Source organism: Oryctolagus cuniculus, chromosome 18 (genome assembly GCF_964237555.1).
Source record: "Oryctolagus cuniculus chromosome 18, mOryCun1.1, whole genome shotgun sequence".
Classification (NCBI taxonomy): Eukaryota; Metazoa; Chordata; class Mammalia; order Lagomorpha; family Leporidae; genus Oryctolagus; species Oryctolagus cuniculus.
Window position 1 is genome coordinate 67,366,101 of NC_091449.1, and position 67,421 is coordinate 67,433,521.

Genomic DNA, 67,421 nt, shown 5'->3' on the forward strand with positions numbered 1-67,421 from the left:
GGGAGGAGGAGGGGGAGAGCTGAGCAAGCTGTGATGCAGCCCCACCGGGCGGCGGCAGCGCACTGGGACCCACGCGTGGCCGGTCGCTGGGAACGGAGCTGGGAAGTGGCCCCGGGCGGGATGGGGAGCCTGGCCCAGCTCTCAGGGCCACCGACACCCATTCCCCGGGTTTCCACGGCGGACCCCGAGATGCTTCTGGGGCTGCACAGAAAAAGCTTAAACCAAATCAGAGAGCTGGGCTGGGCAGTGCCCTATCCCCAGCGTGTGGAGGAGGGAGCCCCCTGGTGTCTCCCACAGGGACTGCACCTCCATGTGCGAGCAGGTGACCGGCCAGACCGGGCTGCCGGAGAAACGGCTCCTTGTAGGGCAGAGACGGATCCGGGCCTTGCACACTGTGTTTCTCTGTGTGCTTCGGGGATGGGTGGAAGAAGAGAGATGGCTGACGTTTGCAGGTGTAAAATAATTGTTTTCCTGGACCACAAGACCAGAGATAGAGCTGTTATGGACTCCCACACTTGATGGACACCGGGAACCTGCTGCCATCTCCCTCCAGGCCACACTGGAACAGGCGAGCAGGTGACACCCACGGCAGCCAGATGGGGGAGGGGCACGGGGGAGGGGGGCTCTGCTTGCAAAGCGCGGCGGGGGGGGGCGCTTCCAGGCCTCTTTCAGAGCGGGCGCTGGGTCCCCCGCGGCCAGCACCTGGGTGCACCAGGACCTCAGCGGACCCGGGAAAGGAGCGGGCAGGTGTGCCTGGGGGCGCAGCCCCAGAGCGAGTGACAGACGAGGCCCGGTGCTCTCGGTCTCTGGGAGGCTGCCATCCTGGGCGTGGTCACCAGCTCCCAGGAGCAGGGAGGGCCGGGGGGCAAGACGGTGGGGGAGGCGGGGCAGCTGAGGCTCGGGGGCAGCGGGTCCCTGTCCGGTTCTGGGACCTTTTACTGTGATGCCTGCTCCTGGGCGGAGCTCAAGGTCAGGAGACCCCCTCCCCAGGGAGGAGCAGCCCAGGGCTCTGGGGTCTGGCAGGGAAGCGTCACTGCCCAGGGAGTGGGCCCTGGCTGTTCCTCCGCGGGGAGGCAGCGCCACCTGCTGTCGGCGCCGCGCGGTGCGCGCTGGGGCCGAGCGTGCAGCCGGCGAGGGCGCTGGGTCCCCCGGGGCTGGGCAGAGGCGCGCACCCCACGCTGGGGTCTGGGGCCTGTGACCTCGGCTGAGGAGCAGCCGGCGATTCCTAGAAAGGGGCACGACGAATTCCGTCTTTGCCTAATTGCACAAATGATGGGGCGTATTTAAAATAAACTCCAGAAAAATGAGAAGAAAGTAAACATTGCTTCCACAGTTGCGCTGGCCCCAGGAGCAGCAGATAATGCAGGGGCGGGGGGAGGGGTGGCCGAGGCGAGCGCCCTGGCGGCGGCCACTGGGTCCTGACCTCGTGGGCGGGGCCGGAGCTGCTCCTCTGCCCCCCCCCCCCCGCCCCCCGCCCCGGCTGTCCAGCGCGGTCGCAGGGTGGAGGGAAACCTTCTCACGGGAGAGGACGCGCTCCCTGGGGGCCACACTGCAGCCAGCCGCCGTGCCGGGCTTGTGTCCATGGTTCCCTGCGAGACCTCGGGGAGCTGCAAAACCCCTCCCAGCCACACCTTTCCCATCCGGACAACGGGGAGGTGCCGGTGCCCGCCGCGCGGGGCTTCTCTGGGCGTCCACTGAGCCGGGTCGCCCTCCAAGGAGAGAGAGAGACTTCATTTGCTCACAACTCAGCACCTCGGGGACTGAGCTGCTGGCTTCCGAACCATCCAAAGTGCAAAATATCCACATTACACGGCCCGGTGTCAGCTCCCATTTCGCCCCTATGATTTATGGCCGGCGGCAATAAAGGGCTCCATTGACGGGAGACGCCCCGCCCCGTGGGAGGGGCTGCTTGGTGGGAAGGTGGCCCGGGCGGTTCCTGGGAAAGCCCAGGACGGAGCTGAGCCCCGCACAGCGGCTGGGGCTCCGCGGGGGCGGGGCTGCGGACCGTGTGGGCCTAGGACGCCCCTGCAGCGGGGGACAAGCGTGCCCGGCGCCCTGGTCGGCAGAGGCAGGCAGACATGGAGCCGTCCCGAGCAGCAGGGCCAGGTGAGCCGGGGCGAGGGGGGCGGGCTGGCACCAGGTGTAGCTGCTTGGTGGCGTGGCCACGAGACCCCTGCAGGCGCGGGCCGTGAGTCCACCTGTGCCCTGCGTGCCCTGAGCCCTGGTGGGAGTCAGCAGCCCCTCCGCCCCCTCCCCGGGTGCTTCCTGCTCCTGCCAACACCACCGGCATTGCCTCTCTCTCTCCGGTTTGTGTGGCACGCGGGGCCGGCGTGGCGCGGTCTGTGATCGGCTCGGTCTCGGCTTTGCTCCCTGCTCGAGGGGGACGGCGGGCATTCGGGGTGGGGGGTTCGGCGCGCGTGGGGTATGGATCGTGGCGTCCGTGCTGACACGCGGAGGTTTATAGGCACACCTGGATGCTGTAGTGTGTGTGACTGTCAGCCCAGAATCACACAGCTGCTTGAGGACAAACCACTCCCCCGGACTCTGGGCTCCCTTCCTTCCTTCCTCCTCCCACTCCACAGCCCGGGCAGGTCTCGGAGAAGAGCTCGCTTCTCCGCAGCCGGCATCAGCCGGGCAGCTCGGCTGGGGGACCCGGGCTTGGGTGCCCTGTGCGGGGTGCTGGCTGGCGCCTCCTGCGCGGACCCCTCCCCGGGGCAGCCAGGGCCCCCTCACAGCCAGCACCTGGCACACCACGTGGAGCCCGCAGTCTCAGGGGCTGCCCGCGTGGTGGTCTCTGTGGCCCGAGGCCCGGCTGTCATGCGGGGCGCTCTGGAGTTTCACAGCGCCCACAGCATTGCCACAGCTCAGGCAGTCCACGGTACCCGCCCCATCCCTCAGCTGCTGGGGGAGTGGGGCAGCGCACCTGCACCCCGGCCGTCTCCTCCTGCTGGGAGACGCACTGTGAAGGCTTCTGCGAAGCCCCGAGACGAGACGTGTGGAAGGATGTGGGGAGCAGGGTCCGGCCCAGCAGGGAGGACACCAGCTGAGGCACCTGTGTCCCCCGCACGGGGCCTGGGTTCGAGTTCAGGCCTTGGCTCCCGACCCCAGCTTCCTGCTTGTGCAGCCCCGGGAGACAGCAGCGAGGGCTTGGTGACTGCGTCCCTGCCACTCACAGGGAGACGGCGCTGAGTTCTCTCCCCTCTTGTAGACTTCATTTGAGAGGCAGAGCTAGAGAAAGGGAGAGACAGAGAGGTCGTCCCTCTGCTGGGTCACTCCCCAAAGGGCTGCAATGGCCAGAACTGAGCTGATCTGAAGCCAGAAGCTTCTCCTGGGTCTCCCATGCAGGGGCCCAAAGACCTGGGCCGTCTTCCACTGCTTTCCCAGGCCACAGCAGAGCGGGATCGGAAGAGGAGCAGCTGGGACTTGAACTGGTGTCCATCTAGGCCGCTGGTGCTCCGGGCGGTGGCTTTACCTGCTGCACTTCAGTGCCGGCCCCTGGACCGCGTTCTGACTCCAGCCCAGCACTGGGCACTGCGGGCATTTGGGGAGTGACCCGCAGACAGATGCTCCGTCTCCCTTCCTCTGTCTCTCAAATACTTTTTAAAAAGAACAGGCTGGAGTCCACAGTCCGCACGTTTGAGGGTCTTGTGCCATTCGGAACTCTGGTTAGACTGAACCCAAATACAGGAGACCAGGAAGAGGGAGTGAGATTCCTGCCGTGGGCGGGGATAACGGAGCAGCTGCAAGCCAGGCAGCTCCCAGGCCCGTGCGGGGCTGGGCAGACAGGGAAGGGGCGAAATCCTCGCCTCTGCCCGTGGATGAGGGCGGGAAGCAGCTCCTCTGTGCCAGCAGGACCGCAGGACCACAGGCCTGGCCGGGCAGCGAGTGCTGGGATCGACTGCTGATGTCTGCACACGGGTGCAGCGACCCTGGAGTGACCACGCCGGGACCAGGGCTGAAGCCTGGCTGCCGTTTCTGCTTTTGTAAACATGCATTTTCCATTTTATTTGAAAGGTAGGTGGGAGGAGAGAGATCATCCACTGGTTCGCGCCCCAAATGCCTACAACAGCCGGGACTGGGCCAGACTAGAGCTGGAAGCCTGGGACTTGAACCCAGGTCTCCACGTGGGTGGCAGGGGCCCAAGGACTCGGGCCGCACCCGCATCTCCAGGGTGCCCCCGGCTGTGCTTTGGCCGCTGTGTGTTTATCTCCCCCAGTACCTGCTACGAGGTGCCTCTCCCGCGGTTTGTGGGGCTGTGCTCTCCCTTCGCTTCCTGTCGCAGTTCTCAGCCCTGGTGCAGGCTCTGGGTCTTTCCCCTTAGGGGGTGTCCTGGGCGCTGGTTCCAGGCTGCTCCCAGTCTGAGCACAGCGAGATCTATCAGCCGAGGGAAGGGCCACACTCGGGCGCAGCCTGGGGTCCCGGCGCTGGGAGAGCTGCAGCCCACCTGCGTGGATCTGGGGCTGGGGGGGGGGGGGCTGGGCGGAGGCTCCCAGGGATTTGGAGACTGCCCGACGGGAGTGGGGCGTCAGCCCTGGTAACTCCTGATGGCCGTGGGCGCAGGCCACGGCGGGGTGCATCGCAGCCTTGGTGGACGTTTTGCGTTGGCGCCGGCTCAGGGCGGTGGATCTGCTACAAGTTTCACTGCAAACCCACGAGAGCGAGCGAGCAAAAGCTGCGTGGGGGTCTGCCAGCCGCAGGACGGGCACTGTGGCGAGGAGGGGGAGGACGGACCGGCCACTGGCCCGGAACCACGGCGGATGTGCGGGCCGAGGAGCAGCGCCAGCGTGGAGCCCGGGGGCAGGTGTGGCAGCACGCGCCTCCCTCTGCTGAGGCCCGGGACGCTGCAGACGCACGCTGCTGAAACCCCCGAGCGTGCGACACACGCGCGTCTGCCTGCGACCACTGTAAGCGCGCGTCTGCCGAGAGGGCAGTACAGCCGGAAGCACCTGGGGGACCCAGGGACCCGGAGGCTCTGGGCCAAGCCGAGCATGTGGGCACCCGTGTGCCGGGGGCCTGCGGTTGCCATGAGTCCAGGCCGCCTGCCCGGGCCAGGCAAGGCTGGCTGGTGGAGCGGGAGGCGGCCCCCAGTGCAGTTCTGGGCGTGGGCTCCCCTGCGTCCAACCAGGGTGAGCCCAGGAGCGGTTTTCGCTGAGGCACTGCACTGCCGCGCCGTTGTCATCTGCCTGCGGCTCCCCTAGCCCAGCCCGGCCAGGAGCAGGGGCACAGGGCGCCCCCTCCGAGACTCAGGCCAGCAGCAGGCCGTCACGCTCGCCTCTGCCGCCGTGGCCGCCCGTGGGTCATCTGTCCCTCTGCTGTTCGGCCAGTGCCACCCTCACGGTGCTGGCGCCGAGGCTCAGGCCCTGCAAGCAGGAGACCGCCTGCTGGGCCGAGGCTGGGTCTTGGTAGTGGAGCAGGGCGGGGCGCCGTGGCCCCTGCCAGGTGAGCCGCGGGGGCATCAGCCCGAGCTCCCGGAGGGCTCTCTTGAGATCGCTCACGCGGGCATCGTGGGGGAGGTTCCCCACGGAAACGGTGGCAGCCAGCAGCGGGGAACCGCGGGCCACTCCCTGAGGGTCCTGGGGCCTCCTGACGCTCCCTGGGGGAGCTGCCCGCTGGCTGTCCGCCACGTCCCGGAGGGCGACGTCTTTCCCAGCTTGCTCCTCCCGGCGCCGGAGGCTCCGCAGTATGGGGATTTTCTCCATCATCTCAGGGCTGATCTGAAAAAGCCAAGCGGTTCCGCTGCTCTGAGGGTGCACAGAAGGGACTGGGTCACCGGGGGCCTCCCAGCACGGACGTGTCTGGCTGTCTCTGGCTGTCGGTGAGCCGGCACCTCCAGACACCGCAGGCGAGACCCAGGGGGCGGCAGCGCCCCCAAGAACCTGCTGACCTCACGGGGAGGCCCAGAGCCGGGAGGACAGAGCAGCCCCCGGGGCCGGGCGGGGAGGGGAGAGGAGAAGACCCCCACCCCGTCTCTGGTGCGCTGCCTTTCAGATAAACGGGGAAAAAGTAAAAATTAAAGTGACTACAATCAGATAATCTCGCTCTGTATTGGGCTGGTCTGTAGCTCGGGAGGGAATCACTTTTTTTCTTTTTGAAAAAAAAAAAAAAAAATTCTTAGTTTATTTTTTTGTAAGGCAGAATGACGAGAGGGAAAGACCCAGAAGAGAGGGCGTCCACCTGCTGGCTGACTCCCCAGCCGGCACAGCAGCTAGTGCAGGGCCCGGCGGCAGCGCGTCCCCCAGGCAGTCACAGGAAACGGAAGCGGAGCAGCAGGGACCTGAGCCGGCACCGGGATGGGCGGGAGTGTTCCCGGCATTCCCAGTGTTCCCAGCATGGAGCCCGGACCCAGCGAGGGCGCGGACAGAGGGGCAGGAGGCCGGCGGTGGAAGCGGCTCAGCGCGCCTTCTGTGCCCGCCCCCAGCCGGCCTGCGGCACAGACGGGAGACACTCAGGAAGAGGGGCATCTCGGGCCCCACTTCCACAGGTCGTCCGGGAAGGGGCTCAGGCATTGGCCACAGTGTCCGTGCCCCTCCTCCACCCCAGTCCCTGCGGCAGCGTGGGGTCCCACCCCCGCCCCAACAAATGTCCACGAGAGCTCGCCCTGCTGCAGGAGAGCGGGGCAGGAGGGGCAGCCGCTGCGTCCTTCAGAGCCCCACGCGGGGGCGACCTCAGGGCCACAGAGGAGGAACGGCCTGGCCAGCGGCCGAGGTCGCGGCTTACGGCCAGCAGAGCGCGGGTCAGGAGGCTCCGGCACAGCCAGGCCGCATCTGCTGCACCCGGACGGTCCCTCATCTGCCCGTTTTCATCCCCCTATGATTTCTCCCTCATTCCGGTCTCTGCCGGCATGACCACCACCTGAATCCCAGGTGACAGCTAAGATCCGCAGGTTAGGGTCACAAAGTGGCACCCTCCAAAGGGCCCGGCCTGGCCTCCAAGCCTCTCCCATTCTGCTTGGAGGTCCACACCTGCAGTGGACAAATCTGGATTCACAGGGCCAGCGCTGTGGCGTAGCGGGTAAAGCCACCACCTGCAGTGCCGGCATCCCATATGGGTGCCAGTTCCAGTCCCGGCTGCTCCACTTCTGATCCAGCTCCCTGCTATGGCCTGGGAAAGCAGTGGAGGATGGCCCAAGTCCTTGGGCCCCTGCACCCGTGTGGGAGACCTGGAAGAAGCTCCTGGCTTCGGATCAGCCCAGCTCCGGCCCTTGTGGCCATCTGGGGGGTGAACCAGAGGACAGGAGACCAATCTCTTTCTCTCTCTGCCTCTGCCTCTCAGATAAACAAATCTTAGCACTTAGAGAGGGAACGAACGCACAGGGCTGCAAACCGCTGCCTCCTAGGAGTGGACTGGCAGAACTCGGCCCCAGCCGCACATCAGGGCCCAGAGGTTTGTAAGCAGCCCTGGAGCCTGGAAACGCGACCCAAGAGACCCCACGGCGACCCTCAAGCACCAGGCCAGCGCCGCAGACAGCTGCACGCCAGGCGACGCCTGGCCCGGCCACCACCCACCTTGGACCACGCGATGCCGGCTGGCTGCGGGCGCTCCCGGCCGGTGGCGATGAGCCGGGTGGGAGTGAGGATGTAGTCGACCATGATGTCGTGGTCCTCCAGGAGGGCTTCCGGGATGTCCACGACCTGGTCAGGCAGAGGCAGGTAAAGGGCCGCCGGGGAGACGCCCAGCGGACGTGAGTCACACAGCACCTGAGTCCTCCGTAGGGGAGGCGGCTGCGCCCGGCAGTCCACCCCGGCTCCGGTGCCAGGCCAGAGCAGCCCCTCCCCCAGCGGGCGCCGTCGCAGGAAGCACCTGGCAGTCGTGGACGATGGTGACCACCGGCGTCCCCTCGTGCACGGCGCCCATCGACACCATCATGGCGTACTCCAGGTCTGCGTAACCTTCTCCCTTCCCGATCCTCCAGCCTGCGGGCAGAGGGAACAGCACCTCCCTGGGTCCAGGGTGCCGCCGGGGGGTGCACCTCCCCCAGGTCACCCGGAGGCAACCGCATGGAGCCCACCAAAAATGGACGCCCAGCGCCACCGGAAATGGACGGCGGCTGGGACACCAGGCAGGGACCAGGTCCCCGTCACCAAGGGAGACAGAGCCCGCGCCTTCCAAGTCATAAAGGAGTTCCCACCAAGAGCAGGGACAGATTCCTCCTGCCGGGCCCTGCCCCCCTCACCTGGCCCCCAGGGGCCCGCGCTGATGCTGTGCCCCCCCCGTCTCCGCAGGACCCCAGCCCAGGGGGCCAGACTCGTTGCCAGCACCCAGCACACCGTTCCTGCCTCGCCCACGGGGGCGGGAGGGGCCATGCTTCCCAAGCACAGAACAGCCACGACCGAGCTGGGACGAGGGCCACTGCCGGCCAGGGCTCGGGAGGGCGGACGCGCGCTGCGGGCGCCGCCAGAGGCCTGGGGACAGGCCGGAGTCCCGGCGAGCACGCGCTGCTCCGGGCGCTCGGCCTCGGGGCAGAAAGCAGTGAGCGCCCTACAGGTGTGGGGTGGGGGGGCAGCCAATCCTGCGGCGCCAGTCACGGCGGGAAGCGGCAGCGCTGAGCGGCTCCTAACGGCCGGAGGGAACTTGCACAGCGGCCACCCAGGAACCTGTCACCCCGAGACGTCCTGTGGGCAAACCTCACCTTTCTCAGAAACAGCGACGGATCCCACCACAACCAAATCCACGAGGACCTTGGAGTCCAGGCCCACGGGCACGCTGTGGCTCCTGACGCCCTGCAGGTGGAGATGTGCGCCAGGCAGCCCGGCCTCAGGCCCGTGGTCGGAGAGCAGCGGATTCCAGCCAGCCCCCGGGACCAGCCAGCGCAGGCTCTGCCCAAGCGCACGCCGGCATCCGGCTGTGGAGAGTCAGCACCCAGCAAAGGTGCACCCCCACATCCCTCCCAGGAAGGAGGCAGAAAGAGCTGCTGGCGCCAGGTCATTTCTTAAAGTCTAGCGCGTGTTCTCCCATGAGGCACAGAGCCCAGTGGTTAGCACTCCGGCTGGGTGGGGAGTCCCCAGGACCGAGCACAGAGGCACCGCGGCTGGGCCCCACACTGAGCGCCCGAGGCACGGCCGGCACGCACAAGCCTTGCACGAGCACTCTCCTAAAACTCTCGCAGGGGCCGGCGCTGTGGTGCAGCGGGTAGAAGTCCTGGCCTGCAGTGCCGGCATCCCATATGGGCGCTGGTTCGAGTCCCGGCTGCTCCACTTCTGATCCAGCTCTCTGCTGTGGCCTGGGAAAGCAGTGGAAGATGGCCCAAGTCCTTGGGCCCCTGCACCCACGTGGGAGACCTGGAGGAAGCTCCTGGCTTTGGGTTGGCGCAGCTCCGGCTGTTGCCGCGTTTAGGAAGTGAACCATCGGAAGGAAGACCTGTCTCTCTGTCTCTCCTTCTCACTGTAACTCTACCTCTCAAATAAATAAATACAATCTTTGAAACAAAACAAAACAACACTGCTACCCAGCCAGAGTGCCTGCGCCTGCACGGAGCCGCCGCAGGTGAGGGACAAGCGGCTGCCGGTCTGCCTGGCCCTCAGCGAAGCCTGGGGGCCGCCCAGCACAGCCCCTGCCCTGCGCCGCCCCCCCGCCAGCTGGGAGAGGAGTCCCGCCGCGGGAGCGTGTGCGTGCGCTCCCCAGCGGCCGCGGAGGCGACTGCAGCGGCTGGGCGCGCTCGCGGGGTGGCTTCCCTACGTCATACATAGTTTTGTGGGGCCCTAACAGACTCCATTTTGGGAATAAGATGGGCTATCAATAAACAGAGCAAAGCACTCAATTTTCACAGCGGACTTACATGGCAGGCCCTTAGCGGGGATATGTCGGATTCACTATTTCTTGTTCTCCTGGGTTAGGAAGCCAACAACACAGGGTTTGCGTTAGGACTGTTTGAAAGGCCACCGGGAGCTGTTTCCTAACCGTGACTCGCAAGACGAGCTCCGCTCCAGACACCGGGGGTGACCCTGAACGCGGCTTCCGCCAGGCGGCACGCAGCCCACAGAATCCTGCTCTAGGCAGTTCAGCAAGTCTGCAGGAGCCTGGGATCAAAAGTAAGCTCCCCGCTGTAGCCATTTTCTTTAAAGACTTATCTACTTATCTGAAAGGCAGAGCAACACACAGAGAGGGCAGAGAAACAGAGCTTCCACCACCGGGCCACTCCCCACATGCCTGCCGCAGCCAGGCTGGGCTAAGGGACAGGCGGGAGCGGGGGCGGGAGCTGCATCCTGGCCTCCGTGCAGGTGGCGGGCGCTCGGGTACTGGGCGCGGCCGTCCCCTGCTGCCTCACAGCTTGTCAGCAGCCGCATCAGGAGCCTGGAGTACCGGGACTGGAACCAGCTCTGACACGGCGTGCGGGCGCCCCACGCGTGGCTGAGCCCACTGCACCACGAAGCCCGCCACAGTGCTAACCCTTCTGAGGCCACGCCTCGCTGATCAGTAACACAGTTCCCACGAACGCTCTGGAGACCTCTAGCACCCAACTGTCCTGCCACAGCCTCCAGTTAGGCCCGTTTTGGAAATCCCACCCCAACGCCCGCGGCTCTGTGCAGCCATGCCAACACTAGAGGGCGCCAGCGCCCCCGGACCTGCGGCGCCTTGGCTTTCCACCAGGAACCGGTAACTTGCCAGCCTGGTGCAAAACGGGAGCTCGGCACGGAAGCCCAGCGGCCCCGGAGTCCTCGCACGCGGCTCCTCCATGGGAGACAGTGCCGCACACTAACGTCTCGGCGCGTTCGGCTCTGCTATGGCACCGTCTGCCTCATGGCGCTGCTTTGGGCGGAAGGCTGGCAGGGCGCAGGTGTCTCCCTGGCGGGTGGCACCGCTCCCGGCGCTTACCTGGGAGGTGGCGCACCGCCTGAGGTCGGCCTTCGAGGCTCCGGGGGGAGGCGTGATCTTGTTGAACAGGCCCGTCCTCAGCCGCGGCGTCGGGACCAGCAGCGTTTTCTTGCTCTGTAGGGCAGACAGTCAGTGTGGGTTCTGTTGCACAAAGGGCATTCTCGCTTCAGGAGGGAGGGCAAACCGCCAGTCGGCATCGGCTGGTGTCCGCCAAGGAGGTTACTCCTTGGCAGACTCCGCGTGTGGGGCGCAGCCGGACTCTGTTCCCAGTGTGGCCTTCCCGCGACGAGGCGCGGCGGTCACCAACCTCCCTCTCCGGTGCCGGGGCAAGACAGCACAGAAATCCCGCCCGAGGGCGGCTCCCGTGAAACCCCATCAGGCCCTCAGTGCGCTGCGCCTCCGCCTCTCGGAACTCAGCGCTCCACCGCCAGAACAGGTGGAGACAGGACAGCGTAGCGACACTGAAAACACCACTTCACCCAAGCTTCGCATGGAGTCTGCTGTCCCCTGAGCCACGGTCCGAGAGCTGGCACCCTGCTCGGTACCTCACCGCCGATGTCACAGGCTCTGTTCGGCTGTCAGGTGCCCCGGGCCAGTCCCAGGGCCTGTCATGAGCCAGTCACTCGTCTGAGGGCGGGGCAGCTCAGGGAGGCTCTGTATGCAGGGACCCAGCGCAACCTCTCTCTTATGCAGGGACCCAGGACAGACACCTCTCTCTTGTGCAGGGACCCAGGGCAGGGCCACCTCTCTCTGTATGCAGGGGCCCAGGGCAGGGCCACCTCTCTCTCTTGTGCAGGGACCCAGGACACAGACACCTCTCTCTTATGCAGGGGCCCAGGGAAGGGCCACCTCTCTCTCTTGTGCAGGGACCCAGGACACAGACACCTCTCTCTGTATGCAAGGGCCCAGGGCAGGGCCACCTCTCTGTATGCAGGGACCCAGGACACAGACACCTCTCTCTCTTATGCAGGGACCCAGGGCAGGGCCACCTCTCTCTGTATGCAGGGGCCCAGGGCACGGACACCTCTCTCTTGTGCAGGGGCCCAGGGCAGGGCCACCTCTCTCTGTATGCAGGGGCCCAGGACACAGACACCTCTCTCTGTATGCAAGGGCCCAGGGCAGGGCCACCTCTCTGTATGCAGGGACCCAGGACACAGACACCTCTCTCTGTATGCAGGGGCCCAGGGCACGGACACCTCTCTCTGTATGCAGGGGCCCAGGGCACAGACACCTCTCTCTGTATGCAGGGGCCCAGGGCAGGGCCACCTCTCTCTGTATGCAGGGGCCCAGGACACAGACACCTCTCTCTGTATGCAAGGGCCCAGGGCAGGGCCACCTCTCTGTATGCAGGGACCCAGGACACAGACACCTCTCTCTGTATGCAGGGGCCCAGGGCACGGACACCTCTCTCTGTATGCAGGGGCCCAGGGCACAGACACCTCTCTCTGTATGCAGGGACCCAGGGCAGGGCCACCTCTCTCTGTATGCAGGGGCCCAGGGCAGGGCCACCTCTCTCTTATGCAGGGACCCAGGGCAGGGACACCTCTCTGTTATGCAGGGACCCAGGGCAGGGATACCTCTCTCTTATGCAGGGACCCAGGGCAGGGACACCTCTCTCTTATGCAGGGGCCCAGGGCAGGGACACCTCTCTCTTATGCAGGGACCCAGGGCAGGGACACCTCTCTCTGTATGCAGGGCAGCCACGCAGCATGTTTAGAAAATCTTGCAGCTAAGGATGGAGCGGCTGCCCTCATGTCGGGGCAGAAGGCAACCCCGGGCCAAAGGCAGCCCCACTGAGCCACAGTTGGCCGGCTTGAGCCATGGTTTGACCGTGAGGAAGGGGTGCTTCCATGGGAGAGGTGGGATGAGCAGAGGCTGGGGTTCAGCGCGCCCTCTTCTGCAAGCCCCACCTCCCCAGGTCAGCCGTCTCAGCCCCGGCCACACCAGCCTGGCGCGGCGCTCACTGCAGGGCCGGCCCGGAAGCTGGTGGGCAGCATGCAGCGCCGTGTGCAGCCAGGGTCCTGCCTGCCCCGCGCCTCCCTCCCCCGAGTGGTGTGTGGCTTGCCACTCAGCCCACGTCCGGTCTCTTCAGGTGGCACAGGGGAGCAGCCAGCTGCGGGGGAATGCGCTCAGACCCCGCGTGCCGCCGCTTTCTTCCTGTGCTCCCCGGTATCCCCCTCCCCGCAGTGTGACGGCAGCTGTGGGGGCACCGGGTCCCCACTGGAGAGCTCCCAGGGCCTCGTGCTGTGGCCCTGGCGCCCCTTTCCGGTCAGCGGCCACTGCATCCGCGCCGGCAGCGTCTGGGCCTCTACGTCTTTGCCTGTATTTGATTTAGGAGCTTATTTTGATTTAAAAAATTTTTTTACCCTATTCCTGCTTGTTTGTATCAAAACTCATGGTGGTCGATGCGTTCTGGGTTGCAGAAGAGGGTTTACCCGTTGCACCTGTGTCAGTCTGTGCAGGTTAAACAAGAACCGATACAAGTGCAGTTTATTTTGTTTTCAAACGGGTGCCTAACAGATATGAGCATTAAAACTGACACCGGGTTTTATGTCCATGCACGTTACATTACGCTCAATCAGCTTAACCTGACCTGGGCCCTTCCCCGAGAAGGAGCCGCCCTGCAGGCCTCCGGGGACGCAGCCGGGCGTCCTGTCGGTCCTGCCTCGGCTCTCGCCAGGATCAGTCAGCTGCAGCAGCAGGAAACGAACACCCGAGGAAGCGCACGGGGCCCGAAAGCCTCGGGGCCGCTGCCAGCCGACAGCGCGCAGGGCACCCTGCTGCCGGGAGGGGCGCCATCTCTCTGGGCAGGCCCGTCGCGGGGTGGGGTTACCTGCAGTGCCAGCAGCCGGGCACCTTCCAGCGGTTTATCGGGGTCCACTTTCACTTCCTGCGCTCTGGCGAAAACGTCCATGTCTTGCAGGTTTTGGCAAGCCACGTAAGACCCCTAGTTGGGCAACCAGACAGAGCGCACTTACGTCGAGGACCAGGAAGCGGGCACTTCGCTGGGGTGCATCGGGGTTGACTTTGACGGTCCTGGCCGTCCGGAACGCCTGCAGGCGTGGGAGGAGCTCAGCCGCGTGGGGCGCGCCCTGTAGTGAAGGTCACTGGCTGTCAGTGAGCGCCGGAGGCTCCGCGGCCCGCCGGGGGCCCTGGCTCGTGTCAGACGAGGCAGGCAGAGTACCAGGCCCGAGCGCCCGTTAGCTTCCACAGAATGGCCACAGCCGTGCACCCCACCAGAGCGGAGGGCTCCCACCCCCGCCAGGGGTCTGCCTCCGTCGGCTCCCCTGTACCCCTCCTGCTTCTCTCCCTGGAGAGACAAGCATGGGACAGGGCGTTCTGGGAGCGGCTCAGCTGGCCTGGGTGCTGGGGGACAGACGGTCCCATGGGGGGGTCTCGTCCGGCCCTCAGGCCTGCCTGGCCGGGATCCACCCGCTGCTGTCACGTGGGCTCTCCTGGGACCTGCACCTGCAGGCCACCTCTCTCCACCACCCGGACACCCTGGACACTGCGGCCCCGTGTCGCAGGGACGGGCCAGGCGCTCATTCCCGCACAGGGGTGCCGGAGGCTGGGCCTCTCACCGCACCGTCACTGCTTAGGCCCTCAGGGAGGCAAACTTGGTGACAGGCGTCCTCTAGCCAGGATAAACACGCGCTTGGTGGCCCCCAGGGGCGGCAGCTGAGGGCCGTGCCTCACGGCACAGCGCCCGCCAAGCGGCTCCCGTTTCACACGGCTCCTTGGCCAGCAAAGCCTGGGCCACCTTGGGGCAGCGTGGGTAGGCGGGGACCCTGTGACGCACCTGGCCCTGGAACGCCCCCCGCGGCTTCTGTACCTTGAAGTTGGGGATCCTGTGGTGCACAGGCCGCGGGAAGTCAGCCAGGTTTTGTGACTCCATGTGGTCCCAGATGCGCTCACGGATGTCCTGCTTGGAGACCCCTACGGCGACAACGGGCGCGATTCACTAGCACACCCCCCCGTGCACTCGGCGCCACGCTGTGCCCGCTGAGCTCCGCCCTGAGAAACCAGGCCCAGGAGACCTCTCCCCTTCAGGCCCAAGTGGCTAAGGGCCCAGCGCAGTGTACGAAACGCACGCCAGGACCCCCTCGCCGAGCCCGGGCTCCCCTGGGCCACTGCGGGGATGGACTGCGCGGTCATCCCCACACGGGGACGGCTGTGTGTCAGCCGTGGCTCTGGGTCCCCCGCTGCCCGGCCCAGGTCGCTGTGGGAGGCCCGGGAATCCCGCCCGCGGGCCACGGTGTGCCTCAGACACGACCGGGCAGGGCTGATAAAGTCCGCACTGCCCGGGGGTTCCTCTTGCGGAAACGTAAAAGTCACTTTCCAGTGAAGTCAAGCCAAAGCCAGCGTTCGGACGAGCCCGTTTTAAAGTACTTGCTGGATCTGTTTCTCTCGGCCAGGGGCGCGCCAGTGACCTGTCACCCGGCCAGCGGCTCCCGGCACCCATCTCAAGGCAGACTTCATGCCCAAAGGCAACGCTGGCCGGGCGGGGCTCGGCTTCGCCAGGGCCATCGCGGGGTCTCCACGGGGACACACGGCCCGCAGGGGACGTGGGAGGCTTTGCAGCTGGGGCCGAGTCGACCTCCGGTATGGGAGATCGGGGCCAGGACTACAGAACTGCCCGGCACGCGGCTGCGCGCCCACCCTCAGCCCATGGCGGGAGGGAGTGGCCCAGAGCCCGGCGGAGCCCGAGCCAGCGGCCTCCGAGGACTAAGTCAGCACCTGCAGCCTGGCGAAGTCTGTAACGGCTTCCCGCCCAGGCCTGCCAGGTGCCCGGTCTCCTCCCCGCATCTCGGGCTGCACACAGACCTTCCCTTCCCCTGAGCGGTGCCGTCTGTAACCGAAGGCAAAGTCTCGCCGCTCACCGGCGCACGGCCAGGTCAGCGTCCGCTGCAGGCACAGCGCGGCTGCGGGCCCGGCCGGGCGTCGGAACGCGGCTCCCGCTGTGTGCCTGGCGCAGTCTCCTACCCGGGCCTGGGCTCAGCAGGGGTCAGGCTCCCCCTGGCCGGGGACCGCGCCCCCGCTGCGCTTGGCAGCGCCCTCAGGTCCAGTGCCGGCGCGCCTGCGCCCCCTCTCCACCGGGGCCGTGGCATCTCCCCCGGGCGCACTCCCTGAGCGCTCGGCTGCTGGGCAGACCTGGGGGCCCTCCCTGGTCCGTGCGTCGCCTTCACCAGCAACCGCGACGGCCCTGCGGCACGGCCGACTCCGCGCGAGCAGGCGGGCGACCCCCGCTCCCGGGGCGCGGGGCGCGGGGCCGAGGGCCAAGGGCGGGTCGCTGCCCCGGGAAAGTCACGAGAGCCCGGGGCGCGACCAGGCGACGCCTGGGCCCTGTTCCGAGGCAGCTGTCGACCCCCGGCCGGGCCGTGGACGCCGCTCCTCCCCGCCGCGCTCCCGCGTGGCATGGGCGCGCCACGGGAGCGGCGTGGGGCAGGGTCTCCGCCGACCCCGCCCGCGTCACCGCCGCGCGCCTCGGCGTCCCCCGACCACGCGGGGTGGTCGCAACGGCCGGCACACACCCCGCGCCGTCCCCAGCCTCCCGCGCGTCCGGGGCCGCCGCGGACCCAGCCCGATCGCGGCGCAGACCCCGCCGCAGGCCGGCCCGCCGCGCCCCTCACCCGCCCTCGGCTCCATTGCTACGCGATCTCTGCGCGACGTCGCCCGGTCGTCATCGGCACGCGACGTCGTCTCGCGTCATCGGCACGCGCTGTTCCCGCGCCTGCGCGGTGGCCGGATTCGGGGGGGGGCGGGAAAGCAGCGGCGTCGCCGTGGAGACTTCCGGGAGAGGCCCGCGCGCGCATGCGCTGACGCTGGGCCGCGGCGCGCCGCTCGCCTGCCCTTGTGCGCCGAGCGCGCCCCGGGCTTCACCCCGCCGAGCGGCGTCTTGGCGTCTCGGGGCTCCTGCCGGTGCAGACGCGCCCGTCCCCCTCCCAGGCCTTGGAGGCCGCCCCTCCGGGACCAGAGCCTGCGGGTGCCCGGGAGGCGGCGGACCCGGCGGAGGGGGCGCCCGGGAGCCCGCGCCCCGCGCCCGTCGCTCTCCCTTGGCGCTGCCTTGCGGGTCCCCCCGCACCGACCGCTGCCGCCGGGCTGCGGGGAGGACGCAGCCGCGCCCCGGCGGGCACGGCGCTGGGTTATCCCCCGGGGCCCCGCACGAGCCGCCAGCTCCGGGGGGAGATGGAGTCGCAGCCCGCTGGTGCCGACCGGCCCTGGTGACGCGTCAGTCGGGGCGCAGTCGCAAGTCTGGGGGCGCACGTTCGGCGCCGCTCGGGATGCCCGGCTCCGCGGGAGTGCGTGGGTCCAGCCCCGGCTGCGCGCTTCCATCCAGTTCCGTGCTAATGCGCGCTCGGGGCGGGGGTCTCTGCGCCCCACGCGGAGACGCACGGTCAGCTCCGGGCTCCTGGCCCGCGCTGGGGCGGTGGACCACCTGGTGGGAGGTCCCCACTGCTCCCTCCCTCCCTCCCTCTCTGATAAATCAGAATATTCCAGCTGTGTTCTCGACTTCAGGGGCCCCCACCCTTCCTCTCGGGCAGCACACGTGGGCTAGGAGCGAGTTCATCTCTAGCTGTCAGCGGCCCCCACCCGGGAGCGGGTTACACCTGTCGGGAGCCGCGGGCCGCGCCGTCAGAGGCCCCCGCCTGCCCCTCCGCCTGGGCCCGGCGGAGACCGAGTCTCCCGGGAGTGCTGGGGACGGGGGACCAGCGCAGGCCGCTGTTGCCGCAGCAGGCCTCAGCCTAAAGCCAGGACGCGCGCGAGCCAGCCACGCAGCGTGGAGTCGCTGCGGAGCAAAGCAGCGGCGGAGAGGCGGTGGCCAGCTGAAACCGCGGTATAGACGGGTGCACTCCCCAAGTGTCCCACGTGGGCGGCCGGCCAGCCACCTGCTGCCTCCCAGGTGCGGGCTGGCAGCGGAGGTGGGACCCTCCCGGGGCTCGGACACTTCCCGGGGCTGGTGTGTCCCCGGCCCGTTTTCGATGTTCAGAGTGATGGAGATGGCTTTTTTCTTCCCGCCCTGGACCCTGGGCTGCGCCCCGCCCCTGTGCTAGAACGCTTTGGACAGAGTGGAGCGGCTGACCGCGTGGCCCGGCGTCTCCACCGTGACCTGCAGTGTTCGCGGCTTCCCTGGCCCAGCGCTCGGCGCTCAGCCGGCTGTGAGCGTCTCCAGGCTGAGGACCCCTCCGCCCAGCGTGGGGGCGGCGGCCAGGCCGGTGCTCGGACCGCGCGCGCAGGGGCTCCCCGACCCCGAGGGGCAGCCGCGAGTCCTGCAGGGGGACGCGGGGGGCGAGGGAGCTCGGACAGCGAGAGCAGAGGCGAGTGCAAGTCTCTGTCTCGTTCCAGCCGCCCCGCAGGCACAGGTGCTGCCCAGCCGCTCTCTGGACAGGTCCTGGACCCCTGCCCCCCACGCCCGCGGAAAGGCAGGTGCAGCGGGCGCACCTGAGCGGCTGACGGCCGGGGCGAGTTTCCCGGGGTGGGCGGCACTTGTCCCCCCCGCAGCTTCGAAGACCTTTCTGCGCCCCCGAGGTCACCGCAGAGCTCTGGAGAGCGCCGTGTTTCCGGAGGCGACCCGGGGCACCCGGGTTGCTGTCTCACACCTGGGGTTTGGAGGCGGAGTCCCTGCGGTGCGATGCCGAGGCGCGGCCGCGAGATGGCAGCACCTCCCCGGCTACCGGGCGCGCTCCGGCCGGCCAGCGGTTCCCGCACCGACCTGCAGGTGGCGCGCCGCCTCCAGGTGTGACTGCCCGCGGAGCGAGCGCGCGGGGAGCACCTGGGCTGGCTCGCTGGTGGTACCGGGGACCCCCGGGGCTCCCGACGACAAGGGCTGGGGAGTGGGGGCCGAGGAGGGGCAGTCAGGCGGGAACGAGCAACCCCCGGCCCAAAGCATCCTAGCAGGTGAGAGCGAGGGTGGGAAACGCGGTTCCCGCCCGCCCCGGGGGAGTGCACGGCGCTGCTCCAAACCTGCGCAAGAACCCCCACCCCCGGGCCCAGCAGAAACCCAGCTCTGGTCCGCGGCTCCAGGGCTGGGATGTCCTCCCACGCCGCTGGCGGGGGTGGGGACAGGGCCGCCCACGGGCGCTCTCTGCACACGCAGGAAGGAACTGCTCACTTGGTCTTAATTCCTCGTGTCCTTAGCTTGTCTTTCCCCCAAGCTGTTATAAAGGCATTTAACACATACGTGCACACATGCGTCAGTGAACAGGCACACACATGTATGCACACACGCACATACATGCATGAACAGAGTAACATATTCCTCTGGGAAGCCTGCAGCCTGGCCGTGTTTCTGCATTTCCAGAAAATCCTGGGTCGCCCTCACACACTGCAGGGGAGGCACCTCGGTCAGGAGCTCTGTTTTTCTGAGGATGAATGAGAAAATACAGGCGGTATTAAAGACAATACAGGTGCGGTGGGCGAGAAGGCTGAAGACTGGGCGGCTGTATTGTGCTTTGTTGCAGAGAGGAGAGAGAGAGAGAGAGAGAGAGAGAGAGAGAGAGAGAGAGAGAGAGGAGAGAGAGACGGGTAGAGAGGGAGAGAGAGATGAGGGAGGAGAGAGACAGGGAGAGAGAGGAGAGAGGGGGAGAGATGGGGGAGAGACACACAGAGAGGAGAGACAGAGAGGAGAGAGATGGGGGGAGAGAGAGAGGAGGGAGAGAGGAGAGAGGGAGAGAGAGAGAGATGGGGAGTGAGAGACAGAGAGAGAGAGGAGAGAGAGAGACGGGTAGAGAGGGAGAGAGAGAGATGAGGGAGGAGAGAGAGAGAGAGGAGAGAGGGGGGAGAGACACAGAGAGGAGAGACAGAGAGGAGAGAGATGGGGAGAGAGACGGAGAGAGGAGAGAGGGAGAGACAGAGGAGAGAGATGGGGAGAGAGGAGAGATGGGGGAGAGAGAGACACACAGGAGAGACAGAGAGAGGAGAGAGGGGGGAGAGAGAGAGATGGGGAGAGAGAGAGGGAGAGAGAGAGGAGAGAGATGGGGAGACAGAGGAGGGAGAGAGACAGAGGAGAGAGGGAGAGAGAGGAGAGATGGGGGAGAGAGAGAGGGAGAGAGATGGGGAGAGACAGAGGAGAGAGAAGGAGAGAGATGGGGAGAGATAGAGAGGAGGGAGAGACAGAAACAGAAACGGGGGGGGGGGAGCGAGTTGGAGAATGGGCGCAGAATCCCTGTGGAAACGCAGGTTGACTGGATATTCAGAGCCGCTGGAGCCCGTCTGTAGTTTGCTTGTGATTTTGCATTTCCCAGGAGACCAGGAAAGCGCGCGTGAATTTTCTGTTCTCTTTCCGGTAGTGAACGCGACGCCCCTGGCGCCTTCCCTCCATCCCCCACCCCACGGCTAAGCGTGCGCGGTGCGTTTCCCCGCGCGGTTCGATGCGGCGGCGGCAGACCCGGGAAGCCGAGCTGAACTCCCGCACCGGCCGGGCCCGCTGAGCCCTTCCAGGGGCGGGGACTGCGCTCGTGGGAACAGGCTGAGGGCGGTCGGAACGCCCGAGGTGCTGGAGGAATAAGGAGTCCGCGTCTACACGGAGTCCGCGGGTTCAGGGAGGCAGCGGGAGCGCTGCGGCGGGCGGGGAGCGCCGACCGCTCCTGGTCAGGGCCAGGGCGCAACTCGCGGTTCCTGGCACCGCCGAATCGGAGCCCGGCGAATCAAGAGTTAAATCGCCAAAGTCCCCTGGGGGTCCCCGGGGTCCGCGCCAGGCTCAGTGGGCAGGGTCTGCCCGCGGGGTGGACGTGAGCGGCCGGCGAGTCCCGGGGCGAAGTCCCCGCGGAGAACCGCTCGGGTTCTGCTCCAGGGCGGGAGCGCCCGAGCTCTGCTGGGGCCCGGGGAGTCGCCGTCCCGCTCGGGTGTCCTGGGGGCACAAGGGCTTTGCACCTGGGAAGCGCGGGGAGACGCGGCCGGGCTGGAGGGGAGAGGGCAAGGCGGCGCTAGGCCCTTGCCCGCAGCCACGGAGTCGCGCCCCGCGGCACGGACGCTCTGTGCGGCTCAGGACGCGCGGGGTGGGGGGATCGAGGCCGCGGGCTCGCTCGGCTGCCCTCGCCGCCCTGACGGATTCGCCTTCCACAATTTACCTCTGAGTACCTGAGTTCCTGCTGCGGGTCCCGCGCCCGGGGCGCCCCGTGGATTGCGCACGGCTCGGTTAAGTAGGGAGCGCACCCAGGGGGCCTCTCCTTGCGCGCTCGCCGTGGTCCACTACACCTGGGCCCCCATGACCAGGCGGCCTGGTGATGGTCACTCATCAATAAGGAATCCTGGCTCCTTTCAAGGTCTTGGGGGAGACCTGTGACCGCATCCGTCAATTCGACTCCACATTCCCAAGCTGGTTTTTTTTATTTTTTGCAAAGGAACGTCGCCGTTCCGTTGGGGGCACATGGGCCTATCAGCCGAAATGTGATAATGAGATAAATTTTTATCAAGATAAAAACTCTTTTTTAAAGAATCTTTTTTTTTTTTTTTTTTTTTCCGAGGCGATACCCAACTGCAGCCAAGTCTGGGGCTCGGGCTGGGTCTTAGAGCCGACGGATTCCGGCGCGCCTCGCCCCGATTGGCGCCAAGTCCTCAGCGCCGTCGCGGATTGGCCCAAAGTTCCCAGAGGGGGCGTGGCCTGCGGAAAGTAAAAACTCGCTTTCAGCAAGAAGGTTTTTGAAACTTTTCCCAGTCCCTAAAAGGGACTTTGCCTCTTTTTTTTCCTTTTTTTTTTTTTTTTCCGGGCTCGGCCGGGCAGCCACTCTGGACCCCGGCTCGCCGACTGCCCAGGGCCGCCGATCCGCTGCGGGGCCGGGGGAGCCGCCTCCTGCGCTCCGCGCGCGGACCCCAGGGCCAGCCTCGGTGCCCTGCGCCCTCGGCCCGCGCCGGCCGCGAGCGAGCGGGCCGGGCCGGCGCTGCGGCCGCCCGGGGCGCGCCCTCCAGGATGCCGATTCGCCCAGTCCGCTGAAAGGAGCCCCGGTACCGGGCCGCGCGCCGGCGCCTCCCGCGCCTCGCCCCGGAGGCGGCCAGGCTCGCGGGGCTGCCCCCGACCGCGCACCGGCTCCCGGCCTCCGCGCTCGCCCTCCGGGCCTCCCTCGCTCCGCGGCCGCAGCCCGTGCGCGCGGGCGGGGCGCAGCATGCAGGCGCGCTACTCCGTGCCGGACCCCAACGCCCTGGGAGTGGTGCCCTACTTGAGCGAGCAGAACTACTACCGGGCGGCGGGCAGCTACGGCGGCATGGCCAGCCCCATGGGCGTCTACTCGGGCCACCCGGAGCAGTACGGCGCGGGCATGGGCCGCTCCTACGCGCCCTACCACCACCACCAGCCCGCGGCGCCCAAGGACCTGGTGAAGCCGCCCTACAGCTACATCGCGCTCATCACCATGGCGATCCAGAACGCGCCGGACAAGAAGATCACCCTGAACGGCATCTACCAGTTCATCATGGACCGCTTCCCCTTCTACCGGGACAACAAGCAGGGCTGGCAAAACAGCATCCGCCACAACCTCTCGCTCAACGAGTGCTTCGTCAAGGTGCCGCGCGACGACAAGAAGCCGGGCAAGGGCAGCTACTGGACGCTGGACCCGGACTCCTACAACATGTTCGAGAACGGCAGCTTCCTGCGGCGCCGGCGGCGCTTCAAGAAAAAGGACGTGCCCAAGGAGAAGGAGGAACGCTCCCACCTCAAGGAGCCGCCCCCCGCGGCGGCCAAGGGCGCCCCGGCCGGCCCCCCGCCGGCGGAGGCCCCCAAGGAGGCCGAGCAGAAAGTGGTGGTCAAGAGCGAGGCGGCGTCGCCCGCGCTGCCGGTCATCACCAAGGTGGAGACGCTGAGCCCCGAGAGCGCGCTGCGGGGCAGCCCGCGCAGCGCGGCCTCCACGCCCGCCGGCTCGCCCGCGGGCTCGCTGCCCGAGCACCACGCAGCGGCGCCCAACGGGCTGCCCGGCTTCAGCGTCGAGAACATCATGACGCTGCGAACGTCGCCGCCGGGCGGCGAGCTGAGCCCCGCGGCCGGGCGCGCGGGCCTGGTGGTGCCGCCGCTGGCGCTGCCCTACGCGGCCGCGCCGCCCGCCGCCTACGGCCAGCCGTGCGCGCAGGGCCTGGAGGCCGGGGCCGCCGGGGGCTACCAGTGCAGCATGCGCGCCATGAGCCTGTACACCGGGGCCGAGCGGCCGGCGCACATGTGCGTCCCCGCCGCCCTGGACGAGGCCCTCTCGGACCACCCGGGCGGCCCCACGTCGCCCCTGAGCGCCCTCAACCTCGCCGCCGGCCAGGAGGGCGCGCTCGCGGCCGCGGGCCACCACCACCCGCACCAGCACCACCAGCACCACGGCCACCACCACCCGCAGGCGCCGGGGCCGCCGCCGCCGCCGCCGGCTCAGCAGCCGCAGCCGCCGCCGGCGCCGCAGCCCGGGGCCGCCGCTGCCCAGGCCACCTCCTGGTACCTCAACCACGGCGGGGACCTGAACCACCTCCCGGGCCACGCGTTCGCGACCCAGCCGCAGACTTTCCCCAACGTGCGGGAGATGTTCAGCTCCCACCGGCTGGGAATGGAGAACGCGACCCTCGGGGAGCCCCAGGCGAGCGGCAGCGCGAGCTGTCAGCTGCCCTACAGGTCCACGCCGACCCTCTACCGCCACGCAGCCCCCTACTCCTACGACTGCACCAAGTACTGACCTGCCCCGGCCTGCCCCCGCCGCCCCCAGGTCCTAACCCCTTAACACGGCTCCGGAACAAAAACGCGCCCACCGGCTGTTTTCTCAGACCCGACGCGGAGGGAGCGCGCGCGCCAGCCCTCGGCCCGCCGCGAAGCGTGCAGGTAACTTCCGCCCGCGCCCCGGGCCCGGCCCGGGGGTCCCAGGAGGCCCCCGGCAGTGCGACGCGGCCCGCCGCCGCCGCCACGCGCGCGCTGCTTTCGCGCCCCTTCTCCCTCCCGAATGGCTGCGCCCTGCTCCACGCCGGGCCTCGGAAGTTAAGGTCTGGACCGAATGCCACCGCGGGCCACTGGCTGCTGACTCTCGGGGGGGAGACCCCTGTAGGGGCGTGGGGGCCCTGGTAGATCCCGTATGTGCGGTGTGCGCTGGTGCGGCGCGCCCACCGCGCTGGCTGACGCGTGGGCTTGGTGGTGGCGGTGCTGTTCCGAGCCGTTAATATAATATTTAAAGTTACGTTCACTGGATAGTTCTGCATCCTGCCCGACCGTTTCTGACAAATCGAATTCTAGAAGCCCGTTCCCCACCCCGCTCCATTCTGAGCTGTAGGTCTTTTACAAAACAAGGAAATAATTTATTTTTTTGTTGTGGTGGTGGTGGTGGAGAATAAGGAAGCATCTGATATTTTTACAGAGTGTGATGGTTGTGTATAGTAGATTCCACCCGAAAAGAGAAAAAAAAATCTTTAGAAATCTTAACTGCAGCCGTGTTTGTCTTATGTGGCTTTCGTTGTATTTGCCTTAAAATAAACCCTTGTTGTTTTTCTGCTCAGAGTTCTGACAGTGTGTTTGTGTTCTTGCTTTAAAAAAAGAAAAGCAAGGTGTGTCTGCAAACCCACCTGTTTTGATTATCATTATTTTACACAGGTGGGTGTATGCAGAGGCACATGAGGATGATTGCAGGGGCGGGGGACGGCTCCTCTCTGGTCTTGCTTAGTGACAGAAAAGGCATCTAATTTAAAATCCCGCCTGGGAGCTTCTTTCCTGCCTGGATGCATTCGGAAACGGACCGGTGGCCAGGGCTGCCTGCAGGGTGAGCCGGACCCTCGCTGTAATGCGTTTTGTGAAATGCAAAAAAACATGCCAATTGTCAAAACAAACAGTGGCACTCCCTCCGGGTGACCAGGAGGGGAGAGATAAGGGCTTCCCATTTGCCAGCTGCAGCCCAGGGGGAGTCCTGCTTTGCTTCCCCAACAGTGTGGACCGTGGACTGTTTCCCCAGGGCAGGAAGTGACCTGGGAGAAGGCCCACGGAGCGCCGGTGCTGTGGCCTTAAAGTTCTGCCCGGTGGCAGTGGCGGTGGCGGCCGGAGCGGGGGTCTGTGTGGATTCCTACATCCTTAGCGCTATTGCAGTGAAAAAACTATAAACTCCTTTGCTCTTCAAAAGTAGTCTATGTTGCTTTTAGAGTCCTGGGTTGATCGCCTTTGCGAGGTCGTAGATAGCAGGGAGATTAATTTTCTGTTCGGTTTTGATATCTCGTCTCTCTTATTTCTGGTAGCGGCGTGGCCGCTGTGCAAGGCCGCTGGGGACGGCGACTTATCTTTCTCCTGGTCTCGGACCTCGACCCCCCTGCTGGGCTCTACGTGTGAATTTTGGGACCCAAGCCTCACCAATTCCCACCCCAGCAGGTGAGCTGAGGTTTCGCAGCATTTAACGCGGCAGGCGATGAGGATTTTGCCCCAAGCAGCTGCGCTGGTGGTAACCCGGGCGGTGGTGGTTTCTAAAGGCCGTTTTCTCGCTCTCCTGAGCTGGAACAGAACTAGGGGGTGTTAAACAGCAGCATCCGCCTGACCCAACCGGGCGCATTCTTCCCATCTGCGCCCCCGTCCCCGGAGCTGGCACTCGGCTTACTCTGTTTCGTAAGGTGCGGGAGCCGGCAAGTTGCCTTCTCCCAGCCCGCGGGGCCAGGCCAGCTCTGGTCCCGGGAGCGGCCGGCTCCCTGGGCCCAGCCCCTGCCACTTCTCCCGCTGACTCCAGGCCACTCTCCGGAGCAGGGGCCTGCTGCTTCCCCACGTGTTTCCAAGGGGCCTCTCCGGAAGCCCAGCCTGAGCGAGATCTGTAGCCCTGGTGCCCTGTTAATGAGAAGCCGGGAGAGACAGCGGGGGAGAGAGCAGAGAGAGGCGTGGGTGCAGTGGGGCAGCCACAGCCGGGCGTCGGCACCTTTAGGAAGCTCTTGGGGTTGCGCGGTGTTCAGACACTAACGCGAGCGCGCAGCTCGACATGGCGCCCCTACCCGGCCCCGGCAGAAGCCAGGCGAAGGCGCCCTTCCATTTCTCTCGTGGGTAAAGCAGGGGATTGCATCTGGGGCTTTGTCCAGGCCTCCAGAGTTGAAGGAGTGGAGTCAGGCCCCGGCGCTTCGAAGGCCGGCTCAGCCCGAGGCGCGCAGACCCGCTGAGGCGCGCGGAAGCGCCGCCAAGTTCCGGCGTCCGTGCGCTGTGCCGGGAGGTGGGCTCGGGCCCGACTTCTGCAGCTCCCTGCGCGGACCTCGGGCCTAGGGCTTGAGTGACCGGTCCCCGAGCGCAAGGGGAAGATCCCGCAGAGCCAGGCGTGAGCCGCACGCAGCCCAAGCGCTCGCCAGGCTGCGTTCACTGCTCCCCGGCGCGCCGATGCGGGCTGAGGACGTGCGGATTCACGCAGCCGCTCGGCGCCCCCTCCGTCCGCGGCGCGGTCCTTGGGAGGCCAGGGGACTTTCAGGAAAAGGGGACTGGGTAGAGGTCGAAGGTGGAAGGGCCGCAGGCGCTGGGGCGGCTGTGTGCTCTCCTCAAACGCAGTTTGTACAATGCGGTGTCTGATGACCACGTTCCTTCCAGGCCCACTAAGCAGATACGACTGGGCAGACTGCAAAGATTTTACAAATCCAATGAAAGCTATCCCGACCCCCGGCAGAGCCCGTCTGCGTGGAGCGACTCCTGCCTCCTGGGCTGGCCTCGGCAGGGTGGACTACCGCCCCATGCAGAGTCCCCGATGCCCCGGGGCCGCTGGGCATCTCTGGAATCCTGAGCCCCAGCGAGGCTGCGGCTGCAGCGGCCCCCTACCGCTGCCATGCTTGGAAGCATGGGAGACTGCACCCACGCCCAGTCGAGGCTGTCAGCAAGAGGGGCCCTGGGTGCCGCCTGCCCAGGACCCTCTGAGCACCAGCTGGGGTCTGTGGCCGGGCCGCCCTCCCTGGGCTGGCAGACCCACATTTCGTGGTGACCTACAGCCCCGAATTGCCCCAGCCCTGGGCTAGGAATTGGACGGGCACAGTCCTGGCGTGAGTCCTCTGATCTGCAAACAGGGCCACCGCACCTCCTCTCTGGGCGCCGCCAGGGCTTCTGCGTGGGCCCTCGCTTCTGCTGCCCTCCCCTGCTGGTAAGAAGTGAAGACAGGAGTTAGAGGGAGCAGAACACAACAGGGTCCTGGGAACTCCGGCGCTCGGCTCATAAATCTTTCGGGGTCCATCACCTCCCCTGGTGCTGGCCTGGGGGTCTGGCCTGGGGTGGCTGCCTCCAGGGTGGGGGGGCTCTCAGCTATCCCTGCAGAGAGGGGATTAACTCTGGGCTCCTCATCCCCACCCCCAAATCCCAAAGGGGGGCTGTGGGGGAGTTACTGCTACCGCAGCCCTGGGTGGGCACGCGTGGCTGCGCGGGCAGAGCCACACTCCCGCAGAAGGACTGTGGTCTCTGAGCCTGTGCGGGTCCCGGGGACTGCCCACGCCTGTCTGACCGTCTGGGGTGATGTCGGGGGCTGGGAGGGGGCATAGGTGGAGGCAGGAGGCTCGGGAGGACTGGGATCTGGGGCCCGGTGCCGCTTTTTCAGGTGAGTGGGACGCTAAGGGTCAGAACATCGCCAGGGCGAGCCCTCCCCTCCCAGGGAGTGCCTCCCCACTCCACATATCTGAGATGCTTTCCTAACGTTGCCAAGCCTTCCTTGCCTGCCGCATTCTTGCCTGGCCTCAGCTCGCCAAGGCGCTGGAGGAAGGAGGTGCAGTGGTCCCCGGGCAGCGTGGAAGGCTGGCAGCAGCCGCTGTGCCCGGGGGACGCCGCCCCCTTCCCCTGAGCCAGGGCCCCCCGACTGCAGGAGAGCAGAGAGCCGTGTCTTGCGTGGAGCTTGATCAGGAGTGTCTTCAGGTGCGACGGTTTTCCCAGGGGCCAGGCTCAGGGCTTAGTCCTGAGGCTGTGTGTGTGTGAGGTTGAAATGGAGGGCCAGGGCTGGGCTGCCCGGGGTGCCGGCACCCAGGAACCTTTAGGGGGACGGCAGTGGGTAGTGCTGGGAGACTTCCGCCCTCCTGGGTTCTTGGTGCTCAGGGACCTTGTGTCTGTGCCCCTCGGCCGGGAGCTGGCCCTGGTGGATTTCAGCGGGTGGCTTCCCCAGCAGGCTTTCTGTCTGAGGCCGAGGCACCGGCTCACGGCCATGGTGGCTCCAGGCTCCGTTTTGTCAAGTGAAAAACAAAACCGGGAGGTTCACTGCGGAGAATTAAGGCACGCAAGCCCGGGCCCAGCGCGTCCACGCGCCGTCTCGCGGGGCTGGCCTGGCGAGCTGCGGGGAGGGAGGCTTTGTCTGGGTTCACCGTGCACAGCCGGCACTGCCTTGGGTGGGGCGGGGCTGTGCCCCACTGCCTCTCCTTAGGGCCCTTCAATCACAGCGGGGACCAGGTGAGCTATAAGTGCGTCATTTGGAAAATCCTGCGCGGGGCCCACAGCGTGAGCTGCTCGCCCAGCGGCCACTGCCTCCCCGTCCCTGCCCAGGCTGGCCTCACCTGCCCCCCACCCCCCAGCTCTGGAAACGTTCTGCTGTTTCTCACAGTGGGCGTGGGGGAGGAGAGAACCTTCCAGATTTCAGCGGCTTGCGAACGATGACTCAGTTTCTAGAACTTTCATCTCTCTGGAGGGCTGCTGCTCTGCTGCCCGGTGGGCGCCGTCCTTGGAGGACGCCACTGTGGCTTCTGGCCCCTGTTCTGCCAATGACCTCCACGGTCCTGGGACCACGTGGTGCTGCCCTCTGCAGAAACCTGTGCACGCCTCACGCCTGCCTTGCAGAGAGACGAGAGGGCCGGGAGAGCTCACTGTTACAGCAGGATTGCTCTTCTGTCTCAGGGCTCTTCCTCCCGGGAGACCTGAGTTAAGGGACCAGGCCTCGGTTTTCTGGTCTGTAGAATGGGAATGACGGATCTCCATTTCCTAGGGTTGATGTGGGGGTGCAGCATGCCTCGGGACAAGCCCAGCCCTTGGTGCCAGCGCCCCAGAGCCCTCAGGAAGCCTCACTGTCGTCAACCCCCTCCCTGGGGACCCGGCTCAGCCTTGCCTCGGTCCACCCCCACTCTTCTCCAAGGGCGCTGGCGGGGGCATGGCGCACACCTGCATTGTCCGTACCTGCGCAGCTGTCTGCGTGGAACAGCACGCGGGTACGTGGAGAGCCGAGGCTCCTAGCAGTGAACATCCTGGCGCCTATTGCGTTCTGGTAGGCAGAGAAGGGTGGACGCATGGGGGGCAGCGGGAGGAGCCCCGCACCTCTCAGGTCCCCAGCCTCAGGGCGCAGCCCAGCCTCCCCGGAGGAGCGCACAACCGCGTGCTCTCAGGCCTGGGAATGGGGCCGTCCGCCCCCGACCCACGCTGCTCCTGATTTCTGCTCGCCGCGGAGGGCACGAAACTGGTGCGCTGTGACCGCGACGTGGAGCCCAGGGCTCCTGAACCCGGCTGGGAAACCTGCAGGGAGGGTCGACCTGCGGCTGGGGGCTGGGGGCGCTGCGCGGGTCGTCTCTCTCCCGGCCGCGGCGGCGCCCTCGGCCACCTGAGCTTCCGCACGGGGGCGCATCTGCCCCGGGCGCTCGAGCGCTTGCCTCGCACTCCCCGGAAACGGGGATCCGCCCCGGCTCGGAGCTCCGGGCCGCAGCGGCCGGCTCTTCAACCGAGAGCCCAGGGTTTATCCCGCGCCGGAGCCGGGCTGGGGCGCGAAGCGGCGCGGACGAACTTCGGTAAACGCGAGGCGCTGAGCGCGCGCCTCCAAACCGCGACCAGAACGCGGGTTTTTTTTTTTCTTTTTTCGTTCCTCTAGGCGCCCCGCCCACCGAGCGCGCGCGTCTCCGCCCGCGTCCAGCCCCTGTCCAAATTGGGCGGTGTTTATCGTGGTGCGGATTCGGGATCCGCTGGGACAGCGCGCATTTCGGGAGAGGCAGGGTTGTGCGTGGCGGACCAAGGGGGCCCGGGAGCTCAGGAGGGGCTGCGGGGTGCGGGGAGGAGGAGGGTGCTGGGCCGTTGCAGAGGCTGAAGACGCATCCAAACTCGAGCTTGTCGGGAGCGCGCGGGTCGGGAGCTGGCGCGTGACCCCGGCAGCCCCGGGGCCCTGGGTTGCGAAGGCGCGGGCGGGCGTGGGGCTTCTCTCCTCACCCCGGGGCTGAAAACGGAGCACGGGATCCTGAGGGGACGGCGCCCCGCCTCCTCTGGGCACTGGCCACCCCTGGGATCGAGGCCGGCCCGCCCAGGGATGCCAGGAGGTGTCCCGGGCCTGGCCTGGCGCTTCCGCAGGCGGTGCCTGCACCCAAACCGGTTTTTCCACCTGGCCTGCGCTTTCCTCTTGTACCTCCAAGGCACCAGGTCCCCCGAGCGCTTTTGACTGAAGCGGCGGGTGGGCGGGGTCCTCGGAAACCCGGAACACCTGGGCCATTTCCCGGGCGTCTACACTTTGGACGGGGCTGCTCCCCGCCCTTCCGTGCTCAGTGCCCAGCCTGGGGTCTGCCTCCGTGGCGCCCCTCGGTCCCTCCCCAAAGGCGCGTGGGCTGTTGGTGCGCCCACCTGCCGCTCTCAGCCCTCCCCCCTCTTTTTGGCACCGCCACAGGGTTTACTCAATGAAACGTTAATTCGGTTATCCCAAGTGTTTTCTTTTTTCCTTTACAAAATACTCAGCGGAGGCCACAAACAGTTTGGACCGGTCACGCTGCCCGCCCGCGCGCCCCGCGCCTGCCGGACAGGGGGCGAGGAGAAGCCTCCTTCCTGTCGCCCCCATTCAAGAGTGGGGGCTCCAAAGTAAAAGGAGCCGGGCGTTGGGGGGCGCGTCCACCCCAGGGTGGGCGGCTCGGGGAGAGCCGGCAGGCTTCCCGACGTTAATGTAATCACGGGCCAGCTGCGTGCACTTGCGAAGTTGTTATAACCCCTCTTGTTATAAACAGGAAAGCACGGAGCAGAGCGCGAGAGACCCGCGTGCGCAAACACCGGCGCTGCGCCCGGCCGCCGCCTCCCCCTTCTGTGGCGCTCCTCGCCCGCGGCCTCAGGCCCACCAGAAGGACCTTCGTTTTGCCCCTGCTCTCCATCCGGGCTTACTTGGAAGCCTTCTGCCAAGGGGCTAGGGACCAGGTCCCCCAGTCCCTAAGCTGGACTCTCGGGTCCTCCGCTCTCTGCCTGGTCCGGGATGTCCTGTTACTGGTGGCCCTGGTGGGGGTGGGGTCCTCCTGGACGCTGGTTCGCCTGTGGGTCCGCCGGGTTCTCCTCCAGGGAGGCTTGGCCCCCTCTGCACACACCGGAACCTCTGCTCTCAAAGCGTTCAAGGACCCCCCCCCCCCAAAGCGTGTTAGGGCACCACATCTCTCAGGGAGGCTGGGACTTGACAAGACCTTCTGTGGGACGCGAGGGCGCTTTGAGGGGCTCCCCTAGGACAGGGGCAAAACTCATCCCGGGTCTCCACCCCCCCACCTCCCTCCTGGCCGCGCGGCACCGCTAGCAGCCACCGTGGTGCACATCCTGCCTTGCGGACTGTGTGTGCTTACAAGGGGTGGACGTGAAATTTCAAACAGCAGATCAGTGCGTTTATATATTGGGTGCCCGGAAATTTTTCCAAATAAACACAGCTTGATTCAACTTGGGTGGGCGGACTTATCAACAGACTAATTCTATAAACAAATGAAGGAATAGCCCCGAAACCGATTGGCTGGTATCAGACAGACTCGTGGAGGGAAACGCTTGGAGTTTTTCAGCAATGAAATTTTAATTAATGTGGGTGGGCTGAGAACACAACGACTGTTTATCATAGACAATTTATTTTCCAGCGCTAAGTCAACATATAATAGCAAACTTACAACAATTATTTAACGTTTTTAAAGCAATGAGGAAGGGACAGAGCGCCGAGCGGCCGGGGAGACCAGCAGAGCGCGGGGCAGGCGCGCAGCGGGCTCCTGGGGCCGGCCCTGGCGGCGCGGGGCGCACTCCCTAAGCCGTCGCGGGGAGCGCAGCGCCGGCTCTCGATCGACATGAGCCACCTCTTCGGTGCCCGGCTGCCTGCCCTGGCCGCCTCGCCCATGCTCTATCTGTACGGCCCCGACAGGCCCGGGCTGCCGCTGGCCCTCGCCCCCGCCGCTGCCCTGGCGGCCTCCGGCCGCGCGGAGCCCCCGCAGAAGCCGCCCTACAGCTACATCGCGCTCATCGCCATGGCGATCCAGGACGCGCCCGAGCAGAGGGTCACCCTGAATGGCATCTACCAGTTCATCATGGACCGCTTCCCCTTCTACCACGACAACCGCCAGGGCTGGCAAAACAGCATCCGCCACAACCTCTCGCTCAACGAGTGCTTCGTGAAGGTGCCCCGCGAGAAAGGGCGGCCGGGCAAGGGCAGCTACTGGACGCTGGACCCCCGCTGCTTGGATATGTTCGAGAACGGCAACTACCGGCGCCGGAAGAGGAAGCCCAAGCCGGGCCCCGGCGCCCCGGAGGCCAAGCGGGCCCGCGCGGAGACGCAGGGGAACGGCGCGGAGGAGGGGAGTGCGGCCGGCCTCCCGGGCCCCGCGACTCCTCGCCTCGGGGGAGCGCCCGCGCGCCCCGCGCCCCTCCCTGAAGGCGCTGCTCCCGAAGCGCCCAGCCACTGGCTGGGGCCGGAGGAGGACGCGGGCGACGGGGTCCGGGGCGCAGCAGCCGCGGCTGCCGGCCCGCCCGCGCGCCCCGCCTCCCGCAGTTCCCCGAAGAGCTCCGACAAGCCCAAGAGCTTCAGCATCGACAGCATCCTGGCGGGGCGGCAGGACCAGAAGCCGGCGGGAGCAGGCGACGGCGCCGGGGGCTCGCTTCTGGCCGCTTCCTCCGGCCTCCGCCCGCCCTTCAACGCGTCTCTGATGCTCGACCCGCACGTCCAGGGCGGCTTTTACCAGCTCGGGATCCCCTTGCTCTCCTACTTCCCGCTGCAGCTCCCCGAGGCGCTGCTGCGCTTCCAGTAGAGCGCACGGCGCCCCGCGCGCTCGGAGCCTTCCCGGAGCCGCGGGCGGGGGCCGGCCCCGGTCTTTGTAAAGTGACCGTCGCGGGCCGCTGTGCGGGCTCGGGGAAGCGCGCCCCTCTCCTCGGAAGTGGACCCAGCACAGCACCTGGGAGCGGCTTCGGGAGACTTCAAAGACTCGGTCCCCGCGGAGACGCGAGCATCCCATCCTGGACCTTAGGTCGGTCTGAGGGCGCAAGCTTCGCCACCGCCTCGGGGCCCCCGGACGCGCCAAGGGCTGGCCTCGCGGACCCAGTGTGGTGGTGTCCGCGGGGAGCCAGGATCTGGCCACCGCGCCAGCTCAGTTGTCCCTGGGTGGCCCAGGCCTTGGCTCTGAGCCCGCCTGGGTGGTGGGAGGCTGCACCTGGGTTTGTCCCTGAAGTCCGATGTTGGGGGCACCGGGGTGACCCCCGCTTTTCAGCCTCTCCGGGAGGTGAAGGGCCCTCCGAGGATTTACCGCGGCCGGAGCCGAGGTGGAGGCAGAGAAGGCGCGCAGAGCAGTAACGTTTTTGTTTAAGTTGAGAATTTTTTTTCCTCCTAATTTCCTTCTAGAGAGTGAAAGTAGCAGCTCCGCTCTCCCCAAGCACCTGACTGACGCTCACCTGTGAAGGGCCCCCATCCGCGACTCGGTTAGACAAGTGCAGCACAGCAGGGTCCCCTCTTTCTGCTTTGGTTTTTAAGGGGTTCAGGATTCCGGGGGGGTGCGGAGGCTGGAGGGGGAGGGGTATGCCCCGACCGCCAAGGGCTTTCCATTTCCACGTTTTTTTTCAAGAAGCGCATTTGTTTATTGCTACGTTTTCCATGATCACATAATGGAGGACTAATTTAATAAAAAAGTTGGGGAAACACACAAACAACTCCGCGGATGCAGGAGAGCGAGGGAAGCTGCCCGTGTCTGCCCCGGGGCAGGGGGCGGGGGGGGGGGGGCTCCTCCAGACGCAGGAGGCTCCCTGGGGCAGGGCGTCTCCCAGGCACCCTGGCTTCCTGTGCCCCCGCCTGCAGTCTGCCTGCGGCCGAAGTGAGACCCACCTTTCGGAGGGGGCTGGGCTCTGGTGGGGGAGACCTTCTCCCTGCCAGGCTCAGCCCTGCCCTTAGCCACCTCCGACGCCGGGATCCCACTGGGGCCACGTGCAGATCCTGAAACCGGATTTCCTGGACCCCTAGGTCCCGTGTATTTTATCTGCTGTGGGAAAAGCACAGAGGCCAGGATTTCTTGGACATTGCAAACACCGTTCAAGTAGTTCCAGGCTTGTTTGTGAATGGTGACAGCGTTCAAGAGAGCAGGAGGTGAGGGGCACAGAGCTGGCTGCCCCAGAGCCGGCCTTGGAGCCTGCTGGAGCCTGCGCTGCTCGGACGGACGCCGACGAGACCCCTTGCTGAGGTCCAGCCCCCCTGTGACTCACAAGGCTGCCAAGGCCTGTCGCTGGAGATGCTGTCACCCCAGACGACCAGCCTCTGCGAATAAAGTTGTTTTCTCATTAACCTCTCAGTGCCTGGTTCAGTGGATTACTGGGGTCGGGGGGGGGGTGGTGGTAAACGGTGTGATAGGGAAGAGGAGCCTGGGTTAAGCTGGAGAAGCAAGTGAGCCTCCCGGGGGCTCTGGCTTGGGGGGCCGACGCCCAGGCTGCAGAGGGCCAGCAGCAGCCGGGGGAGGGGGCTCGGTCGAGGGGGAGGACGCCCCCACCCCGGCACAGGTTTCTGTTTTCCGCGTTGAGATGCTCTGTGTTTTTGTTCGTCTGTGATGACTGCTTTTCAAAGAAGCCGAGAGTTCCAGCACTGCTGTTCTAGAAGGATAGTGTAACTCAAACGTGTTGTCTGAACCCATTTCTGTCAGGGAAGCACGCGGGCATGTGCATCCACTGTGCGTGTTCATGCGACAGAGACCATCCCTGGCCAGTCCCCACTCAGGGCTGGAGGAGTGAAGGGTGTTTCCTATGCCGTCCACTCGGCAAGGGAGACGGGGCTCGGGACGTGGGGGTCTGAACAGCTGTGGGCACGTTCCAATAGCAGCTTTGGCTCCAAATTATGGCTCGGTGAGCTAAGAGAATGGTTTCCATTCCTGATTCGAACAAAATCTCAGCTCTGTTTTGGTCGAAGTGGAAGCAGGCGTGTGCTACGTAGGCAATCAGAAGTCCCCCCACCCACCCCGCTCTCATCAGTGAGCAGAGCCCACCTGCTGTCTCTGAACTGTTTCCAGCCTGGATGGCTCTCTGTCTCTTGCCTCTCTGTCTCTGTGTCTCTTTGTCTCTGTCTCTCTCTGTCTCTCTGTGTCTCTCTGTCTCTGTGTCTCTCTGTCTCTGTGTCTCTCTGTCTCTCTGTCTCTCTGTCTCTGTCTCTGTGTCTCTCTCTGTCTCTGTGCCTCTTGCACACACTCTCACATGCACACGTGCAGAAGCCCTGACTGAAATGGGAGATATGGGAGGCACGTGGATAACCAGTGTGTGTTCACGTGTGAACACACATGCATGTATACATATGTGCATATACAAGGGTTCTTTAAAAGTCTGTGGAAAGCCAGAATTGAGACAATTTTATTGTAGTGCAACAGTCTGGAAAGCCATGATTTTCTTTTTGTTTTCCCCAGAAACTTTATTTAAGAAACGCAGACTTCATCTATTTCATGATTACAACCTTAGGAACATGGTGATTCCCCCAGCGTCTCACACTCCACCCCTCTCCTCCCTCTGCTATTCCCATTCTTACTTTTACTAAGGTCTATTTTCAGTTAACTTTGTACACATGTAATTAACTCTATGTTAAGTAAAGGGTTCAACAAATAGTGTGGGGAACAAACCTGTTCCTCACAGTGGAGACAAGGCTGTTCAAAGTCACTGCTTCTCCAAGCGTCAGTCTCTCGTCCATAGACTCCCTTTGAGCTCTGTTAGCGATCACAGGGCGGGGAGAACGTGTGGTGCTTCTCTCCTCCAGGCTGGCTCATGACTTCACAGTATGCCTTTCCATGCGTTTGTTTGTTTGTTTGTTTGACAGGCAGAGTGGAAAGTGAGAGAGGGAGACAGAGAGAAAGGTCTTCCTTTGCCGTTGGTTCACCCTCCAATGGCCGCCGCGGCTGGTGCACTGCGGCCGGCGCACCGCGCTGATCGGAAGGCAGGAGCCAGGTGCTTCTCCTGGTCTCCCATGGGGTGCAGGGCCCAAGCACTTGGGCCATCCTCCACTGCACTCCCGGGCCATAGCAGAGAGCTGGCCTGGAAGAGGGGCAACCAGGAAAGAATCCGGCTCCCCGACCGGGACTAGAACCTGGTGTGCCGGCGCCGCTAGGTGGAGGATTAGCCTATTGAGCCGCGGCGCCGGCACATTTGTTTTTATAGATTTATTTATTTATTTGAAAGGCAGAGTTACAGAGAGGCAGAGGCAGAGAGAGAGAGAGAGAGAGGTCTTCCATCCTCTGGTTCACTCCTCAAATGGCTGCAACGGTCAGATCTGTGTTGATCCGAAGCCAGGAGCTTCAAGCTTCCTCCGGGTCTCCCACACGGGTGCAGGGGCCCAAGGATCTGGGCCATCTTCTACTGCTTTCCCAGGCCACAGCAGAGAGCTGGATGGGAAGTGGAGTAGCCGGGTCTTGAACTGGTGCCCATATGGGATGCCAGCAGTACAGGCAGTGGCTTTACCTGCTGCACCACAGCGCCGGCCCCTGGGTGCATTTTTTTTATTTTAGTGCGACAGTTTGGGGATCCACGATCCTCACCATCTGCCTGTCCACGTGTTTTTAAAGACCCCTTGTGTGCTTCAGAATTCTTAGCTTCAAAATAGACGGCCCCTTCCTTCCTGTCTCGTGAAGGTTTTGAAGGATGCGATCTGGGCAGGCGCGTGCTGGGACTCACCTGGTGCCGCGTGCAGGTCCGCGTGCAGGTGGGCTGCGTCCCCTCCCCGCACCCGAGCGCCAGCCCTGGGAAGGTTTTGTTGTTCTGTGCAGTTCTGCAGTTTTGTTTTCCTGTCTAGGTTGAACTGGGCGTTGTTTACGTCTGCTTTGTTAGAGTGAAACTAACAGACTTTATGAAGGGTGCTGGGAGGAGGCCCTGGGACGAGCACTTGAGTCGCAGGGCCTTTACAAGGAGCGTTGCACAACCAGCCCTTGAGCTTGGCCTGGCCCCCGGGGCCGGCGGCCTGCTGGGCCTGCAGGGCACCCGACGACCCCTGAGCCCTCCCCAGGCCCCGCTGTGCCGCTCCAAGCTGGGGCCAGGTGGAGCCCCCAGCGTCTCACCGCCTCATCCGTCCTGTGGGTTGGGGGACGAGCCACGGGCAGTCACTGCTACAGCTGAAGCCACGGCCAGCTTGCCCAGACGTGGGCACGCTCAGGTTAACGTGGCAGAAGGAGGTGACATTTGCCCACTTCCTGTCTCTGTGTGGTTGGAGCTTTGCTTCCACGCAATGCTGTTTTGTACATTTATTATTTCAAAGGAAGAGCTTGCATTTGTTGGAAAAGTCAGATTCTTTCGTATTTGAAACGATTTTAAAAGTGTTCCTCAATACCAAAGGTCGCGTTCTCTGTTTTGCTGCCTCCCTGCAGGGGCCCCAAGTGCTGGGGCTCCAAGGGCCCAGACAGAGGTCGTGGGTGTTGACAGTGACAAAGGGGGTCCTGGGTGGGGGAGGTGGCCCTTCCCAGGTGCTGACCGCACTGAGCACCGAGCACACGTGGACCCTAGGCAGGAAGTGGGTTCAGGGCCAGGATCTGCTTCCTGGGGTGCCCTCGGGGTCTGGGGGATACATGGTCAACGCAGGTGTCTTTATTCACCCTGGCGGTGGGACCCCGGCCCCTTTCCCGTCAGGTAGAACAGCAGGGTCCTGGCGGGAAGTAGCAACCCATTGAAAGTGGTGAATGGAAGAGAGCAGGGGCCGGGGTCGGGGCCAGGGGCCAGGGGACAGGGGACGGGACCCTCCAAAGTCTATCCAGGTGAGGGCTGCCCCAGCCCCAGCCTGCAGGGGGCGCCTCACCAGGAGCGTGAAGGAGCCAGAGGCTGGGCAGGGAACGCCCCACCTGCTTCCTCTGGCCTTCTCGCCGCCCCGCAAAGCCTCTGATTGGCTGAAGACAGCCAGAAGGGACTCCAAGGGTCCCAGGAATCAACCTGTGTGGTGGAGCAGGACTGGGGACAGACCAGGGTGGGAGGGGCACAACAGGGGCCTTCCCCAGGGCCAGCTGGTCCTGGTGAGTATCCCACTGACGTGCAGGAGCTGGCATGGACCAGACCCTGCCAGCAGTGCCAACCACATCCCAGAGGGCTGGGGCCTCCCACGAACCAAGAAGGTGGTGCTGGACCCTGGTCCGGGCCCCGTAGCAGGCAGAACCTGGCCCTGCTGGACGTCTGGGAGCCTGGGAAGGACCTGCTGAGCTGTGGGCAGCGTGGGCGACCGTCTGGCTTTGAGCCCCAGGCACAGCTGCCACTCACTAGGTGGTCTTCTGCACGTGGCCCATGCAGACTCCCACAGCCACGTGTCGGCACGGAGGCCCCGAGCCTGAGTTCCGAGGACAGATGGCGCCAAGGAAGGTGGCTCAGGCAGGGGACAAGTGCTGGCGCTCGCGGCTTTGCCGACCCCAGCAGCCCGCACTTCAGGGCACAGCTCACGTCCTGGCGGTGAGTGGCATCCTGACCGGCCACATGCCACCCCAGGTAGCCAGGCCCCACAGGCTCTCCCGGCAGCTGCCCACCATCTACTGCCCCGCCTCTGCCTCTCTGGAGGTGGACAGACCTCCCGACAGAGCGTCCAGCCGCTGGCGTCCCACAGATGCCTCCCCATTGACCATGATGCTCGGGGGGGGGCGGGCCGGTGAGCGCCAGCCTCGTGGGGAGCCGGATCTTGGGGCCCCGGGCAGAGGCCGATGCCCCAGCTCTGCTCTTATGCTGCTGCCGGTCTTGGGGAAACCAAGTCCCGTAACTTTCGCCACCTGGGCAAAAGGAAACCCCATTGGCCACTGCCTCAGGGAGCTGTGCCGGGGGCAAATGAGGTGGCAGATAGGGCGTCACCGCAATGGTGCCTGTCCGTGCCCGTCCGCCGTGCGCCCCGTGCTTGCTGCGTCCTGGCCGGTGGGAGTGGGTTGACACATGAAACATCTGGCAGGCAGGAGGCACTCAGTGCACGGGCAGGTCTCACCGCCAGCTGGTCCACCTCTGGGGGTCCACGGCCCACGACAAAGCCAGGGCCCAGCTCCACTCTGGCTGCGGGCATCTATACCGAACAGCCGACCCTGCCCCCCACCCACCCGGCAGCTGCAGCCCGATTTTTCTTTATCTTGCAGTGTCTCATGTCTTGAGATGACCCAACCATTTGAACACGAAACCAAAAGCAAAACAAGTCGCTGCCCGCCCGCAGCAGGGGACCGTGGGAGAGCCGGGGGTGGGGGGGCAGCTCCCACAGGCGCAGGGCCGAGGAGCCCCCGCAGCAGGAGCTCGGGAAGACTCAGGGCTGGCCGGGAGGCCGCCATGAACGCAGGGGCCCTGGGAGCGACGCAGCTCTTTCTGCCTGCACCCCGCGCGGGGGCCGCCCCCTGGGCCAGCGGAGATGGGGCCCGGCCGGCGGGCAGACCTTCCCGAACCCGGGCATTTTGGGGCCCGCCTCACACGGCGCAAACAGCATTTCTCCTAAAGGCTGCAGCTAAATATAGCAGGGGCTCGGTCAGCTGGAGCATTTTTAGAAAGCACGTTACAAATCAGGAATGTTTCGGAGAAATAAATAAACTTTCCCACATTTTTGGACTTGGAGTCGGCACTGCCGGCTCCATCCTGAGAGCGTGGTGGTGGCCGGCGGTGAAGGCTACTTCCTGGAGGCACCGCCCCGGGCCCGGCCACCGCGCAAGGCCGTGGGCCGGCACAGCCCCTGTCTCTGCGCGGCTCGCTGGTGGAGATGCGTGTGCTCCCTTCCCGCCCGCGGTTGTCTCCCGGTGTTCCCGAGGCATCCGTGCCTGCCGGGAACAGACCCGCCCCGCTCTGTGTCAGGACGGCCTGGGCGGCTTCGGCCTTCCCGGCGCCTGTGTCCTGTCTCTGCCGCCTCGGGGGGACCCTTGCCAGGTCCCCCGCTGTGGCGGGGTCGGGTGCCGTGGGGGCGGCGTGCAGGGCGGAGGCATCGCGTAGCACGTCTGCCCCTTCTCTCTCCACGTTTGTTAAGGTGCTGGGTCCGTCCCCAGGGGAGCTCAGCATCTTGCCTGCGCCGGCTCTCCTCGCGCCGTGGCTGGGGAGAGTGACCTCTGCTGACGCTCACGGCGGGAGCTACAGGAGAAGCGGTGTCGCAGGGGCATGGAGAAGAGGACAAAGCTGCGACCCCACCACCGCCTGTAGCAACCCTGTCTCCAGCTGGTGTTTCCAGGCAATGTGTTTTGGTGTTTTGGTATAATCAATGTATTTTGGTATTTCCTCTTTTTCTCTGTTTATACATAAGTATATGCACATAGTATCTATATGACTTTACCATCACCACCATCACCACCATCACCATCACCACCACTGTCACCACCATCACCATCACCACCACCACCATCACCACCATCACCACCACCATCACCACCACCACCACCATCACTGTCACCAGCATCACCATCACTACCACCATCACCATCATCACTGTCACCAGCATCACCACCACCAGCATCACCATCACCACCACCACCATCTCCACCACCATCACCAACACCACCACCACCACCACCATCACTACCACCACCACCACCATCACCACCATCACTGTCACCACCATCACCACCATCACCATCACCACCACCACCATCACCACCACCACCACCATCACTGTCACCACCACCATCACCACCACCACCACCACCACCATCACATCACCACCACCATCACCATCACCACCACCACCATCACCACCATCACCACCATCACCACCACCACCATCACCATCACCACCACCACCATCACCACCATCACCACCACCATCACCACCATCACCACCATCACCATCACCATCACCACCACCACCATCACCATCACCACCACCATCACCATCACCGTTACCACCACCACCACCATCACTACCACCACCATCACCACCACCATCACCACCATCACCATCATCACATCACCACCATCACCATCACATGACCTCTTCACTGTCAGTGTGAAGCGTGTCGGCACGTGTCTGCTGCAGCTGGAACGAGCACATGACTCCGGGTGTGCGTGGCAGAGGTGGCGGCTGACTCCTCCCTGGTGAAGATGGGGCTTTGTACCCAGGGGCCTTGGTAACCAGGAGAGCTTGTCACTTCCCACCTAACAAGTGCTGGCCACCCACTGGCTGCCAGGCCTGGACTGTGCCCTAGGAACACACAGGAACCAGATCCAGGCCCAGGAGCAAACTGACACGCATCGTCCAATGCACCAGTCTTTTTATTTTATTTATTTATTTATTTATTTATTTATTTATTTTTTGACAGGCAGAGTGGACAGTGAGAGAGAGAGACAGAGAGAAAGGTCTTCCTTTGCCGTTGGTTCACCCTCCAATGGCTGCCGCGGCCGGCGCAGTGCGCTGATCCAAAGGCAGGAGCCAGGTGCTTCTCCTGGTCTCCCATGGGGTGCAGGGCCCAAGCACTTGGGCCATCCTCCACTGCACTCCCGGGCCACAGCAGAGAGCTGGCCTGGAAGAGGAGCGACTGGGACAGAATCTGGTGTCCTGACTGGGACTAGAACCCACGGTGCTGGTGCCACAGGCAGAGGATTAGCCTAGTGAGCCGCGGCGCCGGCCAGTATTTTTATTTTTGTTAAGATTTATTTATTTCTTTGAAAATTAGAGTTACACAGAGAGAGAAGGAGAGGCAGAGAGAGAGAGAGAGAGAGAGAGGTCTTCCATCTGCTGGTTCACTTGCCAGTTGGCTGCAACAGCCGGAGCTGTGCCGATCTGAAGCCAGGAGCCAGAAGCTTCCTCCTGGTCTCTCACGGGGGTGCAGGGGCCCAAGTGCTTGGGCCATCCTCCACTGCTTTCCCAGCCATAGCAGAGAGCTGGATTGGAAGTGGAGCAGCTGGGTCTTGAACCAGCGCCCATATGGGAAGCCGGCACCACAGGTGGTGGCTTTACCCACTACACCACAGCAGCATCCCCGAATGCATCGGTCTTTTACACATTTCCCGCTCCCCGAGAGTCCTGAAGGTGAAATCCTGACTCCCTCTCGCTCATTCTTGTGTGTGAAGGTGGGGCCACCGCCCAGACACGCAGTGTGAACTTGGGGTTCCCCAGGGAGCCCCACAGGCAAAGAGGAGGGCTTGGCTTGTGGGCTTTGTTGCCGTGGAGATGCTGTGTTCGTGTCCTCTGACCCTGGGGCAGGGAGCAGCTTCCGTGGTCAGCTCTGCTGCGCGGGGCAGGGCGGCTTGGGGAGGCTCAGCGCGGACTCTGCCCGGGAACCGTGGCGGGGCCTGCGGCTCTGCGCACCCTCACCTGACCCTCTCTGTGCAGCCCCAGCGATGGACCTGACCGAGCACTTTCCACTGTGATTTTTTAAAAGATTTATTTTTAATTTATTTGAAAAGCAGAGTTACAGAGAGAGAGGGAGAGGGAGAGGGAGAGGGAGAGGGAGAGGGAGAGGGAGGGAGAGGGAGAGGGAGAGGGAGAGGGAGAGGGAGAGAGAGAGGGAGGGGAGGGGAGGGGGAGGGGGAGGGAGGGGGAGGGAGAGGGAGAGGGGGAGGGAGAGGGGGAGGGGGAGGGAGAGGGAGGGAGAGGGAGAGGGAGAGGGAGAGGGAGAGGGGGAGGGAGAGGGAGAGGGAGAGGGAGAGGGGGAGGGAGAGGGAGAGGGAGAGGGAGAGGGAGAGCACCTTCCCTCTGATAGTTCATGCCCCAAGTTCTGCACTTGGCCGAAGCCAGGAGCCAGGAGCTTCTTCCAGGTCTCCCACGTGGGTGCAGGGGCCCAAGCCCTTGGGCCGTCCTCTGATGCATCCTAGGCCATAGCAGGGAGCCGGATGGGAAGTGGGGCAGGGGGTGGTGGCCTCGGTGGTCCAGAGCCTCCTCAACTCGGATGGAAGCTGCAGACTCCAGCTGGGCCCTGAGAGCAAGCGTTGCGGCTTCTCTGCCCGTCTGTCGTTTCTGAAATGGCTCAGAACTCAAGCCCCTCCTCCTCTTCCTGAGAACCCCATGGGGGGGTGCAGGAGGCCTGGACGCCCCCGGGGTGTGAGATGACCTCGCTAAGGGCTGGGGGTCCTGGCCCCGGGTCCCCACGCTGCCGACCGAGGCTGCGCCGTCTCTTGCCACCGCCCGCGTGCGGGGCCTCCCTGGAGAGTCAGAGCAGAGGGTGGGTGTCGCTGCTGCTGTGGCTGAGGCCCAGGTTCTGGCCTTAATCCTCACGGCCTCCTGGGAGGGAGCAGGGAGTCCAGACTCCAGGCTCGACCTTTGGCTTTACAGGGTTTTGAGTGCCCCTTCCCGAATGCCGGAGGAGCCGGGACAGGACTGCCGGGCACTGGGAGAAACAGGGAAAGTCTTCCCGGCTCCGTGCAGAGCCAGCGCTGCCTTTCCCAGGAACGAGGTCGCCACGGCCCGGCGATCCTTCTCACCGCGGAGCTGGGCTTGAATGCGGCGGCAGAACCACGCAGAGCAACCATGTGGGTGCCGGGCGGGGCGGGGCCCGGGGGCCCGGAGGAGCTCCCTCACTGCGTATGGCTGCACCCCTACCCCAGAGCCCGCCCCTGGCGTGACCCCCTGGGTTCCCGAGCTGGGCCCTGGCTGCTCCCCAAGCCTGTATCTCCATCCGCCAGCACGATGTAACAAGGGTTTCTGTTTTACATCGCTAAGACTGAGCGAAGCAGCCCGAAGCCAGTTGCGCGGTCTCAGCGCGCGCGCTGCCCGGCCCTCGGTTCCCACCACCACCAGGATTCCAGAGCCGACTTCAGAGACCGGGCTGCCGCCACCGAGGGTTATTTATAGCGGCTCATTCATCAATAAAAAACTTCAAAAGCGATCTGTTACTCTTCTTTTCGGAGGCCCAGGCAAAGCGGCGTGAAGACAGCCGCGGGAGGGCACAGCGCGGACGTGGCCCCAGCCAGCTGCCCGAGCCCAGTGCCGACCCCGATAGAGCCCTCGAGGTGGGGGAGCTCGGACGTGAGTCTGCTCACGGGAGCAGAGCTGGAGGAAGCTGTTAGTTGGCTGGGCCCCCCTTCAGATTTTAGAAATCTAACAGGGCCAGCGTTGTGGCCATGGCTTGGCGGGTAAATCCACTGCCCGCGATGCTGGCATCCCATAGGGGCACTGGTTCATATCCTGGCTGTCCCACTTCCAACCCAGCTCTCGGCTGTGGCCTGGGAAAGCAGCAGAAGATGGCCCATGTGCTTGGGCCCCTGCACCTGCGTGGGAGACCCGGATGAAACTCTCTTTCAAATAAATCTTTAAAAAATGTAATCGATTTGCCCTCTCCACCCGGAGAAGTGGTTCTTTCCTCTTAAGCAAGTCCAGGGGTCCGCTGCTTCTGGTTTGGGCCTGCGTCGCCTGGATCCTATGGAGGAGCCGCACTGGGGTGTGGAGCGGAGCGTCTGGCCGAGCGCGTGCCACTCACCGCACGGCCGACGCTCTCGGCACTGCCCTGGCTGCTTGCTTCCTCAGGAGAGAGACCTGCCGCCGCTGCTGCCGGGGGGGGTTGTGTCCGTCCGTCACACTGGGCAGGAGACCCGACGTGTGGCCCTGGCTCTGACAGCGTCTGACCCCTGCAGGGGTCCTGTGGGGAGCAGGTGTCCAGGCGCAGTGGACTCAGCGCCCTGTACATTCACAGACACGGCCATGGCACACGCACGAAGCTCCAGGCACACGCACGAAGACAAAGCCCAGCGTGTCGGTGCACAGCCACGGGCCGCGGGGCCCTGCGTTTCCGTGCCTCGGTCTTGGCCATGGCGGTGAGCTGTTGAAACCGCGTGTGCAGGGCTGTGTGCGGTGGTGGCCGTTTGTGCTCCTGGAGGTGGGGGCTGGGCACCGACAAGTGACAGCAGGGTCGCAGCACTCACACTGACGGGCAATCTGCAAGGCTGGGCACCGCGCCGGGGAGTGAGCTCAGTGTGAGCTGTCACTGACGTTCCCAGCCGTGACGGCAGAGCTAACTCCAGGCCCGGTGGATTCCTGCGCCCCGGGTGACCTGGCCCCAGGTGTTGCGGCTTGGCTCAGAACTCAGACGGGGCTCTCGACGCTGCGCTGGGAGCCCAGCTCCTGGGATCGGCGGCTGTGGAATGGGAAGGGGCCCCTGCACTGCACCCAGCCTGGTGGCCCGGCTGCACTGGGCTGAAAATCAGCCGGCCCCTGCTTGGCACACTGCGCGTCTCCGAGGAGAGACACCTTCTGGGGACGAGGTGTCCCGGGAGCCAGCCCTGCCGGGCCTGGAAATCTGGCTTTGCTATTGCGACTCAACATCTCGCAGCCTCAGATTTCCAGTCCCACAAACTGAGCTGGGGGATGAGGTCACTGCTTGGCGGCGGCTGGCTCCTCACCGTAACAGCGTCTGTGCCACCAGCCCTGGAGCACAGAGGCGCGGGGCCTGGACCAGAGGGGCTGTCACAGCCTCGTCCCACCCTCGGCCCGGCCAGGCCTCCCTCGGAAAGACCTGGTAGCTTGCAGAGGTGCGGCCGGGCACCACGGTTCACTCTCTCTCCACTTTCCCAGCCATCGGGGTGACGGTGCGGCCACACAGAGCCCTGCTGGGCAGGGAGGCAGCAGGTGGCTTTGTTCTGGAGCTGTGTCGGCCACTTGTGCTCCAGGGACACCTGGAGTCCTGCTCTACCATGTTCCCCGGGGTCGTGCAGCCTTGACCCTGGTGCAGCCAACGCATGGCCTGGGGATCAGGATCCTTGGACTGTGTCACCAGCGCGTGAGCCCCAGGGCCCCTGGGGATAATGGCTGAGCTGCAGGCCTGCGGCCCGCCATTTTTTGCACCTGCAAAGGGGCCAGAGCACAGGCAATCCCTGTAGAGCTGGGATTGGCCTCTTAAGGATCACGGCTTTGCTTCTGTGCAGCCGGGGTGGGGTGGGGCGTCCCAGGCAGAGGGAGTCCTGACCATGCCACGGTCGTTTGGGAGAGACACTCTAGGGGTACCTGGACGCGGGACGCCAGCTGTTGCCACACCAGAACTCAACAGAAACGCGGCCCTCCGCCCTGGGGAAGAGCACGCGGCCACGCGGGCGCACGGACGGACGGACGCTGGCGGCACCCTCCGCTGATGGGGCGGGGCGGGGCGGGGCGCCGGGGGCGGAGCCGCGCTCCACGGACAGGGCCACGTGCTGCTCTGATGCGCTGCTCCGTGCGCTCGCTCGCCCCTCACCTGAAGCGGTTTTTAGCGCGCTGGGGGTCTGATAACACCGAGAAGGCCTTTGGCAGGCGCCTCCCCTGTCGGTTTTGCAGTCCCAGTGGGTTTTCTGGGGAATTTAACCCACATGTTTCTGATTCAGTTGTTCATCAACCCCCTCCCCCCAACCTTTTTTTTTTTTTTTAAGGCAACGCTATTTGATGTGCAGGGAACTCTGGCTTGGATTTTCAGTGTTCGTCTTCTCTGCTCGGCTTTGAAACGAGACGTTTGCTTCTGCCAAGGCTATCTGAGCTCCGAGGCGCACGCTTGCTCCCAGCTGGAGAGCTGCGGACCCTTGGGGGCTGTGACACGGCCCACACCTGCCGCCCTCCCCAGAGCGGTCAGGGCCCCCAGGTCCGGAAGCAGCGCTGGCGTGGCTGCGGGACGGGAACCACGGCGCCCTTTGTGGGGCGCCAAGCCGCCGTGCCCCTGCGCAGGGCAGCCTGGGGGAGGCTCTGAGCCCCGCACTGCCCCGCCCCGCGCCCGGGCAGCTCCAGTTTGTTGGCAGAGTGAGATTTCAGACACGCACAGGAGCTGAGAGCGAGCCGGGTCCCCGCAGGCTCGCGGCTGTTGAGGCAGCGTCTGAGCGGGGCTGGGGCCCCCGTCCACGTTTCTGCATCCCATCCTAAAGGTAAGGACGGAGTGGCTGAAAATCCACAGCTTCCGACCCCGGTGGCGGTGGCCGAGGGACCCAGGGCCCTGCTGCGTCCCTGCCGTCACGTTTTCTCATTGCGTCTGGCTTTGACTCAGGATCGAATCGCGGGTTGTGTAGCGCATCTGGTTGCTGTCTCTCTCTGGCTGTTTTTTTTTTTTTTTTTTTTTTAAAGTTGTTACTAGACTACCACATTTATTTTTTTGTTTTAAAGATTTATTTATTTATTTGAAAGGCAGAATTATATATAGAGAGAAGGAGATGGAGAGAGAGAGAAAGGTCTTCCATCCGCTGGTTCACTTCCCAGTTGGCCACAACGGCTGGAGCTGCACCGATCCAAAGCCAGGAGCCAGGAGCTTCATTGGGTTTCCCATGTGGGTGCAGGGGCCCAAGGACTCGGGCCGTCTTCCCCTGCTTTCCCAGGCCACAGCAGAGAGCTGGATCGGAAGTGGAGCAGCTGGGACTAGAACCAGCACCCATATGGGATGCCAGCACTGCAGGTGGCAGCTTTACCCACTACGCCATGGTACTGGCCCCTTTGGCTGGTGTTAATCCGGGAGTCCTCACTGCCCTCTTACCTCCCGCTCCTCCTCCTCCTCCTCCCCTCCTCCCCTCCTCCCTCCTCCCTCCTCCCCTCTCTTCTTCTCCTTCTGCCCCACTCCCAGCCCCAGTCTCTCACTTGGTGCCTTACTGATCGGGGACAACCTGGGGCTTTCCTGACTGCATCCTTGGCCCTCAGCATGCTCGGCTGACCAACGTCAATTTCTAAGCCTTACGCATAAAACATTTCCTACTGCCAGATCCATCAGAACACTTCGCTTAGAGATCTGATAGGCTTCATGCAGCCTTTTCCGACCCTCTCGTTCCTGCCCTGGGTGTGCCTGATGCCCACGTGCCACGTGCACAGGCCCCGAGAGTGAACCCCGCTCCAGGCCTGGCAGTGCGCAGCCGGGAGCGAGCGCCCCACAGTCTGATTGCATCAGGGAGTCTCTGCTGCTGGCGGCCGGCTGCCTGCGCGCTCACAGCTGCTCATCTTCTGGTCCAACAGACGGACCGGGGGCGTGGGGCCCGGGGCAGGTGGCCCTGTCTGCTTGGCTTTTAAACATGTTTACATTTAGTCCTTTGCTGCTTCTGCAGAGACATGGAGAGCACGTGGTTTGGACGGTGGTGCTGCTGGGAGCCCCGGGAGGTGGTGGGGAAGCGTGGGCGCCCACGAGGTGCGTGACTGGAGCCTGTGGGTACCCTGTGGGCAAGGACAGCGCCCGTCCCGCCCGAGGCCGCGCCCTGCCTCCCGGGCTGCAGACACCTGATGCCTGTCTACGTTAATTACTGGGCGTGGGCCCCGGCGTCCGGCCTCCTCCTTGCTCATCCTCCACCTGTCTGGACATGGGGGACAGAGGGAAAAGCAAGCCGCAGGCCGGCACTGGGGATGCTGGGGAGACGGGCCGGCAGCCCAGGGCCTGTCCCAGCTGAGCTTTCCGTGTGGGCATCAGAGTCCAGCCAGAGTGGTGGGCCCAGGTGTGGACACCTGACTCCTGTTGGGCCCATCAGGAGCTGTAGGCAACCCCCTCGTCTTAGAAAAGATGGGCGGGGGGAGCTGCCCCCAGCGCCCTGGCCACTCAGTGGCTGGTGGAGCTGCCCGAGAGCCACCCAGGGAGAGACCTCCGGCTTGTCCGTTGTCTCCCGCGCCTCCTGACCGTGTGGAGCAGAGTCGCAGGGGGCAGGGAGAGCCTTGGAGTCCCGGCTGCTCCTGGCGTTTGCCCAGAGGAGCTGAAATTCCTCATTCACTGTGCTGAAGTGGTTTGCGCTGGATTTGTCACCGGGATGGGCTGCTGCTCCCTAGGGAGTGGCCGGGGTGGAGCCGTGGCTCGGTGCTTCCCGTCCACTTCCCGCTAATGTGCCTGGAGGCAGCAGGTGGGGGCCCGAGCCCCGCGTGGCTTCTGTGCCCCTCGTGGCCGAGCCACACGGGGCTCCTGGCTCCGAGCTCAGCCTGCTGTTGCTGCCGTTTGGGGAACTGGCAGGTGGAAGGTCTCCCCTCCCTCACAAAGCACATTGAAAAGCAGCTGTTGGCAGTGAGTCTGGTGTCTAGGACGTCAGGGCTCCTGAACGTGGTTTGGAGGGCCGCCTCGCCGGGCCCCGGGCTTGAGAGTGGGAGCCGGAGGCGCCCGGCCCGGCCCGGCCCGGCTTCTTTATGGCCTTTCTGATGCCTGAGAGTCTGCCCTGCTCACCCCAGCAGGCAGAGCTGGTCACGGGTCACTCACTGGACGGAGCAGCGTTTGCTGATCACCTGCTGTGAGCAGGCCGCTGAGGGAGGATAGAGCTGTGAGTGCGGGAGGTGTTTTTCTTTCGCTCGCTCGCTCTCCCTTCCTTCCATTTCTCTACTTTAAAGGCACAGAGAGAGAGAGGTCTCCATCCACTGACCATTCCCCACAGGGCTGCATCAGCCAGGGCTGGGCCAGGCTGAAACCAGGAGCTCCATCCGGTCTCCCACGTGGGTAGGGGGCAGGGACAGAAGCACTTGGGCCATCCTTGGCCACCTTCCCAGGTCATTAGCAGGGAGCTGGATCGGAAGTGGAGCAGCCGGGACTTGAACCAGTGCTCATATGGATGCTGGTGCTGCAAGCTAACCCTGCTGCAGCCTAACCCCGCTGCAGCCTAACCCCGCTGCACCATAGCGCCAGCCCCGGGGAGAGGGTTTCTGTACCCAGGCAGGCAACACTCAGGAATCACTGTCCACTTGCAAAGGAAACTGAGCATGGCTGAGGGTAAGGGACTCACCCAAGAGGCCCAGGGCTTTTGGGTGGAACCAGCAGTAGCGCCTGGTCTCCGGCTCCCGGCTGGAGCCCTCCCTCCATGTCTGTTAGCCACACTCCTGCACCGTGCAGCAGGGGACCGTTGTGGGAGGAGCTGGGGGAGCACCCACCCTCCTCTGTGGGGCCACACACACTGCTCTCGGGGTGGCACCCAACAGGTGTTGCCAGCTCATGGGTCATGAGCCCTTGACGCGTCCAGACTTCGACCTCCTGAGGAAGAGCCCTGGCTCCTCCATGCCTTGCTCCTCTCCTCCCCTGTGCACACTTAGTGAGCCATCTCCTCCCCTGTGCACACTCAGTGAGCTGTCTCCTCTGTGCACACTCAGTGAGCTGTCTCCTCCCCTGTGCACACTTAGTGAGCCATCTCCTCCCCTGTGCACACTCAGTGAGCTGTCTCTTCCCCTGTGCACACTCAGTGAGCTGTCTCCTCCCCTGTGCACACTCAGTGAGCTGTCTCCTCCCCTGTGCACACTCAGTGAGCTGTCTCCTCCCCTGTGCACACTCAGTGAGCCGTCTCCTCCCCTGTGCACACTCAGTGAGCCGTCTCCTCCCCTGTGCACACTCAGTGAGCCGTCTCCTCCCCTGTACACACTTAGTGAGCCGTCTCCTCCCCTGTGCACACTCAGTGAGCTGTCTCCTCCCCTGTGCACACTCAGTGAGCTGTCTCCTCCCCTGTGCACACTTAGTGAGCCGTCTCCTCCCCTGTGCACACTCAGTGAGCTGTCTCCTCCCCTGTGCACACTCAGTGAGCCGTCTCCTCCTCTGTGTACACTCAGTGAGCTGACTCCTCCCCTGTGCACACTCAGGGAGCTGTCTCCTCCTCTGTGCACACTCAGTGAGCTGTCTCCTCCCCTGTGCACACTCAGGGAGCTGTCTCCTCCCCTGTGCACACTCAGGGAGCTGTCTCTTCCCCTGTGCACACTCAGTGAGCTGTCTCCCCTGTGCACACTCAGTGAGCTGTCTCCTCCCCTGTGCACACTCAGTGAGCTGTCTCCTCCTCTGTGCACACTCAGTGAGCTGTCTCCTCCCCTGTGCACACTCAGGGAGCTGTCTCCTCCCCTGTGCACACTCAGGGAGCTGTCTCCTCCCCTGTGCACACTCAGGGAGCTGTCTCTTCCCCTGTGCACACTCAGTGAGCTGTCTCCCCTGTGCACACTCAGTGAGCTGTCTCCTCCCCTGTGCACACTCAGTGAGCTGTCTCCTCCTCTGTGCACACTCAGTGAGCTGACTCCTCTGTGCACACTCAGTGAGCTGTCTCCTCCTCTGTGCACACTCAGTGAGGTGACTCCTCCTCTGTGCACACTCAGTGAGCTGTCTCCTCCTCTGTGCACACTCAGTGAGGTGACTCCTCTGTGCACACTCAGTGAGCCATCTCCTCCCCTGTGCACACTCAGTGAGCTGTCTCCTACCCTGTGCACACTCAGTGAGCCATCTCCTCCTCTGTGCACACTCAGTGAGCTGTCTCCTCCCCTGTGCACACTCAGTGAGCTGTCTCCTCCCCTGTGCACACTCAGTGAGCTGTCTCCTACCCTGTGCACACTCAGTGAGGTGACTCCTCTGTGCACACTCAGTGAGCCATCTCCTCCCCTGTGCACACTCAGTGAGCTGTCTCCTACCCTGTGCACACTCAGTGAGCTGTCTCCTCCTCTGTGCACACTCAGTGAGTTGTCTCCTCCTCTGTGCACACTCAGTGAGCTGTCTCCTCTGTGCACCCTCAGTGAGCTGTCCCCTCCCCTGTGCACACACAGTGAGCTGACTCCTCCCCTGTGCACACTCAGTGAGCTGTCCCCTCCCCTTTGCACACTCAGTGAGCTGTCTCCTCCCCTGTGCACACTCAGCTGTCTCCTCCCCTGTGCACACTCAGTGAGCTGACTCCTCCTCTGTGCACACTCAGTGAGCTGTCTCCTCTGTGCACCCTCAGTGAGCTGTCCCCTCCCCTGTGCACACACAGTGAGCTGTCTCCTCCTCTGTGCACACTCAGTGAGCTGTCTCCTCCCCTGTGCACACTCAGTGAGCTGTCTCCTCCTCTGTGCACACTCAGTGAGCTGACTCCTCTGTGCACACTCAGTGAGCTGTCTCCTCCTCTGTGCACACTCAGTGAGGTGACTCCTCCTCTGTGCACACTCAGTGAGCTGTCTCCTCCTCTGTGCACACTCAGTGAGGTGACTCCTCTGTGCACACTCAGTGAGCCATCTCCTCCCCTGTGCACACTCAGTGAGCTGTCTCCTACCCTGTGCACACTCAGTGAGCCATCTCCTCCTCTGTGCACACTCAGTGAGCTGTCTCCTCCCCTGTGCACACTCAGTGAGCTGTCTCCTCCCCTGTGCACACTCAGTGAGCTGTCTCCTACCCTGTGCACACTCAGTGAGGTGACTCCTCTGTGCACACTCAGTGAGCCATCTCCTCCCCTGTGCACACTCAGTGAGCTGTCTCCTACCCTGTGCACACTCAGTGAGCTGTCTCCTCCTCTGTGCACACTCAGTGAGTTGTCTCCTCCTCTGTGCACACTCAGTGAGCTGTCTCCTCTGTGCACCCTCAGTGAGCTGTCCCCTCCCCTGTGCACACACAGTGAGCTGACTCCTCCCCTGTGCACACTCAGTGAGCTGTCCCCTCCCCTTTGCACACTCAGTGAGCTGTCTCCTCCCCTGTGCACACTCAGCTGTCTCCTCCCCTGTGCACACTCAGTGAGCTGACTCCTCCTCTGTGCACACTCAGTGAGCTGTCTCCTCTGTGCACCCTCAGTGAGCTGTCCCCTCCCCTGTGCACACACAGTGAGCTGTCTCCTCCTCTGTGCACACTCAGTGAGCTGTCTCCTCCTCTGTGCACACTCAGTGAGCTGTCTGTGCACACTCAGTGAGCTGACTCCTCCTCTGTGCACACTCAGTGAGGTGCCAGGCCTGCAGGAAGCATTCTGCTGCCACAGTGAGTGTACGTGTGGTGACTGCTGATGGAACCCTAGGGCCCCACCTCCCATCCTGCTGAGGACATGGCTCCCTCCCACCCTCGACCCCCACCCTGGCAGCCTGGTCCCCAGCACAGATGGCTTCGTGGGCTGCACCTTCCACATGCCATGACCTGGCACCCTCGTGCCCACTTCACAGAGGAGGAAGCTGAGGCCCAGTGACCCCAGCCACAGATTTGTAGGTGGTGGAGGCGGGACGCAGGGCTGCCCCCTTCCCTTTGCCCCGGTGCCTTCAGCTCGCCCGGCGACCGCTCCCCAGTGAGCTCCCTGTGGCTCGTGTGTCTGGTGACTTCACGTCCGGGGACAAGAGCGTCTCCGGGGGCCACGATCTGTTTACAGATGGCCCAGGGCCTTCTCCTTTCCTGGCCTCTATTGACAAATAAGTGCCTGACTCACCACGCGAGACGGGCGGCCCGGTGGAGCTGCGTGCAGCTACTGGAGGTTTGTTGTGTCTACTCTGCACTGCAGCCACTACCACAGACTGTAGGACAGGCACTGGCCCGGCTGGTTCTGCTTGCACCCTGCCTGCCGGGTGCCGGGTGTCTGGGCCGAGGCTCATGGGCTCCGGCAGCTGGGTCCCCGCTGGTGCTTTGGCAGAGGCCAAGCCCTGGGTCTGGAGCCAGGGCTTTGCTGGGTGCCTCATGGCCCTGGCCATGTCCCTCCCCTTGTGCCCGCTTCGTTTGTGCGACACGTACTGCATACTTGGGCTCTCAGCATTGTTAGGGGGCGTGAACAGAGGTTGTGCAGAGTTTACAAGGAGCTGCCAGAGAGGGTGTTTTGAGATGGGGAGGGCTGGCCAGATACGAGCCTGGGGGGCAGGGCTGGGTCAGGTCACAGAAACCCTCAGAAGATGTGGGACGGTGAGGGTGTTGGACACATGGCACGTGCGTGGCTGTCTTCTTTCGTGTGCCCTCGGCAGACATCGCTAGTCAAACACAGAGTTCTGCCTGTGGTGGTATCTGATCCTTCTGGGACGTGGCCCTGGGCAGTCCCCACGAGTGGACCAAAGCTGGCAGGGAGGGGAAGGCACACCGGTGGTCCCCACTGGGGGCTGCTGTGGCCCAGTGCCCAGCCACGTCCTGCGGGCATTCCTAACGGGCTCAGGTGCACGTCAGGTCAGATGCTAACAGCATCTGAGTTTCTTTCTTTCCGCATCAAGCCTCCTGGTTGTGGGATGGGACCCTCTGACAGCCCCCTGCATCTTCGCCCGAGCGGAGGCAGAGCTTAGCTCAGGGCCCCAGGCCACCAGAGGGGCGGGGCGGGGCAGGGTGGGGGGCCGACCCCGTTCTGTTTCCACGGCGCTGGTTCACGGAGCTCCATGTCCTCACGGAGCCTGCTCCTGGCGTTCCGTTTCTGCGTCAGAGCCGGCAGGTGCTGACCCGGTGAAAGGTCGCAGGAGAGCGAGGTGCTGTGGGTGAGGGCCCGAGCTCACAGGTGCAGGAGAGCGCAGGCTCCTGGGGCTGGGGTCTGGGGGCTGTGGGAGTGTGAGCAGAGCAGGGTTGGGGGCGGCTCCAGGAGGCCCTGGGGCGCCATGGTGGCAGCTGGAGGAGGGGGCTCTTCCAGTGCCAAGGGTCAGAGAAATGAGGGCTTGGGACTGGTGGGGTGGGGGCTCAGGGAGAGGAGGGGTCTGTCGCCTCAGAGAGGAGTCCCCTGGACAAGCCCTTGCCGGCTGCTCCCTGGTGTTAGCTCTCCCGTGCTCCGAGCTTGTCTTGTGTTTCTTTTGTGCAAATGTGCATCGCAGCCATGTTCAGTCTGGGTCCAGCGGCGTTGGGTCCATCTGTGCCATCACCACGCGCCTCCCTGCTGGACAGAGGCACGGCTTTCCCCTCCGGAGCCCCTCCCTTCTCGCTGAATGTGACTGCTGGGGGGTGGTGAGTGAGGGACCCCCCATGGGGCATGTCCTTCAGTGCCTGGCTCCCTCCAGCGGCAGTGTCCCCAGGCTCACCGGCATGCCGCCGTGCCAGGCACGATTCGCTTCCTGTCCAAGGCTGCTGATGTCCACTGTGGGGCAAATGGAATCCATGCCCCAGGGAGGAGTGGCCCCAGGGCCCTGGGCTTCCACTTGGCCTCCTAGAACCCTGCATCGGGCTCCGTGCACCTGCCTTACCCCTCCCAGGTGAGAGCTACACCTCCCACGGAGGGCACTGGGATGGGGTCTCCGGCCCTGCTCCTGGCCCTGGAGGTGGAGCCTCCTGTTGCCCGGGACCAGAGAGCTGGGGCCAACCCACCCGGCTGCGTGTGAGGAGTTTGTGACGGGGTGAGGGCGGTGTTAAGGGCTCGGGGCAGACGTGGGTGCACCTGTGCGTTCTAGCCTTGTCTTGCTTCCGGGCCCAGCCTCTCACAGTCGCTGGTGCTGCTTTGGGGAGGAAATTGCTTTTGTTCCGCGCTGGGGTCATGGCTTTGGCGTCTGTTGTCTCAGCTCCACACTCTGCCCTGCGGTAGCCCTGCAGCCTCTGAGGGGCAGCCCTGGACTCCGAGTGGGGCGAGCCTGTGCGTCCTCCCCACGGGGGCGACATGGGAAGTTTCTAGGAAAGCAGGGCCCCCTTGCAGGGAATGCCTTCCCCAGACCTGCAGCTCCCCCGGGCAAGGCTCCTCTGGTTCTGTGTTTTGGTATCAGGAAGGGGTAGGAGTTACTGAAGCACAGGTCCCCCGTGACGGCCCCGTGGGAGGCGGAGCCGGTCCCTGCTTGCAGGGTGCGTCCGTCCGTGAGTCCTCGCCGCCCATCAGACTCCTGGGAGCAGCCATCTGTTCAGACTCCTAGAGTCGAATCGCAGGCAGAGCGTCTTTGGCCTTGGGCACTACAGAAGCCTGAAGGAGCAGAACCTGACACCCGTGAAGCAGAGGCGTGGGCTGAACCCATGAGCAACCGGGCGCTGAGGGGCTGTGCTGGGGATAACGGCTCATTTGACCTTTTTCTTCCACCATTCCGAGGTTGGCGCTGTGTCTGACATGGACACGCGCCCCCGTGCCTTGAACTTGGAGCAGGATCCGGTCAGCGGAGGGGAATCGGCTTGGTTTGCCGGGCCACCAAGCCGTGCCGAGTCCCTCTGAGCCCCCGGGTCCCGGTGTCTGCATCTAAATGAGTGATTTGGGCTAAGCCGTCCGTGTAGCTCACTGTTGGGCAGGAAGAAGCCGGATGCCACTGGGGTGGAGACTGCCGTGTGGTTAGGCAGCACTGGGAGCCCTCCTGGCTGGAGCCACTGCTGGCTGTGGGCCCGCGGCACCGCATGTCCTTAAAACTTACTTAGCACAATCTTTCACCCACTGGTTCACTCCCTCAGTGTCCACAACAGCTGGGGCTGGGCCAGGCTGAAGCCAGGAGCTAAGAATTCAGTCCAGGACTCCCACATGGGTGCTAGGGACTCGAGTACCTGAGCCGTCACCTGCTGCCACCCAGGTGAGCACAGACGGGAGGCAGGGCTTGAGAGCGGGGCCAGGGCTCCAGTCCGGGCCCTCCCATGTGGCGTCTTGGCTGCTGCAGCCCATGCCTGCCCAGGGCACTGGCTGTGCAGTCAGATGAGAAGTCAGTTCATTTAAATCTGTGTCAGACTCTGACGGGACAGTGCAGGCTTACAGAGAAAGCCTACTGTCGCTGTGGATTTGTTCTGAGAGGAGAAGCGTGGTGGGGGCAAGAGGCGTGGAGTCACCACATAGACCCCAGGAGTCGGGTGAAAGTGGTCAGAGGCGAGCAGCCTGCAGACTCATTTATTTCAGTTGGTACAGCAGCTTATATAGCCAAGGCAGCCAATCCGGTCAAGGGGCAGTCTATGTCCTAACCAATCACAGCCTGTTGCCAGGCAGTATCCGAAGCCATCCAATCACAGCCTGTTGCCAGGCAGGCTCTGTTGACAGGTGGTTTCCCAGGGGGTTTCTGAAGCCATTCCTGAGTAACTGGCGCTCCCTTACCAGTGGGCATCTTGGCATGGCATTTTCATTCCACCACAGCCTATGGATGGACAATGCTGCCACTGGGCCTCCATCTGTGCTTGGTGTTCTCATCAGAGAAGGGGAAATGGGGATACATCAGGAGGTGTGTGTGTGTGTGTGTTTTTTTTTAAGATTTATTTTGTTTCTTTGAAAGGCAGAGTTAGAGGGAGGTCTTTCATTTGCTGATTCACTCCCCAAATGGCCACAACGGCTAGGGCTGGGCCAGGCCAAAGTCAGGAGCCAGGAGCTTCTTCCAGGTCTCCCATGTGGGTGCAGGGGCCCAAGGACTTGGGCCATCTTCTACTGCTTTCCCAGGCCACAGCAGGGAGCTGGATTGGAAATGGAGCAGCTGGGACTCGAACCGATGAGCTGCAGTGCTGGGCCAGCAGATTGTTTTTTTCTAACAGGATTCCTGGCTGTATCAGGTTGACGTCGGCTGTTAGTCATCACTGAGCCAACAGCGGGTTGACATCGGCTGTTACAGTCATCCCTGAGCCGACAGCAGGTTGACGTCGACTGTTTGACGTCGGCTGTTACCATCATTGCTGAGCTGACAGAGGGTTGACGTCGGCTGTTAGTCATCACTGAGCCAATAGTGGGTTGACGTAGGCTGTTACAGTCATCGCTGTCAACAGTGGGTTGACGTTGGCTGTTTGACTTCGGCTGTTATAATCATCACTGAGCTGACAGCGGGTTGACGTCAGCTGTTATAGTCATCGCTGAGCCGACAGCAGGTTGACTTCGGCTGTTACAGCCATCCCTGAGCCGACAGCGGGACATGGCCCTCGTGCCAGCGTGGAGATGCCTGCCTCCCGTGTTGGAGCAGACAACCGGCTCCTATGCAGTGAGCTCTGGTCCTGCACAGTGAGCTCTGGTCCTGCACAGTGAGCAGTGGGCGAGGAGACCTCGGAGCCGTGGTCCCTGCGGTGCTGAGCCGCCTCCAGGCTCTGGGCGTGGGAGCAGGTAAGGAAGCTTTGGGAAGGCCGTCGTGTGTGGGTTTTCTGATGTCCACAGCCAAGTTCACTCCTGCTGCACACAGGCCATTAAATGTGTGGTGACGCCGGCACCGGTGCAGTGCAGCAGAGCCACCGGAGGGGGCGGTGCCGCGCGCTCTTCCCAACGCCAAGGTCTTTATGATGCATTGTGAAGTGGGGGACAGCACAGGCTCCGACAGTGTTTCTGCACAAACGGTATTTGCATGGAAGATACACACACACACACACACACACACACACACAGGCACTTAGATTTGCCGTTTTCTCTTGGTAAGACAGACAGTCCGGGGCAGTGTTGTGGCTTAGCAGGTAGAGCCGCTGCCTGCAATGCTGCCATCACACATGGGCACTGGTTAGAGTCCTGGCTGTTCTTCTGATCCAGCTCCCTGCTAATGTGCCTGGGGAGGCAGCAGAAGGCGGCCCTGGTGCTTGGGTCCCTGCACCCCTGCGGGAGTCCTGGTTGAAATTCCTGGCTCCTGGCTTCAGCCTGGCTTGGTCCTGGCCTTTGCAGCCATCTGGGGAATGAACCAGAGGATGAAAGATCTCTGTGTCTCTGTCTCTAACTTCTAAATAAATAAACACATCTTTGTATTTAAGGAAGCACTGGTACTGGAAGTGGAGGGATGCTGTGTGGTGGATTTCAGGAAGCGTCTCATCTCGCCCCTGCAGCTGGGGTTTGTGAGCCCCCTGCGCTGAGTCACTGTTGTCATCAGCAAAACCCACAGCTGTGGGAAAGCAGAGCTCTGCGCCCGGGGGAGCCAGGCTCCCTCTCCCAGGAGGCCGAGCACAACTCCCTCTCTTCTGTCCCTTGTTGCTCCGTGCCCCTGCTCCTGCCAGGCACCGACCGTGCCCCCTCCCGGGCCCCAGAGCTCCGTCTGCCTGGCCCCCGCGGCACTGTCCTGGGACTGTCCTGCACGCTGGAGGATGCCCTGGCTTTGCCCTCTCCCGCCTCCTGTGCACCACCCCCCCCAGCCCTCTTCTACCTCCCCCACTCCCATCCTCTCTTGTCGCTCCCTCCTCTCTGCCCCCCTGCCTGGGCACTGAGAGCCCACTGGCCATCCCTGAATACACAGCTGGTGGGGAGCCCGGGGCCTGGGGCGGGGCCTGGCCGCGTGCGAAGCCTGGGGCGGGAGGGGGGCTTCGGCGCATGCCCCGTTGTTTCTGAAGTTTTCTGCGGCAGCCCTGCTGGCACCTGGGCTGTGGCCTCTTTTCTTGTGACTGAAACCCCGCCGGGGCCCTGGTGCATGGCTCTGCCTTGTTCTGGCCCTCATCCCAGCCTATTCCCCGCATGTGCCCGGGCGTGGGGCTCCTGGACGCTTCTCGCACCTCCCAGGCTCAGGGGCCCCGTGAGCTTCGCCCACACCTCACTGCCGCTGCCCTCTGCCCTCCCGTGGCTGGGCTGGGGCCTGGCCCTGCTGCCGCCCTGCCCAGTCCTCTGCCCTGACTCCATGCAGCACCTGCAGAGCTGAGCCAGGACCCTGCCCCTCCCAGAGGCTCTGTCGTATGCATCTGGTCAGCGGCTCCCCCCAGCCCTGTCGCTGTTGGGACCCACGTTCCTGGTGCTCCTCCCAGCCCCGTGCCAGCTGGCTGGGTGGGGAACCGCGGCAGAGATGTTAGGTTGCCTCCAACCCCGCGTGTTCCCACTGAATCTTTGCCAGTGCTGTTAGGAGCCAGGCCCGTTAGAAGCCCAGTGAGGCGCCGACCTCAGAGACGCATCAGGCCAAGAGAGGACCTCCTGGACACTTCGAAGGCTTGGGGCTGACCTGAAACCCGGGGGTGGGGGTTGGGCCCTGGGGCCCGAGGAGGGGCATCGTCTCTGCCCTAAGGCAGCACCCTTGGAGCCAAGCCCGGCGGTCCCCATGGAAATGGCCACTTGAGTTGCTTCTGTCACCAGCATCGAAATGGCTAAATGACAGGGTTTGGTTGAGGGCCATTTGGAAACTGGTGACATCGACAGAAAACAGGCCACTGGGGCGTCAGGCCCCAGGCCAGCTGGGGTGGGCAGCAGGGTCTCAGCCGTCCATGGTGAGCTGCCGTGGGGCCGCAGGCTCGGCTGTCGCCGGCACCGAGCAGGGAGAGGCCTGTTTGGTGTGTGTGGCCCGACTTGGCGGCAGAGACCCGCGGGCCGGGCGTGGGAGGTCCGGGATGAGAGGAGGTGCAGATGGGCCCTCCCTGTGCCGTGTGGGTGCTGACTCGGGGAGCTGATGAGCGGGACAGGCCCGCGGTCTGCTAACAGGAAGCGGCCCTCATGCATAGACGGGCTTGATGGGTTAGCAGACAGATCCGGCTCTGCACTGGACGCACAGCCCGCGGGCTCCCAAAGGACCTCGGCGGCTCTCTGTGGGGCAGGACCGCGTGTGGGCTCGGGCACTCTCCTGTGCCCCAGCGGTGAGCAACCGGAAGGCGGCCCCCTGGAGAAAGGGCTGCGGGGAGGCCCGAGCCCCACTTCCTCCTGAGACCCCGGCTGGGGCACCCCGGCCAGCACCCCACTCCTGCTGAGCTGCTGGATTCCTTAGTCGGCATCGTCTCTGTGTGACGATGGAACTGTCTGGAACTGGCTGCCTCAGGTAGTCGCCGTTACCCCACATAGAGCACTTGAAATTGGCTGATGGAACTGGAGTTGAAATCCGACGCCATTGCCTGTGTTTTTGCTGTGGCTGGCGGGCATGGTATTCTCTGCGGCTCGAAGCTGCCACCCCATTTGCCTGCTACCCCTCCCCGGCAGAAGTCGGCCCTCGCCAAGCAGGGACCTTGCTCTTCCGCTCTCTCCCGCCAGCTCCGTCAGGTGCCACAGGTGCAGGAGGTGTAAGGGGAGCCTCTCTGCTCAGCGCCACCTCCGCTTCCTGGGGAGTGCCGCCCGGCCAGGCCTGCTCACGCACCTGCTGCCTGCGCTGGTCTCACACCTGGGAGGAAGCACGTCTTCAAAGCAGTCCGTTTCCAGGACTTGTTCAGGTCCTGGTTGGCGTGTCTGTCGTCCCACCCCTTTCTCTCCCACATCTAGACCTTTGTCTAGGTGTCTACACTCATACATGTGATCTGTTCTGCTGTCCATTTGTCTGCCTCTCCAGCTATCCATTCATCCATTAGCCATCCAGCTATGGTTTATGTATGTATGTATGTATCCATCCATCCACCACGTATCATCCATCATCCACCCGTCCGTCCATCCACTTACCTATCCGTCCATCCATCTGTCCATCCATCATCCATCATCCATCCACCACATATCTATCCACCTGTCCATCCATCCATTATCCATCCATCATCCATCCACTTACCTATCCGTCCATCCATCATCCATCCATCATCCATCCATCATCCATCCATCTAATGACCCATCTGCATCCCCCCAGGTCAGGGTGCACACAGACCCGTCCTTGCGTGTGACATGAGGACTTTCACTCTTCATCATCACTTGGTGGTATCATCCCTCACCCCTGGGCAGGACTGGGCTGTTTTTCCTTCCAGTGTGTGGCTCCTTCCTCCCGCGCAGGCTGGCTTGCCCAGCCCGAGGACTCGCCCGGCCAGCTCCGGGCTGTCTGCCACGCCCGCCCACCCATCTCTGCGTCGCTTGCTGAAGATGGCGCTTGTTGTCACGGAGGCCCCACGCCGGCAGCTGCAGGGCCGGAGTGGGCGCCGTCTCGGAGGTGTCAGCGCTGCGTCATCTTCTAGGTCCTGGCGCCAGTCCCTTGGCCGCTGACTGCTGCCAAACGGCGCTGTCAGGCCCCACGGCTGTGCTCCACGTGCCTGAACATGGCCAGCCACGTCCAGACAACCCTGCGTGCCGGGGAAGGCAGGCCAGGCTCCATGGAGGCAGCAGGTGTCTCCCAGCGCTCGCTGGGACAGCTCCCTTTCCCACCGAGGGGGTAGGCGGGGAAGATGTCACAAATGCAAACAGGTTTCCTCAGGGCTGGCGCTTCGGCGTAGCAGGCAAAACTTCTGCCCGTGGTGCCGGTTCGTTTCTCAGCTGCTCCTCTTCCAATCCAGCTCCCTGCTGTGGCCTGGGAAAGCAGAAGAAGATGGCCCAAGTCCTTGGGCTCCTGTATCTGCATTAGACCCAGAGGAAGCTTCTGGCTCCTGCGTTCAGATCGGCCCAGCTCTGGCCATTATGGCTGTTTGGGGAGTGAACCAGTGGATGGAAGACCTTCCCCTTCCCCTCCCCCTGCCCCTCGCCCTCCCGTCCCCTCCCCTCCTCTTCTTCTGGGTCTGCCATGTCAGTGGCAGGTTGTGGCACTGGGGCCATCTTCCACTGATTTCCCTGGTGCATTAGCAGGGAGCTGGACAGGAAGTGGAGCAGTCAGGACTCAAACCGGCACCCACGTGGGATGTCCCTGGAGCAGCCCCAGCTACTGCACCGGACGCCGCCCCTGTAGCCACCTTGTGATGAGTGTTTCTGGAGCAGGCTCCTCTGACCACGTGGTGAGCTGTCTTTAGGATGAGTTCCTGAGGACAGCGCTTGTGAGGGTCTTCTGCGTGTCACGGGGCTGTTTGGCTCCGTGGTGGGACCGAAGCTCCCGGCAGCGTCCTGGGCAGTCAGGCCGAGAAGCCCTCGTCTGGCACATGAGTGACATCACTGGATGCGGCCGGGGCCGTCTGCCATCTGTCAAAGCAAAACAAGATCCAGCTTGCCGGCTCCAATCTGCCACCATCAGGAGAACCTCCCCAGCATTCCAGCCGCGTTAGCCGGCGCAGGCCGGTGCTGTGGGCTCACGTGCAGCTGCCTGGAGCACCGGCGGGAGCGAGTTCCCAGTGCGGTTTGAAACGAGCGGAGCAACGCTTAATTCAAGGGCCAGGAACTCCGGCTCGCCGGACCCTGCTGTCCTGCTGGAGAGGACCGGCACCGCGGCTCCTGGAGCAGCCGGCGTGACACGGCTGGCTTGCCGCGGCCGCCAGGGGCACACGGTGGGCCTGGCGAGGTCGTGCGAAGAGGCCCGGCCACTCCCAGGTGACTCGTTTTCAGAAAAGACGTCCTTGAGGTGCAGGTGGCACCCGAAGCTGTCCCTGCGACAGGCGTACGGCTCGATGGCCTGGACAGGAGTGTGCGCTGCGAGCCCCCAGCCCTGCCCCGGCCTGCGCCACAGACCCCTCCCCGCCCTCTGCCTCCTCCCTTGTGGTCACTGCTGTTTTGTGAGCAGAACATTTCACACAAATCTCTCTGAACCGCTCCCGTGCGCAGCTGTGCCGCGCCTTCTGTGGGGCTCGGGGCCGGGACCCTGCACGCTCACCAAATCGCCCTTAAACAGGTGTGGACCCCGCCACCCCCCTGCCCGTCAGATCGTCTGCAGGTGGGGCCGTGCCTCCTGCAGAGGACACAGGACTGACCGTTGCTGTCCTGGCGTTTTAACCAGTAGGGATCTGTCCCTGTTTTGGTACGGATGCAATTGCTATTTATTAAAGATTTATTTATTTATTTGAAATTCAGAGTTATACCTAGAGAGAAGGAGAGGCAGAGAAGGAGAGAGAGGTCCTCCATCTGATGGTTCACTCCCCAATTGGCTGCAATGGCTGGAGCTGCGCCGATCCAAAGCCAGGAGCCAGGAGCTTCTTCTGGGTCTCCCACGTGGGTGCAGGGGCCCAAGGACTCAGGCCATCTTTCTACTGCTTTCCCAGCCCACAGCAGAGAGCTGGACAGGAAGTGGAGCAGCCGGGTCTTGAACCAGCACCCGCATGGGATGCTGACACTGAAGGCAGTGGCTTTACCCACTACGCCACAGCCCTGGCCCCAGGTGCAATTAATTTTTCAGAGAAGTTTTGATCTGAAGGTGGGGTGACTCCATGGACAGGGACCTGTGGGCACAGAATGGGTGAGCACACGCAGTGTGGCCCTGTGCGCTCTCGGCCCTCAGCTTCTGATGCCCTGCCCCAGGCCGGGGGCCAGTTCTCCCCACCGGAGCCCCCTCGGCATGTGTGGTCACCTGACGTCCACCTGGCATGATGCCTGCAGCCCATGAACACCTCCACGGGGCTGCCTTCGGGGGCTGCCTTCGGAGGCTGCCTGTGGGCTGTGGGCTCAGGCCTGTCTCCCGTCCATTCAGCCATGCTCACTGCACAGCTGCTGTGAGGCCCGGGCTGGGCACCCTGCCTTGGGGAGACAGGTGAGGACCAGCAGTAAGCGGAACAGGCTGCCACAGAGCCCGGTGGGGCAAAGGGACAGAGTGACAGTGGGGAGGGCTCCCAGAGGAAGGGGCCCTGAGCGCAGTCTGAGGCCGTGCCGAGGCCCTGGGGTAGCCCCCTCCATGCAGATGGTGCGCTGGGCGGCGAGGCTGCCCCAGGGCAGGGGTGCAGGGAGAGGAGGGTGGGGAGTGCTGGGTGGTGAGGCTGCCCCAGGGCAGGGGTGCAGGGAGAGGAGGGTGGGGAGTGCTGGGTGGTGAGGCTGCCCCAGGGCAGGGGTGCAGGGGAGAGGAGGGTGGGGAGCGCTGGGTGGCGAGGCTGCCCCAGAGCAGGGGTGCAGGGAGAGGAGGGTGGGGAGTGCTGGGTGGCGAGGCTGCCCCAGGGCAGGGGTGCAGGGGTGCAGGGGTGCAGGGGAGAGGAGGGTGGGGAGCTGCAGGACTTGGGAAACGTGTGAGTTCAGTGAGGCGGGAAGCAGGGGGCGGCTGGGATCAGAGACGCGACCTGGCACTGGGCTTAGAGGAGTCGTGGTGGCTGTGGGTGGGGAAGGGGTTGCAGGGGGTCAAGGGGGACATGGGGTGACCACGTCATTGCCGTCTGTGTCCTCAGGGGGAGCAGACCAGGGGCTCGGGGCCGAGAGGCTTCCTCCATGGCTCCTCTGCCTGGGGCACCTGCCTTCCCCACTGGCCAGCTCTTGGCTGAAGCTGAGCCTCCCAGCTTACTGCTCTGCACTGCCAGCCTCCTGGGAGTGTGTCACGATGTCCCCAGTGTCCCGCAGCGTCGTGTGACTCATGCAGAGGTCAGGTCCCAGAGGGCGGGGCCGGGAAGGAGCAGGCTGTTACCCAGCAGGGGACAAGCGGAGCACTGGGCATGAGACCCGTGCACCCCTCGGCTGGCTTGACCTCACTTGGCTCCGTCTCAGTCATTTTGTAGGATGGTTACTTTGGCTTTGTCACGTGCAGAGCTGCGTACACAGGTGCTGGGACACAGTGGACACGGATAACTGCCACGCTGTGTCCACGGTTCCCGTCCCTTCATTCACACTCGCACACTCCCAGTGGTTCAGGAGGGCACCTGGCTGCCCAGCTATGGACTACATTTCCCAGGCTCCTGTGCAGCGGTGTGGCCACATGACTGCTGGCCAATGGGAGGCCATCGGAGTTAGGCCAGGGAGCGGGCTGGGTGAGTGGGCGGAAGCAGCCAGGTGCCGGTTCTTGCCCTGCTCAGCCGGCAGCTTCCTGTGTGGTCATCCGGTCATCCTTGGTCCAGGCAGCGTCCGGTTCTGCTTCTGGTTCCAGCCTCCTGCTAATGTGCGCCCTGGGAGGCAGCGGGGGTGGCTGGGGCACTTGGATCTCCACCACTCACATTGAGACCCGGATGGAATTCTAGGCCGCTGGCTTCAGCCTGGCCCAGCCCTGGCTGTTGTGGGTGTTAGAGGGAGTGGCCAGTGGGTGAAGATCTTTCAGATAAAATGAAAATCAAGAAATAAGAATTTAGAAAGAGCCGCTCTGGAGACCCCAAGTTCTACAGCCACGAATGGGCAGACTGGGTGACCCCCACCTACGGGAACTGTGTCCTGAGCGCCCCTCCTGCCGTCCCTGTGGACCTGCATACCGCCGTGAGCTAGTCCACATGTGGCAACGTCCGGCTGCCTCTGCGTGGGGGACCCCGCCCAGCAGGCCTGGCCACGTCGGTTCTGGCTTCCAGTTTTGCTTTCATTGTCACAGTCATTGCCCCGTGTTTGCAGCGTGTTCTCCAGACACGCACAGTCAGGTCAGAGTTCACGGTCTTCCTCTCGGCTGTCTTTCCTTTGAGGCCTGTTTGTTAAACAAAACCCACAGTCGCCGTCCCAGCCAGGCCAGCCTTCCGTGAACGAAACCGTTTCCAAATTTGGGACACATGAGCCAACTCAGGGCCCGGGAATGAGCCTGCATTCCATATCAATTAGGGAGAGGGCTTGCAGCCACCCCAGACGAGGGGAGACACCGCTGCTGAATGTCACCGTCGGCAGGAAACCGTCAGGCGATGCGGTCCGATTTCAAGAGCGGCTGCACACGCAGGAGGAGCAGGCCCGGAGTCGCAGCCACCGAGGGCTCCCCCTGTCCTGAAAGCCCCCACCCATCCGCGGGGGACACGGTCACTCGCTGGCGGTCACAGGCACACGGGCTCTGCCGTGCCGGGCCAGGGCAGGCCTTCCCCGGGGAAGGCGGGACACCTGCTGTCGGCCAGAAGCCCCCAGAGGACCCGAGCTCGGCGGCGGAGGTGACAGCTGCCCAGTTCCCCGACGGCCAGCCCCACGGGGGGCATTGGAGCCTCTGGCGGGTGAGGGAGCAGCGCACACAAGCCTCTGTGTGCTGGGCGTTGTCCCCTGGTCTCCGGGCCGGAGCTCCAGGATGAGTGCTTCTGTGCAGGCCTGCTCTGTCCCGGGGGTGCCTTGGGAGTGGACACCCCCTCCTCCTCCGGCGTCCCTTCCTCCCCGGAACCCCCCAGTCTCCGCTCAGCAACCCCATCGGCCTTGTAACGTCCAGTTTTCGGACGCTGATAAAAACATACACGTATTTGAGCCCCAGCCCGGGCCGTCGACTTTGCAGCCACACAATGAGGAGAAGGGGAAACAGAGGCGGGGCGGGGGGGGGCGGCAGCTGGGCTGCATCTCCGAGGCACGGTGGCCTGGGGGCCGTTTCCGGCCCAGGCCCGGCCACTGTGGCAGCCTCCGGGCGAGTGTCCAGACTTCTGCACTCTGGGACAGGGCTGAGCGTCCTGGAAGAGGGGAGCGACTCAGCGGGAGCGCAAACGAAATACTCGAATTCCCCACGTCCAGGAGTCCACGCCGTTGGGAGGCAGGGAAGCCGCTGGCTTTGCCACAGTGCTGGGGCGCAGGAAGGGCCTCGATGCCCCCAGAGGGGGGGGCACTGAGCCCCTCCACACCCCCTTTCCCCATGAGCCCCCCTCTCGCCTTGGCTCCACGGGGCCCCCGTTGCTCTCTGAGGTGGGCGCTGCTCTTGGCCTCACTGCCGTCTCTGCGGCTTCTCGGCTCATCCGGCGCCTGCGTAGCCGACCCCGCGCTGCAGGTGCCTGTGTGTGTCAGCCCTCTGCCAGGAGCAGCGCGGCCAGCGAGTCCCCGCAGCAGGCCTGGTCCTGGGCGTTCTCGGTGTCTGTGTCGTGCCTGTAGGAGGGCGAGGTTCAGAGGTGAAGTGGTTGGGGGAGTCGCAGGTGTGGAATCCGCAGCTGGGGTCACGGCTCCTGATCTGGGAGACGCCTCGGCTGGCTGACACAGGGAGCAGAGGCCCGAGCCACACCTTCGGGAAGGGCATTCCCTCCATGGCTGCACATGGCCGTGGCAGGAAGTGGGCTGTGCTGGGGGGCCAGAGAGCACACCAGGGCTCTCTCTGGGCCCCTGGGGCGGGGATGCGGGAGCCCCAGGTGACTTGGGCGGCTCTGCGGTGCCGCTCCCCATGGAGGAGCTTAGCTTCGCCTGGTGGGTTCTCCTCCCTCCCAGCCTTGGCTTTTCCAAACCTTTGGGGTTTCTAACGTGAACAGTAAGCCCACCAGAGACCGAGCGCTAAGCAGGGGCGACCCTGGCCCGGGGGCAGCTGGCGGCCCAGGGCAGCAGGACACTCGGCACGTCCCTCCTATGGGCCCCCACAGCTGCCCGCGCTGTGCCCGTCCTCGCTCCCACCTCTCCTAGCTGGAGTTCCTGCTCATGGCTTCTGACGGGGTAGCCCAGTGGTGGGTGCTAGGAAGCCAGCGGCCAGCTGCTCTGGGGCTGAGGCCTGCAGCGGACCAGTCGGAGGGAGCCGGGAGCCGTAGTTCAGAGCCGGGATGCTCGAGGCTGAGCCCACGGGGGTGCTGGGGCCGGGGTGCTGCTCACCATCCCCTGTGGCTCTCAGGCATCACGTTCTCTTCCTGTGCGTCTCACGCCTTTTTCTGGGTGATTTATTTGTTGCCTGTGATTCTGTAACGGCGCTCTTAGCAGATCCACAATAGAGAGCTCACGGGAAGGAAAAGAC

The 67,421-nt window shown here is 64.1% G+C and overlaps 3 protein-coding genes and 1 pseudogene across 15 annotated transcripts; 2 read left to right on the plus strand and 2 right to left on the minus strand.

Moving 5' to 3' along the window:
- Nucleotides 1-3,972: 3,972 nt before the first annotated feature.
- On the minus strand, nt 3,973-16,573 carry MTHFSD (methenyltetrahydrofolate synthetase domain containing). Of its 8 annotated transcripts, none has more exons than XM_070061862.1 (8): nt 16,443-16,573; nt 14,645-14,748; nt 13,791-13,904; nt 10,813-10,926; nt 8,630-8,720; nt 7,801-7,913; nt 7,506-7,631; nt 3,973-5,714 (listed from the first exon to the last, which is right to left on the minus strand). In XM_070061862.1, exons 1-8 carry the CDS (start codon nt 16,456-16,458, stop codon nt 5,298-5,300), a joined length of 1,095 nt encoding a protein of 364 aa, XP_069917963.1. In that variant the 5' UTR covers nt 16,459-16,573; the 3' UTR covers nt 3,973-5,297. The 8 variants fall into 8 exon arrangements, with proteins under 8 accessions (XP_069917963.1, XP_069917962.1, XP_069917965.1 ...); XM_070061861.1 differs by lacking the exon at nt 13,791-13,904 and adding an exon at nt 13,646-13,759 and having other exon boundaries at nt 16,443-16,572; XM_070061864.1 differs by lacking the exon at nt 13,791-13,904 and adding an exon at nt 13,646-13,759 and having other exon boundaries at nt 15,964-16,450.
- Nucleotides 13,179-13,300, minus strand: LOC138846830 (small nucleolar RNA SNORA40; annotated as a pseudogene).
- Nucleotides 16,574-21,286: 4,713 nt separating the features above from the next.
- FOXC2 (forkhead box C2) lies at nt 21,287-23,585 on the plus strand. The gene has a single exon (XM_070061869.1). The coding sequence runs from the start codon at nt 21,912-21,914 to the stop codon at nt 23,445-23,447; it is 1,536 nt and encodes a 511-aa protein (XP_069917970.1). The 5' UTR covers nt 21,287-21,911; the 3' UTR covers nt 23,448-23,585.
- A 3,667-nt stretch (nt 23,586-27,252) lies between these two features.
- Nucleotides 27,253-34,172, plus strand: FOXL1 (forkhead box L1). Of its 6 annotated transcripts, none has more exons than XR_011383856.1 (2): nt 27,253-32,871; nt 33,243-34,172. XR_011383856.1 is itself a non-coding variant. In XM_070061871.1 (2 exons), the coding sequence occupies exon 2, from the start codon at nt 31,702-31,704 to the stop codon at nt 32,653-32,655; it is 954 nt and encodes a 317-aa protein (XP_069917972.1). In that variant the 5' UTR covers nt 27,253-28,922; nt 30,628-31,701; the 3' UTR covers nt 32,656-34,172. The 6 variants fall into 6 exon arrangements, 4 of the variants coding, with proteins under 4 accessions (XP_069917972.1, XP_069917973.1, XP_069917971.1 ...); XR_011383857.1 differs by having other exon boundaries at nt 33,855-34,172; XM_070061871.1 differs by having other exon boundaries at nt 27,253-28,922; nt 30,628-34,172.
- Nucleotides 34,173-67,421: the final 33,249 nt, after the last annotated feature.

What these genes read in the sequence shown, in the direction of transcription:
- FOXC2 (XM_070061869.1), top strand. Translation starts at nt 21,912, where the DNA reads ATGCAGGCGCGCTACTCCGTGCCGGACCCCAACGCCCTGGGAGTGGTG.
- MTHFSD (XM_070061862.1), bottom strand. An exon ending in CGTCGCTGTTTCTGAGAAAG is followed by an intron (nt 7,914 to 8,629) that starts GTGAGGTTTGCC and finishes CTCTGCCCGCAG; the next exon opens with GCTGGAGGATCGGGAAGGGA. An exon ending in CCATCGTCCACGACTGCCAG is followed by an intron (nt 7,632 to 7,800) that starts GTGCTTCCTGCG and finishes CTGCCTGACCAG; the next exon opens with GTCGTGGACATCCCGGAAGC.
- FOXL1 (XM_070061871.1), top strand. Translation starts at nt 31,702, where the DNA reads ATGAGCCACCTCTTCGGTGCCCGGCTGCCTGCCCTGGCCGCCTCGCCC.